Here is a 72,089-nt window from a genome sequence, read left to right as displayed (position 1 = left end):
CATGCCTCTAAATTTTTATTTTGCCTCGACCAAGAAAGATAGACAGAGTGACGCAAATTTTTTAATGGATATGTTACAACATGGCTTTAATATGCGGGTCGGTTACCAAGGCGGAACCCTTTGTTCGAAACAATAGTACCACTTTGATGAATAGCCTGTCGGCAAATCAACTCAGTATCAAAGGAACAATGCGTAACGTAATCTATTGATCTCCATGTTTATTATAACCTCCTTGTTGACGTATAGAATAAAAACCCAGTCTCTTGAGTTCTTGGTGACAAAGCTAGTCGGCGTATCGCCTGAATAAATTTTAGCTAGTATACTATACTAGTACCGTAATGATTCGCCTAATGGCGAATAATTATGGGCTCACTAACTTAAATTTTAGGCGCAGACTAAAAGTGCCATCCCGTACAACCTCAGAGCATAGACATTAGAGAGAACTCAGAGGAAGGGGCTTTCTATTCGATATTTACCTTGAGGTAAAGGAGCCCATTGGGGCCATTAAGCGAATATTTACTCTAATGCACTGATTTGATCATATCAATGTGTTTTCTATCTAATATTGTAATATAAAAAGTATCATTGACTAGAGCTTGATTTATCATTGTTAATTGTCTTTCCAACAGGGATTGTAAAATTACGAGTGTGATAACAGAGCCTTAATCACATAGGCTAATCACATATATTCCATTCAATGAAAAGATGTCCCGATAACGTAAATTAAATATAAAATAATTAAAAATAATAGTTCTATATAATATAGAAGTAATTAATGATAAGTAATTGGCTTACAAAATAATTTACAATTTTCTTCTGTTCGTTGATTGTCCCAAACCTGCTGTCGGAGTTTCGGACACAAAAATAACATGAGCTGAACCCTGGATAAAAATAGTTGCATTTCAGTCGCAAATTTAACTTATGTCGACGCTGAGTCATCGACACAATTTATATACTTAACACGTCTCGACGAAAACAGATTAACATGATTAAAGTGAGCATCTTTGATGACGTCAGCAGTCATTGCACAGACAGATTTATTGATACAGTGCCCTGTTTTTTTTTTTTTATTGCCAGTGCTTTATATTTTGCTTGCTATTTTGGTTTGGCTTGATATACTTTGATTTGGTTTGGTTTGGTTATTCAAATAGCCGGCTTTTTGACGACCTTGAGTGTATAACGTAGTGTATACCTGCGTGACACAATTTTGCATTTCGATGTTATTATTATTTGTTTTAAAAGTAAGATTAAACCCAAGTGCTGTTGCAAATATATATTAACTAAAGCTAAAATTACAGTGAAATACTAATGAAGTCAAAATTATTTTAACATTAGTATTCATAAAAAAGTATTCATATAAACTATTTGGATTGCATGTGGTACAGCAAGATCAAGCTCAAGTATGAACGATGGATTAAGCAATTCAATTGCCCTTTTCCTTAGCTAGCTTACCAAGGACATGTTTTGTTGAACTTTATGAATTAACTGGGCCGTAAGTTTACGTAATATGGGCTACGTCGACACAATCTCTTGTATTATTGTAGTATACCGGAGATCTTACAAAAGGATACTTTAGATTTATTTATTTGCCATCAAATACAGAATAACACATAAATAAGCTCCATAATTCACCACACTTTGTTTTTGTTTGAATTACATTTAAATTTTGTTTGAACTATATGTTTGCGTTTGATTGTCGATTGTTGGCTGTTGTTGCTTTAACTAATATTACTTTCATTACTGTAATTGTTAACCATAACCTACCAAACATCCAAAAACCTCAATTCAGAAAGTGCGGGCACAAGTAGGTATCCTACGTGATGCTATTGCGTCATCATGCGAACAGTCATATGGCGACGGAAAGCTTGGCCGGGCAAGCTACACTTCAGTTGGAAAGGGCAGATACTATGAATGGTTCTTTCAGCGCCGCCAATTCTTATGCAGAACAATAGGAAGCCCACTAAGATACAGGGGCAGTATAATACAAGAATATTAGAGAGTTTGCGAAATGCGGTTCAATAGGACAAACTTCTACGTCTTGAGGATTGTATAGAAGAAGTCGAAACGTAAAAATCTATAGTGAGCCGTGAATTCTGAACGAAAATACGTCAATTTAAGAACAATATTTCCATTTCCTCGTAGACTACAAAATTACCTCTTATTTTTTATCAAGTTAAAAGACCAATTATTGGAAATCTAATTTGGTTTGAGTAACAAAGACGCCATATGTTGTTAAAGATTGCTGATTGAATTAGGTTAAAATAATTTTCTGTTCCAAACGTTCCAACTTTTCGTACAGAAATTCAGTTTTTTAGTAACTTCAACGGCAAGGGGACGTCCCGCATATATAAACATGATAAATGGTCTGTTTTTACTGGAGCAAGCAGTGCAGCATACTTCTGAAAGAATATAGTAGGTGCATTTTTTTAAATAGAACATGCCATTGGTTGTGTCTGGTAAGAAAGGGGGTAGGGAGGAGGATAGAGAAGTACATTGGAAGTAAACAAAAAGGTACAGTGGCGGTAACCAAGGGGGAAGGACATCTCCCCCTATGGCCATCTTGTCCTCATACTGGATCCTTCGACTGCTGGATGATGTGAGGGAGAAACTGGAGTGCTCTGGAGAATATGAAGAAGGGAGGGAGGGGAAACAGCCGGGGAAGGGAGAGAGAGAGAGAGAGAGAGAGAGAGAGAGAGAGAGAGAGAGAGAGAGAGAGAGAGAGAGAGAAGGAGGGAAAGAAAGAAAATAATTGGTGTTTCATTACGCTTTGTGTTGTCAAATATGAAATGGACAAAGAGCCAACGTTAACTTTAATAATTGAGCATATGTGACCGTACAGCACGAATGAGCCGTAAATGTCCTCAATTGTATTCTGAGTTACAGTGTAAAATGGGCATGAAGGTCGTATTCATAGGTACCTCAATTTGGTGCTACGTGTACCTCATTTAATGGGATACACGTAGCACCAAATTGAAATACCTATGAATATGACCTTCATGCCCATTTTACACTGTAACTCAGAATACAATTGAGGACATTTACGGCTCATTCGTGCTGTACGGTCACATATACTAAATAATATATGTCCATTATCATAAGAATATTACTTGAAACATATAGCTAGTTTAGAATTAATATGATAAGAAGATTAGCGCTGGGTCCGGACAAGCTCATCGCCTTGAGCTTTATTCAGACGATGTGCCTAAGGTAGAGTCTTTTGTCTTGAAGTGTCACCAATAACCCACTTGACCAAACAAAAAGGAGAATGCTTGATGCAGTTCGGGGATGCATTCGCTTTCACATGCCCTTCTTTTGATAGCCCATTGATACACATGTCCCGAGTTTAAGCGACAAGATGCTGTTGGTGCAGTAATCAATCAGACGTTCGCGTTGAAGGAAATCTGAGCAAGAAATTCAATCTATATATTTGAAGTTGCCGTGCCTTGAAAGTTTAAGTAAATTAAAGAAATGTTTAAAGTATCAGATATTTTGATATAAACTAGTTTCATTATATATTATTAATGTTTATACTGGTTACCGCTTTCACATACACTGCAAGAGTAAGTCAGGTACGGAGGTTGAAAAGAGGTGTCAGGTTTAGACAGGTTATATAGCTACTTATTGGTAATACTTTATACTGTTATATTATACAACATCGTAACTTGTGACGTAAATACCGAGTGTAAATAACTCATTTAAAATGAGTGTTTTCTGGTTTACTGGTGGAATCAAATAATGGCTTGAGGTGAAATATAGATTACCTACCATGACAAGTGTAAGATAACATTTTAGATACAGGAATAATGAGTAGTATACACTCTTAAAACGATCTACGTATTTTGAATAAATTTGACAAGGGACAACAGATTGATTTTTAAAATGATTCGGGTCAATTTGATAAGATTGCCTTGTCTTTTAAAACGGCGATCTTGTCAATTAATTATAGAATGAATATGTTATTGTCAAAAATGACCCTACTTATTATTTGATTAATTTGTTTAATCAGAGGGAGACTTAACAGAATCTTATAAAAATGAAATGGATAATCTTGTCAAATAATGAGTTGGATATTTTGTCAATATGAATACTTATACTTGTCAAAATAAAACGGTAACTATTCATTTTGATAAGATTGTCGGCTCAAAGTGATAATAAACGTTATCAAAAATGAAGAGTATATAATCAAAATGAATAGTTACGGGATTACAACTAAATGAGTAGTGATTATATTTAAAAAAATGAATAATACGACATTAGAGTGTAGCTTTTACAAATTATATGTCGAAACAAAACAACATGCAAATCTGAAAACGAATACTCTGATAGTACGTTTTTCATGCCAATAGTGAGCTTTACTTCAATTCAATCAGTAAGTACTTTATAACGTATGTTGAAGTTCAATGCTTTTATTGATTTATGGTCTTCGTATTACCTGTCATGAGGTTTCATGAACATAAGATATAAGAGAGATATGTTGCATGAACAAACCTAAGTGAAACAGCAGTTTGATTATACGCATCATGAAATAGATTTGTACCATTGTAGATTAAAATTAATCAGATTTTCCGATTTACAAATGCCAAAATTACTCACTTTTTTTAGACTCTTGCAATCTTGCAAATGGCTTCTTCAGAATCAACACTATGAACGATCGACCTTTCCGAGGAAATGAGAATCTTCTTCCACGAGCAAATGCCAGACAACTCCATGCTATGACAGTTTACCACTTTTCGAAACACCAAAGGGTATTGAAGATTCCTATTTACTGGTGTGCACTCAGAAACTGGACAAATCGTTTTGGACTGGTCGGCATTGTGGGAGAGAAGTATTCAATTTCGGTTTTGGTGCGTGTAATTGGTGCACGGTGGGCGAGGGAAGGTGAAGCCAGTTAAATCAGAAGCATGAAATAATTTCCCGACCTCTCGCGTATAAATCGGTACAACTTACGCACGGTGAGGCCACCGCATTTCAGTTCAAAGTTGGATTCAAATTTGTTTCTCATTATAAGCTATTTCAAATCAAGTTCGGATCAACTCGGAAAACCAGGAGCACTGAGCGGTATGTATTCAGTTAGTCGGGTGGTCCAAATGGTGGACAAGAAATATCACGGTACTTTTGAGCGAAATTACAGCTTTTTTAGGAAATGTCAACATCAAGACATCAGGTAAAATATTGTCATAACACATTAAACTAAAACCTCCGCTATTTGGCAATGAACAATATTACGGTAATAAAACGAAAAGTGCAAATTTTTCAGCACTTTAGATTTGGAGAAAAATATAACTTGACAACGTAAATATCCAATCCTTACACAAGACATACACCGCACTTGATCGTATCTTTCATGTTACACATTCACACTCACCCCCGGACTCACCCCTGCTTAAGTTGTACCGATTTATACGCAAACGGTCGGGAAATTATTTCATGCTTCGGATGTAATCGGAATTTATCTACTTGAAAAGGTGTATATAAAGTGACTGTGGGCCGAAAATGTTGTAACACTGAAAATAACAAGTTATATGAATCCTTCTAGAAATGCACTGTAATGCATGGTATCAAACTAAATTTCACGGCGTGTTCTGTAAAGGTAGCTAAAGGTGAATCTAAATTTAACATTTTGAAACAAAAAACCACCAGATTATTTTGGGCCACTCCGGAGAAAATACATTAAACCTTTTTAAAATCTGCTCCACACGAACAGCCCACATTAATGTTAAACAGGCCCAATAGGGACTCGCCACACATCCTAATATATGGGCCGTAAGTGGGCCTGTCTTAAATTTAAACCAGTTTATAGATGCGTTGAATTAAAAATAAGCGATAAGCTAAAAATAAATTGCTGCTCTTTTAGCCCACGCGTTCGATTTTGTTGAACGTGTTGATCCGATGACCAATCTCGTAGTGGGATGATTACGTAGCAGTTTTGTAGCATATTGTATGCCCTGTATTATATCCCGACCTTTGTAATTATATATATTTCAAAAGTTTAAGCATATCTGGGCCAACTCATCTTCTGTGTGCAAATAAAGTGACTACGCTTATCCTCCACATACATTTGTATTCTTAAGGCGATTGGGATGGCAGGAGCCATATTTTTTCTAGGGTTAGCCATTAAAAATGTCTTGTGGTTCTGTATACGCCTATAATATTATCAAACGAATTTGAGTCTGTCTATTACCATAGACTATAATATTCTATGGTCTACAAAAAAGAGAGGTTAATGACTGCGCATCAGTTTTTTGAGGGTATTGTGCTTTGGCTTTGGAACCGAGGAATTATCCAGAGGGGCGCAACACGAGTTGCGTTCATTATACACTAAACGTAAACCATTCCTTACACAAGACATACACCGCGCTTGATCGTCTCTTTCATGTTACACATTCACACTCACCCCTGCTGAAGTTGTACCGATTTATACGCGAACGGTCGGGAAATTATTTAATGCTTCGGATGTAATCGGAATGTACCTACTTGAAAAGGTGTATTGATACCTCAAACTTGTTCAAGTGAGTGTGGGCCGAAAGTGTTGTAACAAGTTATATGAATCCTTCTACTAAACGCGCTGTAATGCATGGTATCAAACTAAATTTCAAGGCGTGTTCTGTAAAGGTGAATCTTAATTTAACATTTTGAAAAAAACACCACCGGATTATTTTGGGCCACTCCGGAGAAAATACATTAAACCTTTTTAAAATCTGCTTCACACGAACAGCCCACATTAATGTTAAACAGGTCCAATAGGGACTCGTCACACATCCTAATATATGGGCCGAAAGTGGGACGGTCTTAAATTTAAACCAGGTTATAGATACGTTGAATTAAAAATAAGCGATAAGCTAAAAATAAATTGCTGCTCTTTTAATCTCGTAGTGGGATGATTACGTAGCAGTTTTGTAGCATATTGTATGCCCTGTATTATATCCCGACCTTTGTAATTATATATATTTCAAAAGTTTAAGCATATCTGGGCCAACTCATCTTCTGTGTGCAAATAAAGTGACCACGCTTATTCTCCACATACATTTGTATTCTTAAGGCGATTGGGATGGCAAGAGCCATATTTTTCTAGGTTTAGCCAAGAATTAAAAAATGTCTTGTGGTTCTGTATACGCCAATAATATTATCAAACGAATTTGACGAAGGTAACAATAATTAGAGGTTAATGACTGTGCAGTTATTTTGAGGGTATTGTGAAATATCTAAACATTGTGCTTTGGAACCGAGGAATTATCCAGAGGGGCGCAACACCAGATGCGGTCATTATACTTTTTAATAATCTCCATTTGCGTCCACGTATTTAAATGTATTATCTGTGATTGTATTAAACACAACGCGTATATTCATGAGGTTAGGAATTCATGCGCGAAAATTGAGGCGGCAAAAATAGGGAGGGGCGGAAGATGGAGGAGGCAACAAGAATAAGCAAATAATAAATGGCGGGTAGAAGGACGGCAAGAAGAATTATGAATGAAAAAGGGCGGAAAATTATTGAAAAATAATGTAACTATACCTTTTTGATCGCCAACATGGCACCGCACGAGGAGGTGGAATGTAATGGGTGGTTGAGGGGTGTAATACCTTTAATTCTTTAATATTTAAAAAAAAATTGATGAAGCAAAATCGATGCTAATCCCCCTCCCCCCCCCCCCCACATACACTTTTGAGATTCTGAAGCGCCATCTGGCGGGAAAAATTGGGTCAACCTTTTCGGGCTGTTGCTGCAGGGGCGGCAAAATTTACATTTTCTGTAGACCCCCGGTGTACATGGTGTTGGAGCGGCCACGATACGCCACTGGAATAATTGAAACCAGTTTATGCGCTAAAACTATGCGATAAGGTATATATAAGTTGCTGCTATTTTATTTCAGCCCACGCATTTGATTTTGTTGAACTTGTTAAACCGATGACACATTTCGTAGTGGGATGATTACGCAGCAGTTTTGTAGAAATATTGTAGACCCATAGCCTGTGTTATATCAGGACTTTGGTTATATCACAAGTTTAAAAATATTGGACTGCCCCCGGAGATTACACATATGTAAATAAAGTAAATACACTATCTAGGCAGTATCACACACAATATTGTACATTTAAAGGCAGGTGGTCGGACTTTTCCTTAGCCATTTGCAAGATGGATAAGGTCTATTTATGTAATTTTCTTAGTAATCTATTGTCCAATGCAAATGTATTACCACCTGATAATATTAATCCAATGAGCTACCGAATTGTCCGCTACGGACGACTAATCCAATCGATAATGATGCTATTGACATGTACGAACGGAGCTCCACTGACCGAATTTTGGGGTATTTTTCACTGGTTTGTAGCTGTTTGCTGTCATTTACTCATCAAGGCGGACCATCGTTATTATAAAGACTATACTAATTATTTAAAGATTGACATGTAGAGAATAAGCCATACTTGATTGACAGAAAGTACTAAATTTGTACCTATGACGGTTTTATGACACCAATCTTCCAAATACGACCAAGCTATGGCTGCCCGGTGAAGCAAAATGTGCATTGGAATAACACGGCAAGTTTGGATAGATGGTAGGATTTCTTTTTAATAAAAATGTATGTTCCCCCGTTATTAAAGCTTGTACCGGGTTGAAGATTCAGATATTTGGAAAAGAATAAGTAACTGACACATAGAGCAAGTACTAAAATCATAGCTTTTATACTATGATATATGAGTTCATTGTATTAAACACAACGCGTATATTCATGAGGTTAGGAATTCATGCGCGAAAATTGAGGCGGCAAAAATAGGGAGGGGCGGAAGATGGAGGGGAGGCAACAAGAATAAGCAAATAATAAATGGCGGGTAGAAGGACGGCAAGAAGAATTATGAATGAAAAAGGGCGGAAAATTATTGAAAAATAATGTAACTATACCTTTTGATCGCCAACATGGCACCGCACGAGGAGGTGGAATGTAATGGGTGGTTGAGGGTGTAATACCTTTAATTCTTTAATATTTAAAAAAAATTGATGAAGCAAAATCGATGCTAATCCCCCTCTCCCCCACATACACTTTTGAGATTCTGAAGCGCCATCTGGCGGGAAAAAATTGGGTCAACCTTTTCGGGCTGTTGCTGCAGGGGCGGCAAAATTTACATTTTCTGTAGACCCCTGGTGTACATGGTATTGGAGCGGCCACGATACGCCACTGGAATAATTGAAACCAGTTTATGCGCTAAAACTATGCGATAAGGTATATATAAGTTGCTGCTATTTTATTTCAGCCCCCGCATTTGATTTTGTTGAACTTGTTAAACCGATGACACATTTCGTAGTGGGATGATTACGCAGCAGTTTTGTAGAAATATTGTAGACCCATAGCCTGTGTTATATCAGGACTTTGGTTATATCACAAGTTTAAAAATATTGGACTGCCCCCGGAGATTACACATATGTAAAAAAAAAAATATACTATCTAGGCAGTATCACACACAATATTGTACATTTAAAGGCAGGTGGTCGGACTTTTCCTTAGCCATTTGCAAGATGGATAAGGTCTATTTATGTAATTTTCTTAGTAATCTATTGTCCAATGCAAATGTATTACCACCTGATAATATTAATCCAATGAGTTACCGAATTGTCCGCTACGGACGACTAATCCAATCGATAATGATGCTATTGACATGTACGAACGGAGCTCCACTGACCGAATTTTGGGGTATTTTTCACTGGTTTGTAGCTGTTTGCTGTCATTTACTCATCAAGGCGGACCATCGTTATTATAAGGACTATACTAATTATTTAAAGATTGACATGTAGAGAATAAGCCATACTTGATTGACAGAAAGTACTAAATTTGTACCTATGACGGTTTTATGACACAAATCTTCCAAATACGACCAAGCTATGGCTGCCCGGTGAAGCAAAATGTGCATTGGAATAACACGGCAAGTTTGGATAGATGGTAGGATTTCTTTTTAATAAAAATGTATGTTCCCCGTTATTAAAGCTTGTACCGGGTTGAAGATTCAGATATTTGGAAAAGAATAAGTAACTGACACATAGAGCAAGTACTAAAATCATAGCTTTTATACTATGATATATGAGTTCATCCCCTATAGCTACAACACAGCGCTACCAGTAGGGTTCAATTGCCTATTGTGAGTGCCCCTGTGTTGTGTGCATACATGTAGTTAACAATAAAATAACTGCATGATGAATATCACAAAGATCATTTTAAGGTCACCGGAGTCAGACAAAGGTCAAAATTAGTTACTAGTTACAAGTGTCCAAGGTTATTGTAAAGTCATCAGAGGTAATTTCAAGGCCATCAGAGGTAATGTCAAGGTCACCAAAGGTCATTTGGAGGTCAATGAGTTTTTCTTCACGAATCATCATGAAACTTGAAATCCATTTTGCCTATTTAATAAAAAAAAAATAATGTTAAATTCTCTTTCAAGGTCATCACAGGTTAATCAAAGGTTGTCATTGTAGGGAAAACTAACAAGAGAACAGGATGTTTTGATTAAAAAACCCTGCAAAACCCAACAAAAATGGTATGCTTGCTTAATTCGAGTGGTGTCCTCGAACTGTGATGGCTTTCCACAACTTCCTGTCCTCCATTGCTGTATTGAAGTCTGTTGCCTCCAGTCCAGTGTCATCTTCCAGAATGTCAATGTAGGTCAGAGCAGGTCTTCCAGGTTTCCGCCTCCCATGCTTGGGTATCCAATGAACCATTTTTGATGCGAGCTCCTCGCTTCTGGAACAGTGGCCAGCAAACCGGGTTCTTCTTTCCCTGATCTTGTGGCTTATGTTGGGAATATCTCCATATAGGTTTGCATTTGACATATGTTCCTTCCAATGTACATTCAGAACAGTTCTTAGCATGCGGGTGTAACAGCCATCCAGACCCTTTGCAAGTTTAGGGGTGAGGGTCCATGCTTCGCAACCATAAAGCAACACCGACTCCACTGTTGCAGCAAAGATTCGGAGTTTGAAACTCCTGGTAAGAGTTGACCTCCAGATTTTCTTAAGTTTACTGCACGCCCTCCATGCTGCTGCTTTACGTAACTTTACATCCCTTTCTGTGCTTTTCATCCAAGCGCCTAGGTACTTGAAGTCATCTACCTCCTCTGGTACTACACCCTCATTCGTTGTGATGTTTTCTCTCCTGTTATTGTAGGACATATACTTTGTTTTACTTCCATTCATCTTCAGGCCCACTTTAGCAGCTGAAGTCTCCACTCTATGAAGCAGTTCTTGTGCTTGGTGTATTTCCTCAGACAACAGTGCAATGTCGTCAGCAAAATCAAAGTCTGTCACCACGACTGGGCCAACTCTCCTACTTCGTCTCTTTTCCAGATGGAATCCTAGCTCCTCTTCATTTCCTTCAATAGCTATTCTCAGTGCAAAGTTGAGGACAATCACGAACAGGTATGGGGCGAGGGTATCCCCCTGAAGTACTCCAGCTAAGATTTCAAACAATTCTGTCTCGCCATCTGGTGATATTACTTTGGCTTTTGTGTTCTGGTACATGTTGCCAATAGCTTCAACAATGAGTTCCGGAATACCGTAGGCATGGAGTATCTTCAACATCTTGCCTCTATGGATGGTGTCGAAAGCTTTCTTGAAGTCGATGAATGTTATTATCGCTGGCAGGTTATGCGCCTTTACCTCTTCAATCAGCCTACGCAGTGCAAGGATGTGTCCAACAGTCGTTCTACCAACTCTAAATCCATTCTCAGATGCTGGTCAATTTCAGGTCTGATCCTATTAAGTATCATTCTGTTGTAGGTTTTGGTTGCGATGGAGGTTAGACTGATACCGCGGTAGTTGTTTCCGGAGCTAAGATCTCCTGTTTTAGGGATAGGAACAATATTAAGTATGGACCATTGATCCGGTTTCTTCCCTTTGAGAAGTGCGTCATTGCAGAACCCTAACACCATCTAGGTTGCATCTCTTCAGCACTTCTGGAGGTATGTTGTCCTCTCCACAGCTCTTTCCCTCAACCAAAGATGCTATATTCTTCTTTGTCAAATGGCCCCACTTTAATATCAAGCTCGTCTAAAACTGGTGTTATTTCTTCTTCCTCATCATCGATGTCAGGAGGGCTTCCAAGAAGGCCTTTGAAGTGGTTGTACCAGTTGGTGACCCTTTCACTTTGTGTATTTCCCTTTAACTGACCTGTACTGCATGCCTTTCTACCAGTGATGTCGTTGATCAATTTCCAACTTTCACCATGTTTGGAGTTGACATGCGCTCTTTCAACCTCTTGCAACTTGCCATTTAGGTCTGCCTCGATGACTTCGTTGTATGCATCATCAAGGTTTTTCTTCGCCTTCTTGTACTCCTCTCTTTTACAATCAGTAGTGTCCAGTTGATATTCCTCATACGTCTCCCTGATATGGTCTCTTGCCTTTATGACTCTTGGATCACAAGAAAAGTTTGCCCTTCGAGATCGCTTCTTTGCAGGGATGATCTTCTCAGCTGCTTCCTTGTTGGCAGCGATAAATTGGCTGTACTTATCCGTGGCTGTTTCCTCCATGTCTTCAAGGATTTCAAACCTGTTGTGCACTTCTATGGTGTACATCTTTTTTTATTTATTTTATTATTCATTAGGCATTTCAACAAAAATATACAGCAAAATTAGACCAGCAAGCAAGGGCTGCCAGGGCCCAACAAAAGTGGCAAAGAAAGCACTGACATCTAAAAGATGAGTGGACCCCACCCTTGCAAGCTGGTCATGAAAATAAACAAAGTATTGCACTATAAATACACATAAAAATTACAAAGATTATTAACACATTAAAAGTACAAACATTTTTTAAAAACAGCACTATGTTAAAACTAGAAGCATGAAGCCCCAAGATACAAGGGACACATCTTTTGGATATTTCTATCAGTGCTCAGGGATTTCCAATCGAACTGGTTCTTCCTTGATAAAGTCTTGCTCTTCCTGAGGCTTAGTCTTATTCTTGCCGACACTATTCTGTGATCGGAGCCCACACTAGCAAAGGTGTTGTATGCCTCAGAATTCTGCAGACTGTTCCTCCATTTTCTTCGTATGAGTATATAGTCTAGTTGGTATTTATTGCCTCCTGGGCTTGTAAATGTCCATAATTTTCCAGCTTTCTTGTGAAACTGTGTGTTTGCAATGATGAGATTCTTCTCTGTTGCTAGTTCCACAAGGTACTTTCCATTTCTGGTGTCATGGTATGTAAATTTAGTGTCTTCCAGTCCAACTCTAGCATTGAAATCGCCCATCACTATCAAGAGGTTATGAGCTGGGATGGATTCAATGGCTCTCCTCATACTATCGTAGTGATTCTCTACTATGTCTTCATCAGCTGCGTTGGTTGGGCAATATGTAACGATGACAGTTGTTGCTGGGTTACCCTGGAAGTTTGCGATGAGAATTCTGCTGTTGTGTGATCTCACACTGGCAAGTGCTTTTTTGGCATTTTTGTTCAGTAGGATTCCAACCCCTCCAACTGCAGCTCCCGCATCGTTCTTAGTTGCTGATGTTGTAATCAGTGTCCTGCTCAGTATGTCTTCGTATCTAATTGGTTCATCGTGAATAATACGATGTTCTTGTATTCCCAATACTTCCACATTGTACTCAATGAGATTAGAAACTAGATCCTCTCAACACTGCTGTTCTCTTATTGTCCGTACATTCATGGTGGAGATTGTAATGACTTTCTTGCAATTTACAAGGTTTCTCCTCCTGCAGGCACCTTCATCAGACTTGTCCCTTCCATCAGGATTTCGAGGCAAGGCGTCATGTGATCTTTGCAAATCGATGTCTGCACCAGGAGATGTTATGATTGAATTAGGGACTTCAACCCTAGTGTAGTTTTGGTTCGCCATCATAGTTTTTCGATTGCTGATATAGCTTTTGATTTGATTTGTTCGGGTTTTGACAACCCTTGATAACCCAAGAAAGCCTCTATTGAAGCTTATTTCCATTGGGGTCCATTTGAACACCGGGACGGCTTAGGAACAGTCAGGGGTTAACACCCTACTCTTTTCGAAACTGGCTGCGAGATACATGTACAGGTATGACTCTCTGCACACGGGACCGACGGCTTAACGTCCCCTCCGAAGGACGGAGTACTTTCATGATTCATTTACCCAACTCTAAATAAACCATGGGGAGAGCGGAAGTCTAAATTTAATCTACAGATGTTGCCAATTAATTTCAGACTTTTTTTTTCCAAGTCAATATCCCAGCAAATCGCCACCGCCGGGAATCGAACCCGGGACCTCATGCACTAAAGGCAAGTACTCTAACCATTGCGCCACGCTCTCCCTCCTGTGGTCGCAATTCCTACAACTCCTACAACTAGCTTTGTTAACAGAGTTTTCCTCTCCGCTTATCCAGTGGCCGTATAAAAATGTACATACAAGACATCTTTCTTGCGCCCTTCACACTTGTGCTCTCTGTCTCCAACCAGAGAAAACAAGAAATAGTACAGGGTGTATCAAATGATTGGTACCGGGCTAAATGCCATTTTCAAAAATATATCAAAAATATAAAATTGCTAATTAATATAGTTTTTGTACTATAAATAGAAAGGGGCATATGTTAACTTATTGATCCAATAATCTGAAGATGATTGGTTGATGCATCTGGGAGCTGTTGTCATTTAAACGAAGATCGACGAAATCATGGTTTTACTTGCACAACACTAGATGAAGATGAATAGGTTCACTGCCTGAACTATTTATTGCATACATGCTCTTCAATATCTCACCTCAGTCTACATACAAAAAATTGCTTTACACATGCTTTTAGAAAGATAGTTTCTGAAATCCCTGCCTTACGACTCTGGTAGTATGAGGTGAAACCCTATCAGCTCCTATCTTGAATGAACTTAACACCTGGGATGAATCCGTTCTGTAACGGCCATATCAAATTGTGACACATTGCAAGTTATAGCATGTTTGCATGAGATACTCCTTGCGCTTGAAAACTGTCTTCAAAATCTTTTCTGCACTTCTCCAAGGCGTCGTGTCAACCAGCGATTCTTTACTATGAATGCACGCTAAAGTGTGGAATACTGTTGAATACTTTTACCAGGTCTAACCTAACCTACACTGTCCACAGTCTATAGCCATTCTGCCACACCATCTACTTAATAGTAATCTCAATACTAGAATTTAAATTACCGACATGGAAGGTGTAGATTCACAAACTTATTTCACCCTACCTAAATTATTCAAGTCAATAATATTACTCTCAACCAATAAATATTGATTAGAACATTTATATATATGAATAAAGAAATAGGTAAGGAAAAATTTTCATTCTTTACAAGGTATTTGTAGTAGAATATGGCTTTGAAAATGGTGCGCTACTGATCCATCGTTACGATGAAAAGTGTAAAAACACCTACGTTCCTTTAGAATTATGTAACTTCTGAACAAAATGTGCTATCCTTATGATCTAAAATTCTTAGAGAAGATAAAACTACTATAATTACAAATATGTAAAAAATTTACCCCAAACTGGTACAAAAAATAGTTAAAAAAATCGGTAAAATATAAAATGTCGTCGGTACCAATCATTTTGATACACCCTGTACAGGTTCCAGGACACCCTGCTTTTGATCACTGGCCGGTATGGTGAAGTTTAATCACTACGCCCTCTTGCCGTTTACAGGATACTATCTCCCTTACGCCTGAGGTAGTGAACTACCTCAGCTATTTGACCCATAGCTGGGGCAAAGGTTGGTGTGTAACCAGGGCGTGTCCACGCGCCGGTGGGCCTGCGTACCACACCTTTGGGGCCCTTTGCTGCTCCCAGATCCCCTCATGTCTGCCTGGTATCGCAAGATGCCAGTTGCCCGGTAGTGACCGCTGGGAGGCCATGAGGAGTCTTGAGTAAGGAGAGGTTATGTACTGGCAGGAGAAGACTTACATAATTTGCTTCCCTTTTCGCTTTGCGGCTAGCCAGCGGCAAGTTGGGTTGATCCGCAGTATAGAAGCGTTTCAAGCAAGCTAAAAAAAGAGAAGCGAGGAGATCGATAGAAGAGAAGCTAGGAGAATGCTAGTAGGGTAGAAAGCTAAGAATGAAGGATAGGGAAACAGCAGCTAACTACATCTACAACTACAACTAATGTGCACTAGACGCATCACCTACCCCTGTGACATATGTCGCATCACCTACCCCTGTGACATATGTCACCCACCACCAAAATGGTATGAAACATGTACTATTCTCAATTTATCAAAATGTGAGTTTCTGGGAGTTCATTTTTCATAAAAAACATAATACTTCTACGATTACCCAAGTGACTTCTTGTAATTTTGAGAACAAGGTACAAAATGTGGTTCAAGCATGCATCAGTTACGTAATCACCCTAATTGTGTCGGATTATTCCCTTTCATTTGTATCAATATCGTTTGTTCTGGTGCAAACATTGGTGAATGATTAATTATGTTCAAATACATGCTATAATAGGAGAACAGGATGACCAAAAAGGAAATTTATCTGGCCCACCGGCATTAGGGCCAGTGAGGCTGACTACGCCACTGTGCCTTTCTTGTCGAGTCTTGTATATAGTTTTACACTTGCTGATTGGCAAACAAAAGGGGGATCTATCAGGATGACTTTTAAGTTCCACCTGTTACCTAGATCGCATTGTTATTCTTTGGTACGAGCAATATTGCTTGTATCTTCACCTTGTGCCATTCACCTTTTAGACTAATATGTATACTTTTCTTTCAACTCTATGCAGAAGTTAGACTATGCCATAGTCGAATTTTGATAAAAAAAATATATATTATTATTATTTAATCATGATGAACGCATTCCGTTGAACTCAAAATTATACTGAAAATTTAAGTGTTCAATAGTAAAATGGTCATAAAGAGTTTATTATAATAAGATTGATTAGTGACAAAAAAAGTTATTGAATGCAAAATATCTTGCATAATTATAATGGCTCACTTCAATACTAAACAATTCTGATTTTGGAATCTACCAGTTTATTGATCGCGAAAGCCCGAGTAAAAAATCAGACTATGTACTTTGATTTCTAGGCAGAACTTTACCCCGGGACTTTGGTCTCTAAAACACGCCGTCAATCATACTTGTTTATCAGTCCAATTAATCGCAAGTACTAAGCATGGTAGTATATGACGCGCTAAAATGTACGTCCATGTATTACTGAGAGTTTAACTTTCGCCCCACCACAAACGGTGCCGCAACATCCATAGATTGTTGTGTACGATGAAGTTAATGGTAATGGCACGTGCCCGGAGGCGACCAATCACAAGCCAGATCTATTTAAAGATGCATTACATCATGGCCAATTTTAGTTAGGCCAGAAACTGGCCTAACGCTCCATAGAGTCCCGTGTTAAGAATCTTAACCGCAAGTCAAAGTAAGTAGTCTACTTGGGAAGCTAACAAACAGAGGGAGTATGGTGACTGAAAATATCAGATGTGAAAATCTATCAATTGCACACAAATTAATACAAATCAGCGTTTTATGCTTAAGGGATGGGGTATGAACGTTTGCACAGTATTTATTGTGGGACATTAGAGCACATCAGACATATCGAATTGCATTCTGAATACGAAGAATGTCCTTCTGATATCAAATAATTTTGATTTTTAAAATTCGCAATGTAATACAGATTTTAAAATTGACATTTTTGATATTTAACAGTACTCGAAATAAACTTTATAAATATGATGATTTATACTTAAAGTGTATGTAGGTGGGATGAAAAGCCGACGATCTATTGAAACTTTTGACCTTTCGTATTGAAGATATGGATTTTTTTCCTCCCAGCTACATACACTTTAAGAATATATCATTCAATTTATAAAATTTACTTCGAGGACTGTTATATATCAAAAATGTGAAAATATTATATATTTTAATAATTTGTCATAAAATTTGTATTATAACGTGAATTTCAAAAAATGAAAATTATTTGATATCAGAAAGACATTCTTCGTATTCAGAATGCAATTCGATATGTCTGATGTGCTCTCATGTCCCACAAAAAATACTGTCGAAACGCTGAAAACGCTCATTCCAGATCCCTTAAATGTAGCACGAGTATGCAAAATGGGCAAGTGGACTACGGAGAAGTCAATTATAAAATAATAGACGACCCGTTTATTTTCGCCGTGCTAGTATAAAATATGACCCTGCATTTGAATGTTTGAGAAGCGTGGGCATACAGCAATGTGCTAGAAAGACACGTTTCGTTTGATTGTCCCAGGTCAGTTATTTTACTTAATTATGTTAATACTAAGAATTTACGCATTATGGTGGATTAATTAATAGCACTGTCATTATCCCAGGTCTATGTCAATCCCCTGGGATAAGCTTGTATATAGGGTCCACAACTTATAAGTTCCCCTAAATACTTTTTAAAATAAATCGAAAAATATTTTACAAAATGTAAACGTGTAACAAGGTATTGGTAGCCGTATTGGTTTTACACATATGGACCAAATTATAGCGTCACACGTCATTGCGTCCAGTCACAATGGTTCATTATGTAAAAACAGAGACCGCCCTCAAAAAATACAGTAGGCCATGTCTATTCATGTGTTTGTTAAAGAAAACCTGACTACTATGGACTCAGGTGCAACTTTTAAAACGGCCTCTTTTCTTACATAATTAACCATTGTGACTGAACGCAATGCCGTGTGACGCTATAAATTGGTCCACATGTGTAAAACAAAAAGTATTAGGGGGAACTTATGAGTTGTGGACCGTATATTCTAGTATTGCAGACAATTGCCAACAAAAATGTTCTTGTAGTTTTTATACTATCTTGATACCTTATATTCTATGGCAGAAAAGGTTCTATAAAGGCCAAATGGTCCTACAAAGGGATAAAGAAGACCCTCAAAGTGTTCTTTCAGTTTAAAGATCTTTTTTCTTGAAGTTCCATATTGTGGACTAAAAGATTCTTTAAGGCTTTTTATATAGAGCCTTTATTTCTGAGAGTGTAGGGTTGGTATTTTCCCATCAGTGTTTTAGGTTGGCAATTGTGACGGCCTATATGATGTCAACACATGATATTATGCGAGAGGCCCATTAATGTGAAATTTTGGTTACAACCACATTCCTGAATCTCTACATTAACAACTTCTTAACCAACTGCTTTCACATCATCCATGGTAGACCCAATAGTGAGCTATACAGAAAGTACTCATTTGTGAGCTATACAGACTGACACAGCTAATAACACATAGATTGGAATATTCCATGCATGTGACCTCTATGCGTACTTATATTCGGCTGACGTCGGTACAGTCCCAGACAAACGATGTCTATGGGTACAGCGTTTGGACCTGGCGACATCGCATATCTCACGGAGCGCTTAACTTGTCAGCGCTTACGCGCGAACTTTCTTTTGTGTACGCTCGCGTTATTTGCGCTATTTATGAGGTCGATTACGCATCCCTTACTTATTGTCGACGCCCATAGGCATCATGTCCACTCGGCAAACATGTAAATTGTAAAGACCATGGACCTTTTCAAACAGTTTCATAAGCATAAAATAATTACCCCGATCTCACGTGCATGAAATATTACCTCTTCAGCATCATATATAGAGCGAAGTTTCAATGTGTAACACGCATCATAACCACGATGAACTTTCGTACGGTTAATTATGGATAAAAGAGGTACTTTTGCCAAGGATACGCAATGTGCAATCAGCGCGTGGAGGTATGTCTTGTGTAAGAGACTGAGTTTTGGAAGAGATGATGCATATTTGTCGTTCTATGAAAAAATCTAACTGACGAAAGATGACGAACATTTTGATCATTTCTTTCCATGAGTATCATATTGTGAAAAACCAAGTAGCCAAGGTGATAAGGTCAATATGCTAGAAAAATATTTAAACCGATGCTCCCATGTTCATATTGGCTAGATCAGCCGTATTTCGCGCAAAAGGTACCATGATTGGACTCTTGACATTTCATGTTCGCCAATTTGACCCCGTAGCTTACTGAATAATACCGCTTACTGAGATTGTTGTTTATGTTGCCAATATTACGAAATTTAAGGGCCGAAAAATGACGAACATTTGCCGTTTTCTTTCCATTACTGTTATACTGTGAAGTACCAATTAGCGAAAGTGTTAGTTAGATACCTTTGGAAAATATTTATCGCGATAATTCATGTTGATTTTGACTAAGTAAGTTGTATTTTCATTCAAAAGGGTCCCGTGATTCGTGACATTTTTTACATTTCTTGTCCGCTAATTTGACCTCTAGCTTACTGAATAAATACTACGGTTTTCCAAACTTTTCGATCTTGGTTTCAAATGGTCTATGGCACGGTCCAGGGCCATCCACCCCTTTGCTTTCAGGGCCACTTTAAAAAGACGTTGGAAACGGAAGTCCACGTCAGTTTTATGGTAACAAAATATGGGTAAATTATACTCGATGTTTTAACATTGAGAATTACATTAGATTCATTCGTACATTATAGAACCCCTCGCCATAAAGCGTATATTATCAGGACCAGCAGTTGCAAGGTGCCACAGTGTCATCGCCTCAAATATCTTCATGGCAGAAATTGCCATGATGGTAGGCTGAATCCTCTAGTTCGGCAACAGCCACGCATTGCCATTTTGTTCCGAGGGACTAAAGCAATTGACAATAGCCTGGTCATCTGAGACGGATATACCTTCGTCTCAGCTGGTCCTTGACCTCTGTAGATGTCAGTGAGCCTGGTACGTTATCTGCTTTAGACTACTCCTATCAGTGGTCTACACTGCGCTAAATACCGTATTATGTTCTGTAACTATGCAGGGTTGACGAATGAGGGCAGCAGTCATTTTTTTGTTCTGCACATAAAATCCGAATTTTTGTCAGTTTTTGATTTCAAAACGCACGGTTATTTGTCAATACGCACGCTTACGACTATCATGTTCTTTCAACACATATATCCAAGTGCAAGCCTTACAATTAGAAACCAAAAATGACGGGAAATATTCATCATTTTCTACCCCGGTATCCAAAGATCTATCGTCTAAAAATCAATACCCGTGTATCGGCGTGCATAGCAGATACACGTGTATTGATTTTGTTTCCTTGCCTGTACAATGTTATTTAATATTTACCAGTCGTTGTCGCTGTGGGTGCCTTCAGTGATGTTCATATGGGAATCATATTGGACTTGCTAATTACTCAGCCTCCCCGAGTAAAGAAACAGTATCTGATTTGATAATTACAACATGTACTTTAATAATAATAAGCCCAAGTTAAAAAGCATTTTCTATTTTGTAACATTAGCGTTGTGTAAAATGGAATATAGGTGAAATGTTATCATCGCCACTATCCCACACAAGTTTCAAAACATGATTAGAGCGTGTTAAGTGAGTTGTCTTTCAAATCTTAGACGACAGGAACAATAGGAAAATGGTGGGTGTATTTGTTCTGCCAGACTTCCAACAAGAAGGCAACAAAACAAGTGCTTTAAAAATAACAGATCAATTATAGATGGACGATAACACGAGTGAATGTACCATTGTGAGTATTTTCGATTATATTCTGATATTTATCCGAAGTAATTGTAATACCGGCAAATGAATGTATCCCCTTTTGTTTTTTCTTACGAGATACATCCTATTGGCCTTCCTTAACAGGCCCATGTTGCAACAGGTTTGCCATCACCTTGTCAAACCACAACGTGGGATTATCACACCTGGAAGGTTTTTATTCACAGATTCATAAGGTTAATGTTCATGAATTATTCATAAACATGGTTGACAAGCAGGCCACCCACAATGTGGTTTCAATTAATATTTAAGTTAAATTTGTGTTTGCTTTAGGTAAGCAGTATCTTAAAGACGAATGATTGACTCCCCTAAATACATTCAGATATAACTCGCGTAGTAATTATGTTTAGAACCCCACTTAAAAAAGTTTCAAGTGTGTAGATGCCATATTAACAAAGTTTATGTAGGCGTTTGGAAATCAGGTTTCATTTCACTAGGCTATTCAAATAGGTAGTCCATCGCTGTGATAATGATTAGTGTAGAAAATATGAGTGAAAGAGATATAAATAATTGAATACACTAGCGGGACACCCGCGCTACGCGCGGGTCCCCGCTAGATGAGTAAATGGGAGCGTTCACTAAAACAGGAGGAATTACTGAACAGGTAGAATCATTGAAAAGTTAAATTTTATTTATCTGAACCTGACCATCTTTAAGCCTTCGTTTCCATTTTAACTTCTTTCTTTCTTTTTAGTTTTTTCTACATGGGCCAATTTTGTTCCATAAAAAAAAAATTCTGCTGCTAAGCTTCCGATTTTCCGTTACCATGTTTTTTATTTATTCAACCCCGTTCCCGTTATTTTCTAAATCTGTCCTTTCTTACATTTCCATTTTAGCTTCTATTTTATTTGCTGCATAGCTTGTGATTTCCCGTTTTCATGTTATTTAATTCTGTCCTCAGTTTAATAGCTTTTTTATTTAAACTTCCTGATTTTATTATAGCTTTTTTCCCCTTACATTTCCTGAAGAGTTTCTTTCTTTCCTTCTTTAGCCTATTTTATTCCCGGTTTCATTTTGTGACTTAGTATAACCCACATACTCGTACAGCCTGTTTTTTCCTCATTTTGTTTTCTTTTTTATTTATAGTAGGCCTACCTCTTCATGTTGTTTGTACTTTTTAACACACATCTGTTTCCCGTATTTATTACGCTACGGTCGTTCACTACGTGACTCTGCGTCGTTTACGCGTGCCATGGCGTAGTGCTGCGTTATCCGCGCGGTATCGCTGCGCTACGCGAGCGGCTTGGCATTAGATACGCCCGTGCGACGCGCAGGCCTAGCTTAGTAACTGACTCCTCTTTTTGTTTACCTTGGATAGCAACGGACCACATTTTCACTGATTTTGAGGCCAATTCTTGACCGTTTTCAACCAAATAAAGTTTAAACACGTTCCCGTATATTCCTCGATCTCCCGTATGAATTTGGCGACATTTGGATCGAAACTGACGGAGCCTTTATAGCGATACATACATAGATACATAGATACATACATACAACATTCCCCTATTTATAGTAAGACTAGCGGGACACCCGCGCTACGCGCGGGTCCCCGCTAGGTGAGTAAATGGGAACGTTCACTAAAACGGGAGGAATTACTGAACAGGTAGAATCATTGAAAAGGTAAATTTCATTTATCTGAGTCTGACCCTCGTTAAGCCTAAGTTTCCATTTTAGCTTCTTTCTTTCTTTTTAGTTTCTTCTACATGGGCCAATTTTGTTCCATTTTTTAAAAACATTTTGCTGCTAAGCTTGCAAACTTCCGTTACCATGTTTTTTATTTACTCAATCCCGTTCCCATTATTTTCTAAATCTGTCCTTTCTTACATTTCCTGTTGACTTCATTTTTTATTTGCTGCTTAGCTTGTGATTTCCCGTTTTCATGTTATTTATTTAGTTCAGTCCTCAGTTTAATAGCTTTTTTTATTTAAATCATCTAATTTTATTAGATTTTATTATTCTTTCCTTCTTTAGCCTATTTTATTCCGTTTTCATTTTCTTACTGTGACTAACTATAGGCTAACCCACATACTCGTAGGCCTACCTGTTTGTCCTCATTTTGTTTTCTTTTTTAATTACAGTAGGCCTACCTCTTCATGTTGTTTGTACTTTTTAACACACATCTTTTCCCCGTATTTATTACGCCTACGGTCGGTCGTTCACTAGACTTGATCCACCAGTCCTTCAACTGCTTACGCACGGTCATCGGGTTGTGCTTGCAGGTGAGGACTGGTAACGATTGCGTTCGAAAATTGGAGCATTTATTAGCTCATGAATAATTAATTAGTTCTTATCACGTGGTCACAGCATCTCCTTTTAAGGATGTTATAATTTATTATGAATGAAATATTTGCATTGTTTACTATAATCATGACATTTGACATGAAATTATAAATAAATAAACAAATTTGTACTGCCTGAATATTTATTCATTCTAATTTCACACATCATTTTCCAGCCCGTTTTCCATGCATTTTTGAGTTGTCACTTGTCTCCTCATGCTCTAGCTCTTTGACTTGCAAAATATGCATTGTTTTTCCTTTTTTCCTTCATCATTTAATACGCACGTGGGATTTGAAAAAAAAAAAAAATTGTAATACAATATTTCACTTTTTTTTTACTGTTTATTTTATTAATTGTTCAACTTGATTCACGTGTATTTTTTTTCTATGACCAGTGTGTTTGTTTATATTAGGGGGCTGTCATTTTCTTCGAAAGGGGGTGGGTCATGAATATATATTGGGGATCATAGACTTTTTAGACCAAAAATAGAGTTCCGGTGATGAATAATTTAATTGTCGTCAGTCTGTGTAGGCGGGAGGGGTCATCAAACTTTTCGACTCGAGATAAGGGGGTCGTAAAAAATTTAGCCCGCGATAGGGGGTCATAAAAAATTGACTTAGATTATACCGGTTGTAAGTCATGTATAAATGTGCAGTTGGGAGTGGGCCTAGAACTACGGTACGGGATTGGTAGTCAGTATAGTGTTACGGTACGGTAGTCACAATGTTACGCAACTTACGACACACAACTTACGTGACGTAACTTACGTTGCGTAACTTACATTGCGTTGTTAATTTACGCAACGTGACACCCCTTTACGTTGCGTAACTTATGTTGCGTTGCGTTGCGTTAAGTTACGCAACGTAACTTACGTTGCGTAACTTAACTTACGTCACACAATTTGCGTGACGTAACTTACGTTGTGTTGCATTGTTAATTTACGCAACGTAACTTACGTTGCTTTGCGCATCTTTTACGTTGCGTAAGTAACGTTACGCAACTTACGTCACACAACTTACGTGACGTAACTTACGTTGCGTAACTTACGTTGCGTTGCATTGTTAATTTACGCAACGTAAATTACGTTGCTTTGTGTAACTTACGTTGCATTGCTTTGTTAAGTTACGCAACGTAACTTACGTTATGCAACATACCTTACGTTGCGTTGTTAATTTACGCAACATAACTTACGTTGCGTAACTTACATTGCATTGCATTGAAAGTTACCCAACGTAACTTACGTTGCGTAACTTACGTCACAATGTTACGCAACTTTCGTTCTAATAACAGTAGGTACACGGCTAGGCTGTAGACTACAGCAAGTCATGCAAGTGTAACACCATGCATACATAACGATACGATGTGTGTATATAAATAGGTCCAGTCTTAGACTAATGTGTGTATGCGTAGACGTAGACTACGGCAAGTATAATGCCCTGATGGTACGATGCATGAGGGCCCAGCCATCATGGCCATAGACTACGATAAGTGTAATGCCTAAATGGAGAAATGCGTGCAAGGCCCAGCCGTAGACTTGGAAAAGGTTAGGTAAATAGGATTACATGTACCGTACATAGTCATGGTACTGCTACTACTGCTAGGCCTAGCATGACCAGTATTTTGTCCTACATTCATGCAAAACATACCATGACAGGCTAGGCCTATCATTCTTCTAGGTTTACTCACATTTGAATACTTTGTGGCTAAGCCTAAGCCATGAAGCCCGAGCCTAGGCAGATAATTGTGGGACTCCGTTTTTGGATCGAGTCTTTGTCAAATTGTAAAATTGAGTCTTGAGATCCAACCCATGATTTGGCATGAAGACATGAACTTACCAGTTTTTTAACATGAAGAATACCATCCATTCGATTTCAAGTGCAGTGCAGCGTCTGATGTACTGTACATCGTGGTGTAGGAGTCATGCAGTTCATGAGTTGCACAGCACAGTTCTCGGTGAGGCAAGTTACAATGTATTGACAGCGGGACTGACAGTCGTGCAATGACTTGACATACACTGTGTTGACATCGTAATTTAAATTTGTAAACCAGCACCATCACGGTCACACTGTTCATGGTTTGATTATGACATCGAAGACCCGGGCGGGTTCAAGAACATGACAACATTAGCTCTTCGTGCAGCATATCTGTAATTATGCATGTCTGAATCTGATGTACATGACATGTATGCCGTAGGCCCTACATGCCTATGCCATGGTATGCAATCATCATGATCATTCATGACCATCACGACAATGAATTTCTTTGTCTGTCTTCACCATGGTCTTGAGACCGTGCATGACTTAGTAGCTTTCTGTAGTACTTACACGCTTAGCCGGTGCCTAGGCTACACTGATCAATGAATAACATACAAATTACGGTGTGTATACAATCCGTATAGTTGAATTTATCTGGCTGCTTGTTGACAGTATTGCAAACTAGAAAATACCGATCGCCGTTTACATGGCACACATGCACAAAAATGCCTCCTATTTTGCTCTAAAATAACCCATGACTTCAGATAAACGGTCTAAAAGATAACTAGCAACGTCACCTTCAACTTCTCCAGCCAAAGTTTCAGCATTGACAATCAGGTTTGAAATTAAACATATTTTGTTGTTTTTTCTATGCACTTTCACACAGACAAGCTGATGGCATCTCTCTGCTCTGATTCAAAAAAAAATTAATTTCATGAATAATTAATCACGTATCATCTCTTCTACAAGCCCTAACTGGCCGTACAACAAGTATTGCGCAGGCGTCAACGATAATACTGCTGATGAGTTTGAGCTAGTTTCTACGTCATTGATTGAGCTACTGCGCACGCCCGACGTGTTTTCGTCGTGAAAACAATACAATACAAAAGAATTAATCGCCCCACTTTTTTGCACGGTTCGTTCTCAGGCCCCGAATCGAGAAACGGCCATTTTATTCCGCCATGTTGATTGTTTCGAGATCGGGGCCGAGGGACTCAGGCTAGTCGTTCACCCGTATTATCATTCATTGCGCGACTCTGCGTCGTTTACGCGCGACATGGCGTAGTGCTGCGTTACCCGCGCGCTATCGCTGCGCTACGCGAGCGGCTTGGCATTAGATACGCCCGTACGACGCGCACGGGCTAGCTTGACAACTGACTCCTTTTTTGTTTACCCAGCATAGCAACGTACCACATTTTCACTGATTTTGAGGCCAATTCTTGACCGTTTTCAACCAAATAAAGTTTAAACACGTTCCCGTATATTCATCGATCTCCCGTATGAATTTGGCGACATTTGGATCGAAACTGACGGAGCCTTTCCATGATACATAGATAGATACATAGATACATACATTTCCCTATTTATAGTAAGACTAGCGGGACACCCGCGCTACGCGCGGGTCCCCGCTAGGTGAGTAAATGGGAGCGTTCACTAAAACAGGAGGAATTACTGAACAGGTAGAATCATTGAAAAGGTAAATTTCATTTATCTGAGTCTGACCCTCGTTAAGCCTAAGTTTCCATTTTAGCTTCTTTCTTTCTTTTTAGTTTCTTCTACATGGGCCAATTTTGTTCCATTTTTTAAAAACATTTTGCTGCTAAGCTTGCAAATTTCCGTTACCATGTTTTTTATTTACTCAATCACGTTCCCATTATTTTCTAAATCTGTCCTTTCTTACATTTCCCTGTTGACTTCATTTTTTATTTGCTGCTTAGCTTGTGATTTCCCGTTTTCATGTTATTTATTTAGTTCTGTCCTCAGTTTAATAGCTTTTTTTATTTAAATCATCTTACTATAAACAGGGAAATGTTGTATGTATCTATGTATCTATCTATCTATGTATGCTATAAAGGCTCCGTCAGTTTCGATCCAAATGTCGCCAAATTCATACGGGAGATCGATGAATATACGGGAACGTGTTTAAACTTTATTTGGTTGAAAACGGTCAAGAATTGGCCTCAAAATCAGTGAAAATGTGGTACGTTGCTATGCTGGGTAAACAAAAAAGGGAGTCAGTTGTCAAGCTAGCCCGTGCGCGTTGAAAACGGTCAAGAATTGGCCTCAAAATCAGTGAAAATGTGGTACGTTGCTATGCTGGGTAAACAAAAAAGGGAGTCAGTTGTCAAGCTAGCCCGTGCGCGTCGTACGGGCGTATCTAATGCCAAGCCGCTCGCGTAGCGCAGCGATAGCGCGCGGGTAACGCAGCACTACGCCATGTCGCGCGTAAACGACGCAGAGTCGCGCAATGAATGATAATACGGGTGAACGACCGACCGTAGGCGTAATAAAAACGGGGAAAGATGTGTGTTAAAAAGTACAAACAACATGAAGAGGTAGGCCTACTGTAATTAAAAAAGAAAACAAAATGAGGACAAACAGGTAGGCCTACGAGTATGTGGGTTAGCCTATAGTTAGTCACAGTAAGAAAATGAAAACGGGAATAAAATAGGCTAAAGAAGGAAAGAATAATAAAATCTAATAATGAATTAGATGATTTAAATAAAAAAAAAAGCTATTAAACTGAGGACAGAACTAAATAAATAACATGAAAACGGGAAATCACAAGCTAAGCAGCAAATAAAAAATGAAGTCAACAGGGAAATAAATGTAAGAAAGGACAGAAAATAATGGGAACGGGATTGAGTAAATAAAAAACATGGTAACGGAAATTTGCAAGCTTAGCAGCAAAATGTTTTTAAAAAATGGAACAAAATTGGCCCATTTAGAAGAAACTAAAAAGAAAGAAAGAAGCTAAAATGGAAACTTAGGCTTAACGAGGGTCAGACTCAGATAAATGAAATTTACCTTTTCAATGATTCTACCTGTTCAGTAATTCCTCCCGTTTTAGTGAACGCTCCCATTTACTCACCTAGCGGGGACCCGCGCGTAGCGCGGGTGTCCCGCTAGTCTAATTTTATTAGATTTTATTATTCTTTCCTTCTTCAGCCTATTTTATTCCCGTTTTCATTTTCTCACTGTGACTAACTGTAGGCTAACCCACATACTCCTACTCCCACATTACGCCTACGGTCGGTCGTTCACCCGTATTATCATTCATTGCGCGACTCTGCGTCGTTTACGCGCGACATGGCGTAGTGCTGCATTACCCGCGCGCTATCGCTGCGATACGCCCGTACGACGCGCACGGGCTAGCTTGACAACTGACTCCCTTTTTTGTTTACCCAGCATGGCAACGTACCACATTTTCACTGATTTTGAGGCCAATTCTTGACCGTTTTCAACCAAATAAAGTTTAAACACGTTCCCGTATATTCATCGATCTCCCGTATGAATTTGGCGGCATTTGGATCGAAACTGACGGAGCCTTTATAGCATACATAGATAGATACATACATAGATACATACAACATTTCCCTATTTATAGTAAGACTAGCGGGACACCCGCGCTACGCGCGGGTCCCCGCTAGGTGAGTAGGCCCTAAATGGGAGCGTCACAGAGGAGTAAGATAAGACAGAGCGCGTACCACCAGTCAAAGTCTCCGCCTCATCCGATAATGAGGGCCGATTGTTCCATGAAATGCGACAGGCGAGACTGCTACGCAATTACCGCGTATTTTCATGGTCTATCGCGTAATCGCGAAAGCACGCAACGCTTTATCGCGTATACGCGAAGGCACGCAGCGCTGGCGTGATTGTTTGACACAGCACGATCGAACAATCGGCCCTCATGAATATGCGAGAACTGGTAGCATACAATACACGGGGACTTTGACTGATGGTACGCGGTCTGTTTCTCTTTCGTGGGGAGCGTTCACTAAATCAGGAGGAATTACTGAACAGGTAGAATCATTGAAAAGGTAAATTTTATTTATCTGTTCCCTTTTAGCGTCTTTTTTTTTATTTGCTGCGTGTGATTTCCCGTTTCCATGTTTTTTTTTTTTTTTTTGTTCTCATTATTTTAGCTTCTTTTTTTTCTTTCATTTCCTGATTAGTTTCTTTCCTTCTTTGGTTCCCGTTTCATTTAGTTACTTTAACCCGTTGGCCTAATTACTCGTACCTTTTTGTCCCCATTTTAATTTAATTTTTCTTTATAGTACCGCTTCATCTTTTCCCGTATTTATTACGTCCTCTCATAGCGTGTCTGCGGACGTGTTCACCCGGTATCCCGTGACCCGTCCATGTACCTTTTTGTCCTTTATTTTTCCTTCTTTCCGTATTATCATATCCACTGGTCTCTGGCTCGCAAGTCGTGTGTGGCCATGCGCCGTTTACGCGCGCATTTGCGCAATGCGCATTACGCACGCGGCGCCGACGCGCTGCCGGCCAGCTGCAGTGACGCGTAGGCTGGTAACCAATTTTCATAACAAAAACTCCGTTTTTACTCATATTTTCACTGTTTTTGCAGCCAATTCTTAATCATTTTTAACCAAATTTTCGCATAACCGTTTCGGTAAGTTCCTCGATCTCCCGTATGAATTTGGCGACATTTGGATCGAAACTGACGGAGCCTTTATACACGATACATACATAGATACATACATACATACAACATTCCCCTATTTATAGTAAGATGAATACAAAAGCCACCTAAGTCCATGCGAAGTTATTTTGAGAGAAAAACCCGTGTATCATTTTAATTCCTTCAGTTAGATTTACCTGGTCAATATGGTAAGTTTTACGTGCAAATGAGTGGATTACCCTGTATTAGGTATGACGATTAGCATTTCAGGGACTTCGTGGGGTTCATTTTAAATTTTGGACTTTTGGTTTTTGAATCATATACAAAGACAACAATGTTAGAATGAGATTACCACTAGTAAGATAATACAAAATAAAGCACACAGGTATGTATATTGTTGATAAGCATTCTGCCATGTAATATAAACCACACACTTTCCTTTATTAAACCCAATCCAATTTTTGTTCAAAAGTCATTCTCTAGCAATGAATGTGTTACAAGTGGACTTTTATACATACTGGATTTCAATCAATGTGTTACAAGACTCAAATCATGGAATTGGGTGATTCTTTCATACATGCTATTTTTCACATGCCCAATAGACACAGAGAATGAATTTGAGTTGTTCTTTCATGCATATGACAGGCCTATGTATAGCAACAATTTCCCATGCTTAACTCAATCTGGCCAAAGTATGGACTTAGGTGGCTTTTGTATTCATACATTATATTCAATTATAGGTTATTGCCAACAATAGATGTCTTTAAAAAGACAACGTCATGGATGAAATTCATGTTTCATAATTTTACATTCACAAGTACTTGGAATGCTAGTCATTTTTGTGTGTGTAGCACATATGCACAACTAACCGGGTGGGAAATGTTGTTACCATCAGTGATATACTATAGGATTTTTATGTTGAAAGCTAAATTGAAAACTGTGTGCTAAATAGGTCTACATTTAATTTATACGTATACAAACAAAGGGATCAATGGAAATCACATCCACCGAGTTTCGCATGAATCCAACAATCTATATTCAGACCTTAAAATCGTTATTTCATCCAGTGTCTACCCCAATGCGAGATATCAACTCGTCTATCGTTCGTTAATGTAGTCGATCGGCTCAATCAAATTTGAACATCACGCACGCAACGAGACACTTCATGTATACGCAAGTTTGACTAATATTCTGAATGTAAATTAAATCGTGTTCTGTGTTTCTGTACAACTACAGCACCCAAGGCTTTGGATTTGCCAAGATATGTCAGTTCATTTAAGAATATTGTAATCGTATTAAAATCAGCAAATGTTACAATATTGATTTAAATAGTGCAAACACACGATTTCACCATTATTTAAACCATGTAAGTAAAACTTTGATACATATAGACGAAGTCTTTTAAACCCACGCTCAAAATATATATACAGTGGCATACTTATTAGAGCAAATGCATGTTGCGTGGAAAATATTGGGGGTTTGGGACCCTCACCTACTCCCCCTCAGAAAAAACACCGTCGCCAACACAACTAAGCAAGACATTATATAATTTCATTGTTTTTTTTATAATTAGATATTAATAACAACACTTATGCACATCCGTAAAATAAGGCTTTTTTACTTTGATCTAATATTATTTCTTTCTCTCTTAGGGCTTAGAAATTGGCGATGGGTTGCATGCGCACCAGATTTACACTAAACATGCGATTAATACTAACAATTATATCAAATTTAATAATCAAAAAATCACCAATGATATTCATCGACTAATATCGTGGTAAGTTCAACTGTGTTAATAACATGGTTGTGGTCATCATTCAGCTACGCAACAGGCGACAACAATTTGGTACAGTTGTGACACCCGCCCCCAATTTTCAATTGACTTCCACTTATATGTACCAAATTAAAAAGTTGTGACTCGTTTTTAAATAATCTTCGGATCGAATTCAACAGCCCTTCTTGATGAAGCGCATCTCACAATCTCGACATAATTATCTGAAAATGTCGACATTATTATATTTATTATTTCGACGTTCGTTAAGTAAAAGCAAAATCATGATCAACATGGTCAACATGATCAATGTGCAAAGATCGAAGTACCCCATCTCTTTTTCCAAGGCGTTGGGACCAGACTCCCCTGAAATAACCTGTTTGGGAATTCGCAACTCCTCCCGTACAATGTGGCTGTTTTAACCTCCTATCCTAGCACTACATTAAACCTGGGTGGGGAGAGACATTGACTAAGTGCATAATATCAACTTTATTTTACGGACGTTACCTGCTGCGCATGCTGAAATTTAGAGTAATGTACCGGACTGTATCAAAGACGTCTTGACCATTGATGAGTTCAAATATGTTTTAAAACAATGATGGGCTTTTAAAAAATACGATCTGAAAGTTCTGTTTTTCATTGTTCTAAATTGTTTTGTACCGCTGTATCACATGTCAAGAATTCAGTCGACTTTAAAGGAGACAATTCATCGAGAGTTTCGTACAAAGGACATACAAACTCTAACAGACTCGGGCAACATATTTATTATTTGAATATTTAACGTCTTACTAAACTATATCAAATGTTTTCAAAAAGGAAGTTTGAAGTTAATAATTAGTTAAATATTTATGACTGATCTCACTATTTAATGTTATATGTTTTATTCCCCAGTGAACCAATGTCTCATTAACCAGACGGGACGGATAAATTGCCGCATCACATGTCAAGAATTCAGTTCACTTTAAGTGAGTTTCGTACAAAGGACATACGAACTCTACCAGACTCGGGCAACATATTTATTATTTGAATATTTAACGTCTTAAACTATATCAAATTTCCAAGTTTTCCAAAAGGAAGTTTGAAGTTAATAATTTAGTTAAATATTTAGATCTGATTTCACTATTTAACGTTATATGTTTTATTCCCCAGTGAATCAAGGTCTCCTTAACCAGACGGGACGGATAAATTGCAATTATAATACGACACTATATCATAACGTGAGATACTGATCACATGTTAAAGAGGTGTCCGAATTAAAATGTTTTTCCTATAACTGCATCATAGGAAAATATATGTCTTACTGAATCTAGGCCATACACTGGTCATCTAATCCTCTGCTTATTTGTATCTGGGTAGTATTATTGGGTAACACGGTATTAGGAAGGTCGACTATTTCGAGGGTTTGAAAGTGGTCCGCTGTTTTGCATATTTATCAGTTATGAGGACATTCAATATATATGCCTATATATAATAAATATATTTTTGCACAACCATATCTCAAGTTAATATAAACCTTCCACTAAAGTCTTTCATGTTTATAAACGATACGCAAAGGTTAACATTACCATTTCAATGTAAGAATAAGTCAACGAAATAACCACTTCACACTTCTTATGTCTTGCCGTAAAATAAGTATGTTATCTCAATGATTATGTCTATATTTTTCAAGTGTTCAATAAAAAAAAAATACATAACACGTCTACAGATTTCTTATTTCTGTCTTCATCTGAGGCAGTCGATCATAGCAATAAACACCCCTCCTTAATAATTCGTCAATAATCAATATCCTCAATACAATACAATCCAATCCCCCACATTATATACCATTCCCAACCATTTACAACCAAAATCAAATAGCAATTTATACCTTTCAATTTCCAACCAATCTTGTTAAATCCCATGTGTTCCCTGACACCTCACCTACTCCAATACATATCCTTTAAATTTAATATTCTTCTTTTTGTTGCTGATGAAATTCTTTGAACAAACCAAACACTTTACATTTCCTCACATCACATCCAAGGTCACATCGGTTGCCCCATTACTTTTTTAAGGAATTTTTATTAGTATAGATTTTGAGTTTTTATGCATGTTGACATCCTATTTTTTCATGATTGTTATTGTGTGGCACGTCCCTTAACTTGTCACCACGCAGTGCGATACACCTGTTTGACTTTTCCATCACAGTCCTTCCAGTGATCTCATCCATCTCTGCGCAGTGTGCGCGATAGTGTCTGCAGGTCTGCTGATGGTCCTTTTACATACACCGGTTATATATTTAAAATCTATGGTTATATACACTGTCGGGTTCCGGTACCCCCCCCCCGACACCTCACCTACTCCAATACATATCCTTATTCTTCCGTTTGTTGCTGATGAAATTCTTTGAACAAACCAAACACTTTGCATCATCTCACATCACATCCAAGCTCACATTGGTTGCCCCATTCCTTTTTTAAGGAATTTTTATTAGTATAGATTTTGAGTTTTTATGCATGTTGACATCCTATTTTGTCATGCTTGTTATTGTGTGGCACGTCCCTTAACTTGTCACCACGCAGTGCGATACACCTGTTTGCCTATTCCTTCACAGTCCTTCCAGTGATCTCATCCATCTCTGCGCAGTGTGCGCGATAGTGTCTGCAGGTCTGCTGATGGTCCTTTTACATACACCGGTTATATATTTAAAATCTATGGTTATATACACCGTCGGGTTCCGGTACCCCCCGACACGTCACCTACTCCAATACATATCCTTATTCTTCCGTTTGTTGCTGATGAAATTCTTTGAACAAACCAAACACTTTGCATCATCTCACATCACATCCAAGCTCACATTGGTTGCCCCATTCCTTTTTTAAGGAATTTTTATTAGTATAGATTTTGAGTTTTTATGCATGTTGACATCCTATTTTGTCATGATTGTTATTGTGTGGCACGTCCCTTAACTTGTCGCCACGCAGTGCGATACACCTGTTTGACTTTTCCATCACAGTCCTTCCAGTGATCTCATCCATCTCTGCGCAGTGTGCGCGATAGTGTCTGCAGGTCTGCTGATGGTCCTTTTACATACACCGGTTATATACACCGTCGGGTTCAGGTACCTCCCCCCCAAGAGGTCGCAAGCAGTCAGGTTCGGTAATCGTGGCGGCCACTCATGATCATATCCAAGTAGTCCTACAACGAGCCTAGGAAACAATTGCCCAATTATCTGTTTAACAAACCTTGCTATGTGTGCTGTAGTACCATCCTGAGGGAAGTTCCACCTTGAATAGTGATGTAACATGAGTAATTTAATTTGATCATTTAAACTTTGTTTACAATTAAAGCTATTTCATGGAAATGGGAATCCCCTCATGTTATCACAATAACTAAGTCAGTCAGATATATTATTATCTTAGAAATTCCCAGATGCCTCAATGTTACCATTATATTGCATTATACGAAAAAAAACACCTGTTGCTCAATGCAGGTGTGAAAGAATGGGCTATTCATAGAATGGGCACTTTCCAGTTTGTTTGGTATACAGCCTGTCTCAAAAAAATTGTGCAAGTGAAAAGCGCCATCTCTGGCAATTAGAAAATACCGTTGTGAAATAATGCTTACATCAACGTCAAGGGTGTAGTCTTAGCTATCAAATGCCGTTTGTTCTGTTCAATTTGCTTGTTTTAATCTCGAGATATGTTTAGTTCAAGACGAAAGGGTAAAATCACAATTGTGCCACTTTTACTAAGGAAGAGGGCTTTACATATAACAGTGATAGCATCAAGTTTATCAAGAGTTCCTTCATGATATCAAAAGAATACACAATACAAAAAGTTTTTGACTGTTTTTACTGTTTTATCATGATGCAGGAATGATGATTCTCTTTTTCCACTTAAAAGAGATTAAAAGATAAATAAATATTTCACATTCTGTTGTAAAAATGGATTTCACATATCATTCTGCTGTTTTGCATGTGCATTTTAATGATTTTATCATGGTAAATACTGTTCTCTTAGCCACTTAAGACATGTTAAAAGACAAGCAAATATTGCGCACTTATACATGTTATAGGTTACTGAACGCATATTACTTGTTGGGAGAGATATTAGACAAAATAATGCACGCGTGCTGATGTTGATACGTCTAATGCGTGCTCCCCGAAAGGGGGAGTGCATTAGACGCATCAACATCAGCTATCATTGATTTACATGTACAGCTCTCTTCCCTAGTAAAAGTGGCACAATTATGATTTTACCCTTTCGTTGTTAAATAAACCTATCTCAAAATTGGAACAAGCAAATTGAACTGAACAAACGGCATTTGAGAGTTAAGACTGCGCCCGTGACATTGATGTAAGCATTATGTCACAACAGTATTTTCTAATTGCCAAAGAGGGCGCTTTTCACTTGCACAATTTTTTTTGAGACAGGCTGTATAACAAAATGTAAACATGAATTTGTGGCAGATTCAATTAATTATATTGGTGTGGGCTATTTAATGTGGTTGTGTCTATGTGCTGCCTCCAAGGAAAGATACTTGTAAGCCACATTGTTTTGTGTAATCAATGTGCTGCCAAGTATCCAGCTGGCACGAATGAGCTTCAGAGTATGCCAAAGTGGATCTGTTCCAAAAGGGAATACTAATTCTTCTTTGGACCTGCGTGAGTCTGGTTAATGGAACAACATATTTGTCAATGTATGTGGAAACAGATGAATGAATGACTGTTTCCTGAAGAAAGTGAGTGAATGGTGAAAGCAGCACCGTTGCGAAAAGTATCATCTGGGCAAGGATTTTGCACGCAAAGGATACCCTATATATTACGCAAGTCAATAGTAGACTTCGCTGGACAAGTTTGAAATAGGATATAATTAAATCAGTCCGTCGCAACATTGGGTGCAACAGAACTTTACAATCAGCAACAAGAAGAAGACTGCCGGATAAATAAACATTGTAAAGCATTGATGGTATGCATTCATGTTTATATGCAAGAACATTGTTCAATCTTGCTGTACTTTTCATTAAAGATTCAAATTTTGGTGGATGTGGATAAAAGGTGTTTGCGGCTTTGGCCTCAGCCCTAGTCACACGACAAACTTCCGACGTTCATTAGCATTGCCGTTACAAGTAAAGTTCCTTGGTGGATGGTCTCTAGGGGCATAATGGCGGATGTGATTTGTACTATAAGACCCGTTCATAATAAATTTGCTTAGTCGACGACAAGTGACTGAGCAAATTTCCTGCTAGTCATCCTTAAGGTCTGTTTGTCGCTATAACCTCTAGCTTATAAGGTATGCCTAACCTACACTTTATAAGGGTCCCAATTCAATTTAGGGTTAGTATGAGGGCCTAGGATATTAGTTAGGTTTAAGGTGAAGTTTAGGGCTTGGGTGTGGTTAGTATGGTGATTAGGGTTTATAAATGACTGACTTGTAGCCCAAAGCATGAGCCTACAATTAACCCTAGTTGTTTGGTGGGAAACACTAGAAAAAAAATCTGATAGATATAATAGTTTGCTGTTAACCTTTGACGAGGATGTACTACGGTGATATTGCAAAGTTGGAGGTAACAACGAGTAGGGCGCAACGTTGTGGGAATCGTTGCCATTGAGACTCACTCACAACACAAAACGCACTCACAATGTTTAACTATATTAGATTTCACTATTAGATATGTATAATACATATGTGACCGTACACAACGAAATGAGCCTTATAGTCACCCACGTGAGCTTCAAATCTTGGTAATATTAGACTACTCACTACTTAAAATACATTGGCTAATTTTCATAAAAATGACAAAAATCAACATCCGTCACTATGTAATGCACCCGACGATATAATTTGTTCATTTGAAACATCCGTCCAACGACACGAAAATTTCATGGGGCATTATTAGTGGACTCATTAATTAAAGTGTCTCATTTGTTTTATTAAATGGCGAGATCATCAGCTGCAGGCTTAAATAACGGAGGAAAACACCGACTGTTCCTTCCTTGACAAATTAGACCCACACAAGATCAGTAACCTACAACACACTATTTTCACATGAACTCGATGCTTGAGAGAAGTATCTAAAATCTCTAACATAGTTAATTTACTGAAGAATAAATGACACAGAGATGAACTAAGTAATTGTACACCGTGCATGTGTGTTTGTCTCACCCACGTTCAGATCTCATGTCACTTAGATTATTGTTTTAACGTTACAAATACATGGGTTATTATCCTTGGCTATCTGAAACCTGAAATAAACTGTATTGATTATAGAAACGATGCATTTGTACCTTTTTTCCTTTAGGGTGCGCACATGTAAGTGATTCCCCATTGACTCAATGTACAAACAGGGTCTTCTCAAACGTCAAACTTCTCAGCACTTCAAAACTTTCTGAAAATTGAAGGTCAGATAAAGACAACAAGTGCAGACAAAACATACATAGTATAGTGAGATCCCCAGACAATATCCAACGTGATCAGCTCAAAAATATCTTGGTATTTCTGAAGTACAACAGTCAAATCTTCATAAAAACTCGGAACCTGCTCACAGACAATCTAATACTCAGGCCTAAAGGAGGATTAAACATGAATCAGTTTGTTTTTAAGCCTTTTCTAATGTATTTCTTTATGTAGCATGTCAATTTCCCATTTTCGAAACACTGATTTTCGCGCCGAGGTATGAGGAGATTCCTATTTACGGATGTGTATTCTTTTTGTATGAACTGATGATGAGACACACATACCACACTTGACCTATTTTGCTGTGTTACCTCGGTAACGAAACATCACAGATTATGCAATTGTGTTATCAAAACGAATTATTGAAATTGTGTTATCAAAACGAACATTTTGACACCTCTTTTGTTAAAATCGGAACACTTTGATGTTTTTGACCCTCATAGGGCCAAAAATGTGATCTTTGACCTTTTCGTTAATAACTCAAGAACGGTACTTGATAGGTCAACCTATACATTTTCTGAATCCTTATAACTAGAAGAATACATTGGAATCGTTTTTTACACAATTTGAGCAAGTTTGAAATTTGACCCTGTGTAAAGTTCGATGACCTTTTCCAGCCAAAAGGTACTCCGGTTCAATTGTTATCAGTCATTTTTGTGCAGCCCACGATGTTACATATGGTAAAAGTGCAGCTTTGCCCCGCTAAGTGGCACGTTCCAACCCCCGAGCTCACAAACTAGTAACCGGTGGTAGTTTATGCCCGCTCTCACCACAGCACAGACCTGGTTGATTCGCTCACTTTATTTTGTTTAAAGGTCTGGGTACCGATCCACTGATAAGGGTTCCCATATAGGTTTCCCAGGGTAGTCCTGTTATCCTCCTGCTATTATGTGGGCCTCTTCTCCTCTTTCCTGTTATTCTTTAATGTTGTGGCTGTTTTGCATTCATGTTATACAGTAGTGCCTAGAGCATCCATTTTGAATAGATAAGCCTCGCATACGAAGTTCCATGCTTTCATTATGCATGATGTCACAGTAACGATGGAGTCACGATGGAGTGATGTGGTCCTCTTATCAGATGATATTCATGATCACTTGTACTGCTCTTTCAAGTCAGTCCCGTTTGGGTATGTGTGTATTGTACAATAAATCTCACAGTGTCGCTAATAACTTGTACGCCCACAAATTCGCATCTGACTATACGTACAAAGATATCGATATTAAAACGAATAATTAGGTCGAGTTAAGATCTCGTCTTGGTGCTCGTTATTGTCTAACCAGGGACCCGCATTAATCTTTGAATTTTTCCCTTAGTCTGTCAATGGAAGCAAATAAGCCACGTGCCGATAAAAATGTGATAGATTCCTTAAATATTATGATTTAGGCTACTCTTACAGCACAAATGAATCACTGTAAGGCCAGATCATAAGAAATGATTTATTATCTTATGTGCTTTGTAATAAACAAAGCACAAAAGAAGTCCACGCTGGCCCAGTGTCTTACTTGAATACTGCTAAGTTCGAAATCGGGAAGATATGCTCGAATTGAGAAGATATGTTAACGCTGGCAGAGTGCAACACTATCGTAAGTGCAGAAGAATGCAATAGCTGCCATTTGCAACATTTCAATAAATGTATTAAGTACTTACTTTTAACCAATAACGCTAGAAAAAAACACACAACTACATGTAAAGGTGATATTTTGGGGTTAGCTTAGTGGCCATCAGGAATGTATACAAAACATCAACACTTTAGAATGAGCATGAGGGGATTGTGCTGCAAACAAAAGGTGTTTTACAAAAGGCAGCTATTACATTCTGCACTTACGATAGTGTTGCACTCTGCCGACGATGATGCTTTAATGCATGTAGTTGACAGGACACTTCGTTTGGAGGGCTCTTTTCAGAGCCACAAGATGTTCAGTAGGAAAGCGGCACCTAATCTAAATTTATATGAACATTTACGGCACAATCCCCCCATTTCTTACGAGGGGTCGTAAGTGGGGTTTGGGCAATCTTCTTGTAGGCTATGCCACAGCATCATTGGACAAGGGGTAGTTTACTATGATATTGTAGGCAATGGCCACTCTAATACAGGTATAACTCCCAATAATTTTGTCTTGAACATGTGATGTCAGAGCTATAAATCATGACATGACGATGCTATAGTTACATACTTATCCTGCAGCGAATCAGGAATCAACTTGTATGACATTATTAGTCTTTATCGAATTTTTACGCAATAGCCCTCCAGGTATTCAGAAACTTGCAAAATTATGACCATAGAAATATTGTTAAGCATAATAACTCGGAATTAGCCATTTTTATGATCAGCCCAAATCCACACTCAAACCTTGCTGCTCCTTCATAGGCCTACTCTGTTAGGTTCTTTTTTCTCTTCTGAAAGATAATTTAAACGTCATGTCTAAGGGCATCATTTGTAATAGAATTGGCTTTGAAATATGGTAAACCGTTCAAATTATGTAAAATAATCTGCTCGATACGCTCTCATCGAATCATTTTATAATGTTTGAAAAACAGTGAGATCGTCAAAATGTGGAATGTGCAGAGGAGGTCGGGCAAATTTAATTTGTGCCCTGCCCTCCCCGATTGCTCCTCCAGGAAGAAATGTATATTTCACCACTGATTTCGCTTCATTGACAATAATCTACCCAGACCTGTATTAGTTCTTATTACAGAAGCTTCCTTTTTGCCTAGAAGACGATAAATTCATTAGTGTGTTTCAATCATCGGATATCAAGAACACAATCATGTGGACAATTATACGTTACGGTATCTGGGCCCAGAAGGTTTGCTAAATTCCCCTAAATGGAAATTGTAATGTACCATAAGGAGAGACAATCTCTTCTAAAAATAGTTACATTTCAAGTACTTCATAAACTTTCCGATTCATAGTAACAGTTTGCAGACTTTGCAATCTATATTAGTTAATTAAGAATGTGCACCATATCTTTAGGGCGAACGGGAAAGTAGATTATGTTGAAAACGCTTTGAGAATAATATATGTTGCCCACATTCATTTTGTTATTCATCGTTGAACTCGCTATACTATCAATTTATAATGCATGTCTTGGACTACACAATTAAATGGAGCGCGAGGGCGTTACATCGTTTCAGGGATCTCGTCCATTTGGGGATGGCCTATTTAAATGTTGCTCTTGTAAAATTGTATTATCATATACAAGGTGTCCCAGAATGATTTATACCGTGTTTGAACAAAATATCAAAAATATATAGTCAAAAGTATATCTGATTTTAATACGTGCAATACAATGCCACACATGTCTCCTACTTATTCTGTGACTTTCATGGAAATAGCTTGATTCGTTTTGGCGTGACATTGCTATTACTGAAAATGGACGAAAACTGCATGTGTGTAATTTACAGTGCAAAGGCATCATAACACTTGCATCCATTAACACCATCGTCCAGTCGCACTGTGCAATATATTGGAGAAATCCTACATTCTTTGACAGGAAATACACCAAATTTGGCACAGATGTAGAGGCTACAATGCTAAATAATTCTTGATATGGGATTAAGTGAAACATTTCAATATGACATCAGATATTTAGGCTGAAAAACATACTTTTTATGTGATTTTTACCACAATTTTTACCCAAAAATGTCATTATTACAGAGGATAGCTATTAGCTTCCTCAAGGATCCTCCGCAGTAAATTTTAATCTTCTTCGTTACGTAGCTGTGGGTTTGCCCATATACTGTGGACATAAATACACGATGTGACATTAGGACGAACCTTCTCTATACTTTTATGAAAAATCCATCTCTGCCGGCATTTCAAATGATGAAACTCACACACCTCAATAATTGTCTTAAAAACTGCCGCCAAAGAAAGAATAACGTAAGTTCACTCAAGCGTAGCAAATCCTTTATTCCATACAATGATTGTTTCGTAACATCATAAATAAACGATAGATATCGACTATTTAGTAGAAGTAAGAACAGGACACAGCAATATACTACATAACATTACTTTGTGCTGAACGGTTAGTAATTTTACAGATTTTCAAAATAGGTTGTTTTGTCAAAACTTGGGAATTCACCATTTTTACGCAATCCTCTCTAACTTCTACTAGAAACGTCCAATTTTTTAAATCTAAAAAATCTGAGAAAGCTAAATATATGTAAAACTTAAAATGCAAAACAATATGACCAATAGAAATGCCGTTCATACCTAAAAAATTCCATCTTTCTCGGTATAAATCATTCTGGGACACCCTGTATATAAATAGATATAAACTGTCGCATTTCAACAGGCCCATTTTCCTAAGATTTTAAATTCCAGAATAGATGTGGGATATAATAGATGAGGTGACATGTATTTACATTTGATACGCCCTCTGTTGGTCTGTGATCAAAACTGTCAGGCAAAAAACACTATAGTTTACATGGGAGAAGATGATTTTTATTCATTACCTTTGGCTTAAAGGCAAATAATACTAAAAATGTTACCAATCTTGTTTATAAATGCATCAAGCTATATACATAATATCACACAAAACTTCAAAGGTTTTTAAAAGTTGAGTTTTAAAGAGATTTATGTAGTCTGTCATAGACACTCCTATGTTATTTTGCCTGGTTTGAAACAACAGAGGGCGGTCTGAATGTAAACATGTGACATCATAGGTCACCTCATCTATATACAAAATGTAGTATATTATGAAGAATTGAATTTCCTCCCGGGAGTTCTTCTCAATCAATGTAGCTATCAATCTGGAAACTCATGCATTCCTGAATATTCATATAGCAATGACATCTGCAACCGGACGGAACCGCCAGAAACCGGCGGTCGAGTTTTGATTTGATCCCTTAAAGGGTAATCAAACAAGTTGAAAAATGGGGGTAATGTGGCCGCACATCCCCATTCTTAGTGACCCCATGAATGGGGAATACCCACCTATATATAAGGCAACCCTCAGCAGAATACAGAAATAACTTAGGGAGCGATCGTTATTTATGGCAGGGGGGGGAATGGGTAAATCTAGGGGGGAACACGAAATTTTGTTGTGGTCTTGAGGGGGGGACCTGAATTTTTAGTTGAACCAAGAGGGGGATTGTTAAATTTTAAATGGAGAAAATTGGGAAAACAAGGGGGAACGCGAAAATTTTGAGCGGACGCGAGGGGGGAACGCGAAATGTTTTGTTGATATTTTTGCCAAAACACCCATTCCCCCCTGCCGTAAATAACGATCGGTCCCTTATCTGCAAACACATCACAACGTTGACTGCAACACTCCGTCACGATAAGGAAGATACCTGAGTATTTGGAATGAAAACTCATTGAAATTAATACATACCCTGTCACCGAATGACATCATGCTATCTACTGAAGATAGCAATAAGTGGGTACTGACATCATGCTAAGAATATTTTGTAAGATATGTAAGGACAAGGTCACCTGCCCAAATCCTAGTATAAATATTGAGTAGGGCCTAATTGCCCGGGGAGTTATTGCTGATAAAAGTTACTGCACAATGTTGGCTACAGAGTTGGCCTGATCAACTATTGTTCCACTTTAACAGCATCTTTTAGAGAGCTCTAGGGTTCAGGCTTCATATTTTGTTCGGTGAAATCCTTTTCGTTCTTTTTTAACAATCTGTTTCTTGCAAAACATTTAATTACGTTTTGTTCAAATTTGAAAACCTGCACGATATTGAAAATGGAAGCTTGCATGTAAGATGATGTTCGGTACTTGTAAATATCGTTTTTCGTTAATGTTGATATAAATGTTGCATAAAGAATTATTGCATAAAGAATTCCAGCTGGCTTTAAAAATTTCGCACACACATGTTTTTGGAATATTTCCAATAAATTGCACTGCAAAGTCTGAATCGTTTAAAACTTCAACATTAATGTTGCATGGTATAAAATAAATCCGTAAGCACTTGATTATTGTCATTCTTGGCTCAAATGTTCTTTGGAATGTTAAAATATAACATATTTGCACAACCTAAAGAATTAAAGTTGAAAAGCTTCCAATTGCAGAAAGTTTCCTCGAACAAACTGTTGTTCATCTTCACGTGAAAGCATGAATGACATAACACCGTCGGATTATAAAATAGATAATGTGAACTAAATTTAATGAGATACACAAACTTTAGGAAGCGGTAAGCGAAAACGCCTGTTGATCAAACTTGGAATGAACTACATTGATGCGCGCATTATGTAATCGTTAATTTCTTCGCAACCAGTCAACCGATTCAAATAAAGTTTTCGTACGGTGATGCACAATAAAATAGGCTATGCGCTACATATAAATATTTTAAATTCTGATGTCAATTTTATTGGAAAATTAAAAAATATATGGGCACATTTTCATACAGCCATGGACAAAAGTTTGGAATATTTTTTTTCATAGCCCTGCTTGTAAGTGCAGATTTCTTACCATCAATGACCCGTCAGTCATGCAAAATGGATCACGGGTGTCTTAGGTACCATTCCAGAGCACACATTACGTAATGTAGGACAATGGCTTCTTATGCCTGGCCAATGAACAATCGGGCATCCTTTTTGCAGTTATTTTAACGATATAATTCATAAGGTTACATTGGCTTTTCCATTGCCATTTGAAGAAACCAGCTTTACTCTGTTACATCTGTCTGTTGTATTATGATATTTCTGATCATGGGGTGCGAGTTGAGCGCATATTTTTACGACCGTGACATTGACTTACGTATTTGATGTAAACATCAACGGACATTTGTATCTTTCAATTAAATTCAACTGAGCACTACTCCAGAACAATAAACCTGTTCTTAATAATGATTGAAAACTGCATTTGATACAAAAATATAAATATTCCAAACTTTTGTCCATGACTGTATTATCTCCTTTTCCCTTCTACTTCTTGTTTTTCCCTTTCCTTTCCCGTTTTTGTTCTTTCCTTTTTTCTGTTTTCTTTGCCTCCCCAATTTTTCTTTTGATTTTTATCAAACGTGGTGACGGTATTGTTTAATATCAGCGATATTTATTTATACCACTTGCGCTCACGCTATTTGTCACATGTTTTGTCTCTAGACAAAAGAGTACCTAGTCAAATCCGCACGTGGTATAACATGTTGGTATTTATACCAAACACGTGCAACTGGTATTTTAAAAGCTGATCAATATTTATATAGAGTGGTGAAGATATATATCTTGCAATCGCTCTTCAACTCAATCAGCGACTAGTTTACATGATTATTATAAATAATTATGTTGCTAGCCTAGGTATCAACCGGGGGTATCAACTGTCACTTGTGAACTGTTTCAGCCTACGCACATACAGGGTATACATGTGTTCAAATTGTTTTTGTAAAACGTACCTGGAAACCGTACCTGGGAAATGCTTGATCCGTTGGTTTCTGAATCAAAAGCGTTGGTATTGAATTGAATTGCGTATTTGAGTAAACAAATATATAGAAGATATTAATTTAATATGAAGAGAGTATGAGTATTCTTCCCATTTTGCAGTTTGATATAATATAGTATAGAAAATGTTGAATGCCTGGGCGTATTTTGTACATTTTATTGCACGGGGCACAAACTTTTGGTGGGTATGTTCCCCCGGAATTTTGAGGTGGTGGGTCTTTGGGAGCTGACGGCGTACACTGCAAAAACATATTAATAAATACATATTTTAAACACTATCTTGTGTTAAAAACATAAACATCTTCATATTTCTAAACGTGTTTTGGTGTTTATAAATTAGCATCCCTATACCTTCACTGTACAAACAAGTGTTTATGAAGTGTTAAAGTGTTTATTAAGTGTTGCTCTGCTGTTTTTGCAGTGTACCGGTAAAAGCGGGTCTTTTGGAGCTGCGAACTGGGCTGCGAACAAGTAAAATGGGGACTTGGAGCTGCGAACAGTCAAAATCAAGGGCCTTTCTTGGCTTTTTGGTTGGAATCGCCTGAAAAACCAGAAATATGAGGAATGAGCAATTTTGGGGTCTTTTGCCCCTCTGGGTCGGTGGCCCCGGTACGCCTCTGGACACGCATTAAGTTTCATTCCTTATCCCCACACCCCATCTTACATACATACATACATACATACACTTTTAAAAACATGCTTACGCTTGCTTGGTATAATTTGTGGCGGCACCACGAAGGGCTTTTCGCAAAAATGTCCCCTGTCAGAATTCTTCCCCAGTAAAACCTTAAAAAATATTAAGAAATTTTCTCTTTTTGCAGCAATTTTGCGCATTGTTTTATCTTTGCCCCTTCTTGAAATTTCTCTATTCCTCCCAATGCCCCAACCCCGAAAAAGTTTTGATGCCGCCGTCTACGTACGCCTTGAAACACATCAACGGTATTGAAAGCAAATCTTTAAATTTTAAAATTCGCTACCACTGTGTCTTTTCCAAAATTTATTTAATGGCCTGAACTGTTATAAAGGTAAACACTCTGAAAAAAAATAAGAATAAACTTTTCTGTTATACATATAAACAAACATAAATTAAATAAGGGATGATATTAATTAAATTAATTAAATGACGCTAACAGTATCTTAATTTCTATTACTACCAACTAATGAATATTTCGTTTTATCAGCCCCATATCGAATGAATCGTAAACACACGTGTGCATACACACTTACACCTTATTTGGTATAAAAAAGACCTCAATGGCAGTCTCCAGGGATTTCGTTTATTTCTTCGTTGCTTAACTCTCGCCTCAGTATATATCTGTAAAGAATTGTATTATTTTGTGTCCACCTACGCGAACTGCTTCCTGTTGTTAAATCAGACTTGGCTCGTTCACAGGTGAATAAAAGCAATCATATCGTGTCTCTATGCAGTATTGTATGTTCCCAGTGACAGATGATAATTTAAGGTGGAATTACACCCCTTGATAAATGTTGTGACTCATTTGGTTCATTATATATGTTAAGAAATTAGGTACATTCTAGCGGTACCTCTTTTCTTATCACATATAACGTACCGCTTGTCTTGAGTCACTGAAATTCCAGTGTAGTAACTGGATTCATTGCCCCTATAATATACATAACTTTTGTTACCTGTGTCTAATATTATTTTTTGAGAAAAATGCAAAAATAGTCAACAAATTTATCAAGGTGTGTAGTACCACATTAAAGAAAGAGGATGCTACAAGCTGATTCAAACAGAAGTAAACTCATGTTTTGTACGAATTCTAGAAGGAATCCGCTGTAAATGAAAACATCATTGAAAAGAACAGATGCGTCCAAATTGAGGGTAAAATTTTACCCATGTTGGTTAAATGGTAACTTTACCCAACCGCTGGGTGCCATATGAACAACCTTCATGAATTGGGTAAAATGTAACCAATATTGGGTAAATTACTGAGAATAATCCGATCAAATTGGGTCAAATTTGCCCCAATGTTGGGTAAAAATCTTACCCAGTGTTCTAACAGTGTAGCGAACGTTATTTTATATTTGACATAGCGAACGTTATTTTATTTTTGACATAGCGAACGTTATTTTATTTTTGACATAGCAAACCTTATTTCATATTCGACATAGCGAACCTTATTTTCTATTTGACATAGCGAACCTTATTTTATATTTGACATAGCGAACCTTATTTCATATTCGATATAACGAACCTTATTTTCTATTTGACATAGCGAACCTTATTTTATATTTGACATAGCGAAACTTATTTTACATTTGACATAACGAACCTTATTTTATATTTAACATAGCGAACCTTATTTTGTATTTGGCATTGCGAACCTTATTTTATATTTGACATAGCGAACCTTATTTTATATTTAACATAGCAAACCTTATTTTGTATTTGGCATTGCGAACCTTATTTTCTATTTGACATAGCGAACCTTATTTTATATTTGACATAACGAACCTTATTTTCTATTTGACATAGCGACCCTTATTTTATATTTGACATAACGAACCTTATTTCATATTCGACATAGCAAACCTTATTTTATATTTGACATAGCGAACCTTATTTTCTATTTGACATAGCGACCCTTATTTTATATTTGACATAACGAACCTTATTTGATATTCGACATAGCGAACCTTATTTTCTATTCGACAAAACCTTATTTTATATTTGGCACAGCGAACTTTCGACATAGCGAACCTTATTTTATATTCGACATAGCGAACCTTATTTTATATTCGACATAGCGAACCTTATTTTATATTCGACATAGCGAACCTTATTTTATATTCGACATAGCGAACCTTATTTTAAATTCGACATAGCGAACCTTATTTTATATTCGACATAGCGAACCTTATTTTATATTCGACATAGCGAACCTTATTTTATATTCGACATAGCGAACCTTATTTTATATTCGACATAGCGAACCTTATTTTAAATTCGACATAGCGAACCTTATTTTATATTCGACATAGCGAACCTTATTTTATATTCGACATAGCGAACCTTATTTTATATTCGACATAGCGAACCTTATTTTAAATTCGACATAGCGAACCTTATTTTAAATTCGACATAGCGAACCTTATTTTATATTCGACATAACGAACCTTATTTTATATTCGACATAACGAACCTTATTTTATATTCGACATAGCGAACCTTATTTTAAATTCGACATAGCGAACCTTATTTTAAATTCGACATAGCGAACCTTATTTTATATTCGACATAGCGAACCTTATTTTATATTCGACATAACGAACCTTATTTTATATTCGACATAGCGAACCTTATTTTAAATTCGACATAACGAACCTTATTTTATATTCGACATAGCGAACCTTATTTTATATTCGACATAACGAACCTTATTTTATATTCGACATAGCGAACCTTATTTTAAATTCGACATAGCGAACCTTATTTTATATTTATGCAAGTACTGCTAAGACCAAACAAATTGAAAAGTAAATTGATATTAAATCAATCTGAATAATCGTATTATTAATATATTTTTTACATTGTCTTGATACTTTCCGGTACTTAATTATTCAAAAGTAGTGCGGCTGTAATGCGAGTGCAGTTGTTGTATAATTTATTAGTTTCTTGACATTTTCCGATAAGGTGGGTGAATATAATTATGTCAGTTTTTAATACCACGCTATTTTGATCAAAGGGAACATAGTAGCAGTATTGTCATGTATATACTTCAGTTTAAAGAAACGAAACCCCAAGAGATTTGTATTGAGATCTTATCTACCAAATGGTTCATGTCCTCTCACGTGTGCTTTATAATTCACCTTTTCGATAAATCCCATAAGCCTTTGCGAGTACACATGAGACCTCGTCATTTGACGTCACGCCGATCTGCGCCGATGCGCACACATCGTTTATCGAACATCGTTACTGCGCATTGCAAGTCCGAGTGACGTCAAATGACGAATTCTCGCAAAGGCTTATGGGATTTACCGAAAAGGTGAATTATGATTATGGCAACGTGATATTTGGAGAAAATTTATAGGCTTGTCAAAATATTTTTATCGCGTATTAATTTGCCGAAACATCCCACAAGCAAATATTATTACAAAATACAGAAAAAAATCATATTTTTTAAACACTATCACAATATTCATGTCATCGATAAATTAAAAAAACCACCAATAAAACAAACCAAAACTATCCAACGTTTCAATTATCTAAACATCAATGTTAGGTCTATCATGGTATACCATCCAATGTCAGAATAAAACGCACTTTGATTTTATCGCTGCATCGCTTATCGCTATTTCACCTTTACTATTTCTCACCTCACCTAGGCTGTTTCATCCTCTGTAGTATGAAGCCCTCTTCAAGATTCTTCCATTCATGTCTGTCTTGCGCATCCCTTGCCCAAGTGGTGCCTCTATTATGCTGTTAAGTCGTCTTGCCATCTTCGTATTTGCCTTTCTCTTCTACGCTTTCCTGTTCTTGGTTGACACTTGGTGATTCTTTTTGTTGTCGCTTTTGCTTGCCACATGTCCTGCCCATCTCCATTTTGCTTCACCAATCCTTTCCATGATGTCTTTGACTCCAGTTTTACTTCTTATGTCACTTTTTCTGATTCTGTCACGTAAAGTTATATTTAGCATGCGTCTTCATCGTAAGTCATGGTGGGTAACACATATTGATTGTACATACGCCTCTTCAATGCCATTGGTAGCTTTTTATCACAAAGGATGTCTTTGTATCTACCAAAACAACACCAGCCAGCCTTGATTCTCAGTAAGACTTCCTCTCTTGTGTTGTCTTCAATTTTGACTGTCTTGCCCAGATACTTTCTCTATCGGTTCATGGTCAATTTCAATGGACAAATAATGAAAATGGTCTCATATTGTTCCGCTTGTAAAAGCATTTAATAAAAATAGCCTGTCATATCTCAGATGGTTTGTTAGCTTGGTAACATGGCAAAAAGATCAAATTCCATTGAGCCGTGTTGACCTTGACCTATTTTGCGGTGTTACCTTAACAATGCAACTTTTATCATTTTGATTTATTTTTGCCAAAAGAATACTTAAGAATAATTTAAGACCAGTTGGATTAAAATTGGACCGTATTTCAATTGTAAACGTCCGTGGTCCCAAAATAATGTTATAACCTATAACCTTTTGCCCGGTATTCCGCTAATATTTGTATTATGCTGTGGGTCGTACTAAATTTTGCTTATGAATTTTAGGTCACGGGAAAAAAGTTTGGGAAGCCAAATTTTTAGATTTAACGCTTAATTTTTTTATTAATTTCTGAGACGACGACTCAATGTATTTCTCAATATTTTTGTCACCCTCTTAGCTTGATATGATCCACTGAAATTTGCAAAAGCTCTCAATAGAATGCTGTACGAATAGACTGCGTGGGGATTAATGGAAAGTATAGTGTTAAAAACTATGACATTTGCACAAATCTTAGTCTAAATCCACATCCTTTCCCTTTTCACTAAAACTAGTTTTGAGGAAATACATTCGATATTTGTAGTGTTTAGTTTGTTTAAAGGTTGGTGATAGAGATACAATTTTACTTCGATATATTGACAACATGTACTTTGATATGTGTTATGCATTGTAACAAAAAAGTATTGAAAATTTTATATAGGCTTAAGGGTCGATTCTCTTCTGTATAGGGATGCTATTCCTTGTTTTTATGACTGCACTGTTGTTGGTTTCGTATTTGTACTTACATTCATCAATAACAAAAAGAAGCAAAGAATCAACATCTTGGAGTTGAAAGAGAAGAAAGAGAAATTCCAGCTGAAGTTGAAGAATCGCTTTGCTGGTGTGGAGATAGAGGACATGGATATGGATACAAGATGCGACCACCTAACAGCATCAATGTTGGAGGCAAGTATAGCACCATCAAAGAAAGAAGACGGAATCATATCAGAGGATAGACTATGCCATAGTCTATTTTTGATGTTAATCATGATGAAAGCATTCAGTTGAACTCGAAATTATACTGATATTTATTACATCAAAATACTAGTACAAAATTGTTATGAAAATGTTTATATAATTATATTAGTGACAGTAAAAGTAAAGTGTACGTAGGCTTATATTGTTGAATGCAACGTATCATAATGTCATAATTGTATTGGCACTTCAATACTGAACAATTCTGATTTTAGAATCTGCCAGTTTATTAATCGCGAAATTCCATGTTAACTTGGGAAGCTAACAAACAGGGGAGTAGGGTGACTGAAAAGAACAGATGTGAAAATCTATCAATTGTGCACACATTAATTAAATCAGAGTTTTAAGCTTAAATACAATATCCAGAGTATGCACAATGGGCAAGTGGACTACGGGGTAGTCTAATCAGAGGAGGATAAAACTATTGAAAACCTTGATACCCAGAAGGAAAGTTTTCAGAAAAAATAACAACCAAATCAAGAGCTGAGAAGATTGAATATGCTACAACTGTGAAATCAGTAAGGAAGAAGAGAAGACAATGTACAAGACGGAGAAATCATGCAAGCATACTCAAGTGGAAAAGGTCCAAAAACTATCAAAACACAAATAAAATAAAATGCCCGTGCAACGGGGCATAGATATTGTATTTGTTGTGTTTAGTCTTCGGTTTCCTCTTCGTCTTCTCCTCCTTCTTCATCTTCTTAAGACCACTTCATTGCACTCCTCTAGCTTAAGAACCAAAGTAGCCTCGGCGCCCATACTTGGTATAGTGATGGCCCATGACCCCTAAAAAATTTTCTAGGGTACCCTCGGGCGAAATTGATGTGGGATGGGACTTCTTTTGCTACACTTGCAATTACTTATTTTACTTTTTTTGTTTTATTATGTTTCTTACTTTCTTTCTTTATTGTTTTTTGCTTTCTTTTTATTGTAAGTCATTTCTCTTTTTGTAATAAAAGGTAGCCCTGAACAGGGCTGTTTAGTTTGTCTTTGGTTCTTTTGAAGTGAGTTTACTGTGCTGCTCTGCCCTCTACCTGGTTGCCTCCTTGACGAATACAGGTTTCAGCCCTAGTCCTTGTGCGCAGTATACTTGCGAATATAGCAGTAATACGTTTGCAAAGATCTTGGATTTTGCCACAAATAAAGAAATCAAGTGGTGTGAGGTCTGGTGATCTTGCAGGCCGCTCCCATCCCAACCACTCTGTTTGCTATCCGTGGACAGAGTGTAGAACTGATGCATTTCTTTAAAAGGGCATATCTTCAAAAATTGTGAGCCGATTGAAATAATTGTTTCGGTTTATTAAAGCTAATGAGTAAAGGCTTCGTTACATACCAACTTTTTGAAAATAGGAGAAAAAGAGGGCGCAATGAGGGGCCTCTTTTTTTTTTTTGGGACACCCTGTATTTTAAAGCTTATGATATATATTTTCTAAACACGAAATAAAACAAAATTGACCTGGCCGACTTTACGGCTGATTCGTAGCGTCCAGTCACATATGGGGTCAACCGACCCTCATACTACCCTGCAGTGATAAGGCTAATGTGACATAATCAGGACAGGGTGAGATATTTTATTTGCCGTAGAAGTCGTGATGTAACAGGATTAATTTAGATGAATAAAACCACTGTGCTGATTTGTTAAGATTTTCTAATTTAGCACATCACCTGGAGTGCATTAATATACATGTAATTTGCTGGTATGTATGTCAAACTGAAAGTTGAATCATACTATTATCATATCCATGCCATGTAAAATCTTATTTGATCTTATTTTAATTGTGTTTAAGAGTAATTCAATTTGAATTCGTATACAAATCACGATACGCTTTAGATTCAGAATCCAACGGATCAAGCATTTCCCAGGTACGGTTTACAAAAACAACTTGCACACATGGATATCCCGTATGTGCGTAGGCTGAAATGATCGTAAGTGACAGTTGATACCAACCAATATCTTGATATGTATACTAGTCGCTGATTGATGCATGATTAAGGCGACTTCAAAATAGACATGTCCACCTCTATAGATAAATCGAGGGTTCAGAACCAGAAAGCCGTAACTCACTATGACCAGCTCTCACAAAATGAGCATACAGTTCACTCCTTGCTTTGGTCTTCCAAAAACAATACTTCCTCCACAATATCCTTTATTTTCTATTGAATTTTGTCATGAGTATTGGACTGTATCTTCTATAGTGCCCTGGCGACTTTATGCTCAGAACAATGATGCCCCGGGGGCACTCCCATATATTGGTACGCGTCATGTGCATGTCAATAGATCCCCTATTTTGAGGCAAATCTGCCACCCAATGACCCCCTTTTTTCATCAGCTTATACCTAATGACCCGGCCCCTTTTTTCAAATTTGTCACCCAATGAACCCCCCCCTCGTCCCCCCCCATTTTTTCATGAGCAGGTGATTGTGAGTTGAGACTTTCTGGCTCTCAACCCTCGATATATTTATCATCTTAGAAAGTACACGGTGCACTTGTTTTTGCATGAATGCTAACTGTTTTATGCAAAGTCTCATAGTGTGGATTTAAACAATTTAAGTCAACACAACTATGACTATTATTTTTTCGGTTTTGATCGTAAACATACATTTGTGATATACTTCTTCCTACTTGCAACTCATAGACGTGGGTGCCTCTTGCGATAAAGCTAAGTAAACGTCCGCTTTTGGCGAAAGGATTTCCTTGTATTTACTACTTAACAGAAATATTGCAATACTCTCACAGTTTAAAACGACACTTGTAAAGTACTTTTATAGCTATAATATATAGGCCGACTGAATGGAAGGGTAACGCGACTAACGAAAAAGAAAAGATAAAGAAAACCAACACTAGATGGCACAGCTGTGTTTGAGCAAACACGAATATGCCCGTGTCTTCCACCCTAACAAACCTTAACCCACCATGACACCTAAGAGCCCACCCTAGCACCACCTTCACCATCTAAATCTAGCCTGATACCTATTAACCCACCATGATACCCCCAATCCACAATGACATCCCATTAACGCTGCATGACACCCTTAACCCAACGTCGATATACTTTGGGCAAGATTTGACTATTTTTATGCTAATTAGCTAATTTGCATATAACTCAAAACAGAAGCGTCCAATGAAAAAATAAAGCTCCTACATGTTATTGCTCATGAAATTTGCCACATTTTGGTTCCAATGACGATACACTTTGAACAAGATTTTACTATTTCATGCTAATTAGCTAAATTTTATACATATTGCTCCCTGTATCTCATGACCTTTGACCTCTGGCATCAAGGCTATCACATGAATATCTAAGAGTCATGGGTCATCATTATACCAACAATTAAAGGTGTCTTTACATATCAAAATATATTTGATCAACTTTTCAGAAATAGGCCAAAAGAGGGCGCAATGTGGGGCCTCTTTTTTTTGGGACACCCTGTAGTATATCATTTGACTTCAAACGATATCCAGAAGCGGGGTTATGGTTTGTTGAACTCTGCTCCTTCAACAAAATGGTACCTTCTATCGGTTCCTCACGTGTCTCTTTTTCCACATTTCTTGTAATAAAGTCATAATTGGCGGTTATTTCAAATCATCCCCAAGTCAACGAGGTTCAGGAATGTCCTCTCGTTGTCATTGTTGGTGATACATACCTAGACAAAATACAATGCAATTGTAACCCACCACTTGAACAAGATTTAGCCAAAGCAAACAAAGACTAGATCAATTTAATGATTCTATAGGTAGAAGATTATTATCCTCTTCAGCAATAGGACTATTGATTGGTTTGAACGCTATCAAATGAGAAACATGTCGCGCCTAATTGAGACGCCTATGAATATGATCTTCACGTACATTTTGCACTGTATCTCAGAATACAATTTGCCGAGTTTACGGCTCATTCGTAGTGTCCACTCACATATATTGAATATTTTGATGGAATCTCTCAAAATTATGACCACATAACGACTATACCGTACCTTTATCTTCAATATCATATGAACGGTACCTTATACTTAATTACGTAATAGCATTAGCATAAATTCAATAGACTACGAACACTGCGTTTGCGTTTTTATGTCCTTAGGAACGCAACATTTGATATCCGGGAGGGGAGGGTGGAACTAGAAGTTGAGGTGCATTTTTGTTGTATACACAGTTTGGGTGTGTCAGTGGGCAAAGAATTTTGTTGTTGTTTATGTAGTGGGTGAAATATTTTCAAGAACCTCCACCACAAGAATTCGATGGTGCGGATACTTGCTGCAATATGCAGTATTATTGAATGAAGCTTTACACTTTCACTACTGCGGTTTTCTGTTTTGTCAATTTTTTCATTTGAAAAACATCCTGTACTTTTAAGCTACATACACATCCACCCACACACATTCGAACTCGCCATATCTTACACAAACTCCACTTATACAAAAACAAAATTGATGCAAAGCAAACTTTTAGAGAGTTGTTTTGGATAAAGTCTATGCCTTAAAAACATCGACGTTTATATGAAGCAAGTCTTGAAAGTTTACGTAGCGTGAATGAAATAACAAACTCGTCACCACTGTGCGTATTCCAGGCCAGTCGTCTACATCTAAAATGTATAATTATGACGGCATCAAGATAACATGTGATAAAGAGATAATAAGTAGGAAAATGATTTTTTTGCTATATAAATAAAGAAACAGGAGATCTACGTGGTTGGATAAATTATAGTTATAGGCTATAAGCAGGGATGAGATCAGTTATATGAACTACTTTCTTTTATGCACTAACATTATTGGCAGCATCGACTATGCCATAGTCGATATTTGATAAATAAAAACTATGTTATTAATTTTGATGAACGCATTCAGTTGAACTTGAAATCATACAGATTTTAATCACAATTAAGGTATGGTCATAAAAGGTTTATATAATTAGTGACAGTAGAAGTAAAGTATACATAATATCGAAAGCAAATTATCTTGGCATAATTATAATAAGGGCTCAATTATTGAACAATTCTGATTTCTGATTTCTGATTATTGATCGCGAAATCCAGAGTAAAAATCACAGGGACAGGCAGGTAAATAGCACTTGAGATCCTTTCAACTGTGTGGGCAACAACAAAGGAGCTGCCCACACAGATGAAAATAATTCCATTTGCTATTTACCTCCCTGCTTGGAGAACTAGCAAGCAGAGGGAGTATGGTCACTGAAAAGATCAGATGTGGACAATCTACCAATTATGCAAAACTTACTACAAATCTGTGTTCTATGTATAAATGTAATAGATACAGTACTATGTACGATAGGCAAGTGGACTACGGAGAAGTCGTATTGGCTGTCTCATTGTTAAAACAGCCTGTGTCATATTTTCGTGAAAATATAGGGCGCTGTTTTAAAAATGTTAACTTTTTAAATTAACCATTTTTATCGACAGCTTCGATAGGTCTATTGCCATTTGGTCTAATACCATTTCGTCTAATTCTCGTTTAGTCTATATTCAATTGGTCTATTACCAGAAAGGCTAATTGCCACTTAGTCTAATAACCATATAGTCTAATGTCTATTTAGTCTAATATTGTTTGGTCTATTAACCGGTATGTCTACTAACCATATAGTCTAATAACCATTTGGTCTAATATTTTTTCAATAACCGTTTGGTCTAATAACTGTTTGGTCTAATAACCGTTAGGTCTAATACTGGTATGATCTAATAACCAGTTAGTCTAATACAATTTCGTCTATTTATTAATAAACTAAATGCTTGGAAGACTAAAATGGTTTGTAGACCAAATGGGTATTAGACCAAATGGCTATTAGACCTATTGGTTATAGACCAAATGGGTATTAGACTAAATGGTTGTTAGACTAAATGGTTTTAGACTTAATGGTTATTAGACTAAATGGTTATCGGACCAAATGATTATCGGACCAAATGGTTATAGGACTAAATGATTATTGGACGTAGTGGATATAGACCTAGTGGGTTTAGACGCAATGGATGTAGACGAAATGGATATTAGACCAAATGGTATTAGACCAATTGGCAAATCCCCCTTCGATATTATGCCAGTGTTTAAAAAATGAGTTATTTCCGTTTTTTGCAATTGATTGTGCAAAATCTCAACAGAATTATTCGCGATCAAAGAAATCTTGGCAAGCTTACTTTTCTCCATATATTGTTGCCCTGTATCATAACAACTCGTGCACGTTTACACGCCATTTACTAGAAAAAGCCTTTATACATATAAAAGGTCTTTATGCATATAAATTTATAAGGTCTTTAAACAAATAAAATGTCTTTAAACATATAAAAGGACTTTATATATATTATAAAAGGTCTGTATACATATAAAAAGGTCTTTATTACAAGGTCTTTATAAATAAAAAAACCTCACGAGGTTTTGATTCTTTACTTAAGTAAAACCACAATACACAACGCTCCTTGTATTGAAATAGCGTCTTAGACGGGTATAAGATATTAACTTTTCTTTAGTGCACATGCAATAATATATATACATTCCAACCGGACACTCTTTTCAAAAACATACCACATTTTCCCAGCAATCGGTTGCAACTAAATTTGTCAAATGGAAACATCTGTAAAACAAAGTTCATGACCCTAAAGTGGCTATGAACTTGGAACATCACAACAAATGTTTAATTGGTGCCAGATCTGTTCTATGAGAGAATAATTATGGTTTTCATTCTAACCCTTAAGGGATCTGGAATGAGCGTTTTGAGCGTTTCGACAGTATTTTTTGTGGGACATGAGAGCACATCAGACATATCAAATTGCATTCTGAATACGAAAAATATCTTTCTGATATCAAATAATTTTCATTTTTTGAAATTCACGATATAATACAAATTTTATGACAAATTATTAAAATTTGATATTTTTCACATTTTTGATATAACAGTCCTCGAAGTAAAATTTATAAATCTAATGACCTAATTTTTTTTTGGTGTTTTGGAAAAAAATCCATATCTTCAATACGAAAGGTCAAAATTTTCAATTGATCGTCGGCCTTTCATCCCACCTACATACACTTTAAGTATAAATCATCAGATTTATAAAGTTTACTTCGAGTACCGTTAAATATCAAAAATATCAATTTTTAATCATTTGATATCAAATGTGTATTACATTGCGAATTTCAAAAAATCAAAATTATTTGATATTAGAAGGACATTCTTCATGTTCAGAATATAATTCGATATGTCTGATGTGCTCTAACGTCCCACAATAAATACTGTCAAAGCGTTCATACCCCACCCCTTTAGTTGCGGTATTATTTTTTCATTGCTTTCTTAACAACTTAAAAAGCCCAAGCTACGCGTATGGGTTTTTGAAACAAATGATGTTTTCTTTTGCCCTTAAAGGATGCTCTGTGGAATTAATAGCACGTTGTGTAGTATCAGTTTACTTGATACCGTATCCGCTTTATCTAGTTTGCGGGGGATGCAAGGATAGGGTATTACCGCAATTCTGTATTATTTTCAAATAACTGAATATAAATTTGTAATAAATGGACAAAATATGCCATCAGAAGTGTTATAAAATGGGATAACAGTTTCTCTAATACATAATGGAACGCATTCACCGTCTTTTTGCCCACTATAAAGTTCAATCGAGAAAACCTAATCACTGCTATCAACCTGTGGGAACGCTCAGGATGAGGGTTTGAGTGAAGTGAATACAAATTACAAAGTTTTTAAGATGATATATGATCCTTTGAGGTAACATTATGATTAAAGCAATATTTTCTTTATCTGTCGAATTTCGTGTCGTGTACTTGATGCTACCATACTTGATAAGTTCATATATCCAATCTTTTGTTTGAAGAACTGTTTTGTTTTTTGGAAATTCCTCACTCACTTCAAATAACAAATTCCATCGTGAACAATCAAATCTCATAATTTGCATATTTTGTATTTACTTGGTAGCTGCTGCTGTACTATTTCGGTAAAGTATAAATCCACACAACTTGCTATTTTTAAGCTTTTCCTAAACTAAAACAGAGACAAATAACGTCATTCAGGGGAGAATATGTTTTAAATAAGTTATATTTTGGCTTTTGGTTTAGGTAAAAACGTTTTAATAACATTAAAATGTCGGGTTATATAAAGGTTATGATAACGTTTTTAAACGTTTTGTATGAAAACACACTACAGCAATATTTTTTAATGTTTTCAAAAAATGTTATTGTAAACTATTTTTGCAAACATTTTTGCCAAATATTGTGTCAATACTTAAATAACATTATGTTAAAATATTTGAACCCAGGAAACACAAAAATATTCTTTAAATGTTTTTTTCAAAACCTTTTAATAACATTTAAATGTCGGGTTATATAAAGGTCATGAAAATGTTTTTAAAACGTTATTGAAAATATTTTGTGCAAACATTTTCGAAAAATATTTTTTCAACCCCAAAATAACATCCTGTTTAGAATGTTTTGTATCAAGTTTTTAAGACTGTTTTTGGAATATTATTAAAACGTTTTTATACCCTTTATATAACCCGACATTTAAAGGTTTTCTGTAAAACATTTTTGTTTGCTGAGCAGTAGATTATCAAAAATGTTTTTTAAGGTTATGAAAACGTTTTATACTCTTAATATACCCTTTATATAACCCGACATTTAAACGTTTTCTGACAACCTTTTATAACCTTTTGCGAATGATGTCGAAAACGTTTTGTGTTTGCTGGGATACCCACTATTTGCTGTTTTGCTACCCATCAGTATACTAATTTTCAAGAAAAAGCACCCAAAAAGCGCATTGGTCTCCACTTAAAACCTACCCATTGATATACAAAAATCGCTGAAAAGGTACCCCAAACCATGGTACATCCCCGTATACCTTCAACGAGGAAGAACCCCTCTGGGTGACAATTATACATCGCCCTAATAGTGGTGTAGGTGCTACACTATAACTCTCAAATAAGCCACCAAATGACGTTGGCTAATCTTGGGACCAATAAAGAAGGCCATCACTAAATAGAATGCTTGTGTCTAGAAAGTTTAGCATGATTTCAATCGAGAGAATGTGAGTCTTAGACATCATTGACTTCAAGATCCAGGTGTAAAAAGTAATGCTGGTCAACCTATTGATTTCCTAGTCAGTGAGGACTGATTTTATCCATCATAACTGCCACTTGAGTCTCTTCTATGAAGAAAAGAATGACGTTTTCCTAAGACGAGGTTTGTACACATCTCTATGGGACTTATGGGTTATTTGCCGTCGTTTTATCTTTTCAGTTTCTGTTTCCGTATCCGTATCAGTTTTTGTAAGTCATTGTTATTCTGAAGTGGTAGTCTCCCAGGTGTGACCAATTTTTTATTCTAGCCTTTTGTTAGTTACTGAAAATTTGAAGCTCGTGAATTTCAGTTTTCGTTTTGGTAAGTTATATTGATTTTTGACATAAAACCTTGAGATGTGCGGTTGGGTGCTAATCTAGACAAAAGAAGAGTCTAAATTTTACGGTCCTAAATTCGCGGTAAATTGTACGGCTTCAATTGACTTGTGTTTGGTGTATATGCACTTACGCCTAGGCGTAAGTAGTTCGTAAAAATAGTCTTGCATTGAAATATATACTAACCATGTTGCCAAGTTATAAGCAAAAGTCTTTCATATTGGCGATGAAACGAGCGTCTGAAATAGCCAAATATCTCCCAATGAGGCGCGTACAAGTGGCGATTTGGTAATCATGTTTTATATTGAAATGCAATACAAAAGAATTGCATTGGAGCAAAGATAATTTATTCAATTCATACGCAAGCTAATCTGATAATTGAATATATGAATACAAAACCCACCCAAGTCCATACGTTGGCCAAATTGAGTTAAGCATGGGAAATTGTTGCTATACAGAGGCCAGTCATATGTATGAAAGAACAACTCAAATTCATCATCTGTGTCTATTGAGCATGTGAGAAATAGCATGTATGAAAAAACCACCCAATTCCGTGATTTGAGTCTTGTAACACATTGATTGAAATCCAGTATGTATAAAAGTCCACTTGTAACACATTCATTGCTGGAGAGTGACTTTTGAAAACAAATGGGTTTAATAAAGGAACGTGTGTGATTTATATTACATGGCAGAATGCTTATCAACATTATACATACCTGTGTGCTTTATTTTGTATTATCTTACTAGTGGTAATCTCATTCCAACGTTGTTGTCTTTGTATATGATTCAAAAAACCACCCAAGTCCAAAATTTAAAATGAACCCTACAAAGTCCCTGAAATGCTAATCGTCATACTTTATACAGTTTAATCCACTCATTTGCACGTAAAACTTACCACATTGACCAGGTAAATCTAACTGAAGGAATTAAAATGATACACAGGTTTTTCTCTCAAAATCACTTCCCATGGACTTGGGTGGGTTTTGTATTCATGTATTCAATTGGTTGGGCCTATATGCAAGACTCGGGTTTATTTTAAATGCTTATTTTTGTAGAGCTTATTTTCAGTCATGGATGATACTGATAAATTTCACAAGGGGGGGAGGGAGGGAGGGAGGGAGATACTTGAGACTGAACAAATGAGAGTGGGATGGGGTGAGGAAGAAAGAGAGGAGAAGGAGGGACGGAAAGACTAGAAAGAGAAGAACTCGAGAGGAGAGAGCAGGGACCGGGGAGGGGGGGGGGCAGGAGGAAGCAAAATAGGGAGATAGACATTGATATGAGGGAAGGGCGACACTGTGGCCCTGCACAAGTGCATTGGGGTGCGACAGGCTCATAAGCGGACCTTTTGTGATTTAAGGGCTTATTTTCAACGTTTTTACAGAAAAAAGTGGACTTTGTCATTCGGATTTAAACTATGTAAAAGCTGCCGTTTATTATTATTATTATTTTTATTATTATTATTATTATTATTATTATTATTATTATTATTATATTATTATTATTATTATTGTTGTTGTTGTTGTTGTTTTTGTTGTTGTTGTTGTTGTTGTTGTTGTTGTTGTTGTTGTTGTTGTTGTTGTTGTTGTTATTATTATTATTATTATTATTATTATTATCATTATTATTATTCACGCGCGACATACAAAACATATATAGTTTCGAAAGTAAAAGAGCAAAGGAGTTTAAATTTAAACACAGATTTGGTGAAAAAACAACCATTTTGTTGATAAAATTATAAAAACCGATTTTTAAGCCCGATTTTTGAAACAAAATTTCAACAATGCACTTTTTTTTAAATCTTGAAACTACTTCCGTTCTAGGGACAGATATTGATCTTCTTAAAAAATATGTACCCAATATAAAACAAAAATGACATTAGTTGAAATGAATAGTTGAAATGAATAGTTACGACACTATTACTAAAAACATATCTGAGACTCGATAGACCCTTAATAAACACTGGTACAAAACTATTTCGTATTTTTTACCCTTCCAACATATTTTTTACCCTTCCATCAATAACTCAGTCTATACGTCAATAACGTACTTGGAGATATATCGCGTATTCTGGTCGAATCAGGTTATATATTGTTCGTAATTAAGTGATAGATACTATGGATATACGAGTGGATATTCATACGTAGTGGTAGATAAAATGATTAAAGAGTTTAACTTCAACACTACACTATTTTTCGCTCACCTGGAACGTTTTCACTAGTTCGACTAGCGTCTTCAGCAGATGGTGATGCTGTGATGATATTTATGACGTCATCAGTGAGAGATATCCCGATTGTAGACAAGATATCATCACAGCATCACCATCTGATGAAGACGCTAGTCGAACTAGTGAAAACGTTCCAGGTGAGCGAAAAATAGTGTAGTGTTGAAGTTAAACTCTTTAATCAGATACTATGGAGTCTTTGTTAAAATTGAGACATTTATTTATGGGTATTTCACCTGCTCACTTGCTAATGAAAACCATTATGTAACTGTCGTGACTGAATAACAATAATTCACATTTGGTGCTACTGTGCATTTTCCATACAGAGGTATTGATTTTTAGTTTTGTTCATGCCGGTATACAAAATATAATGTAACGTATTGAAGAATTGAGTTATTACATAGTGACAATAGTGCCAGGTACCAGAATATAATAGTTATAGCAGGTGGTGACCGCATTGCATTCTCTAAATTCAGTAAATTTTCATCGTCAACCGTGTAATTGAATGGGATTATTTTGAAATTTTAAAACGCTTCAAATATCACAAACAAATAGGCCAATGTTGATAAATAATATAAATACAAGCTAAAACCGTTGGGGTTCGATAATGAACCCCACAAAACTAACCGAGTATATGGAAAATGCCATACGGCCGGGCCGTTTCACAAGTTGCCGGCTCGATCATGTCATCCACCGCCTGAGTTATAGATATATTTTAGATACTTCATCTGCGTACCTAACTCAAGCACAATCTTTGTGCTTGCACACTCTCTGTGCTTGAGTTAACTACTGTCACGCGATGTATTAAACTTTTTTTTCCTATTAAACTTTCATTGTCAATTGTCCGTTGTTGGTTATTAACCTTGAAAAATTACTCCCAACGTTCAAACAATTTTAAAGTCAGCATAAAGGTTAGCATTACATTATTTACGACACCCGAAACGTTTCATGTATCCAAGCACTTTATGGGCCTCGTCCATATCAATACGCTGGCGAAGTTACGTAATAAATCCGATTAACTACCATAGCAATAGGTGAAAACAATTTTGAACATATCGCGCTGCACTACAAGCAGATTGAACTAATCACCTGTGTATGTCTGCAATCATAGATTGAACACAATACTGGTCTTTTCAAAGATGCTCCTCTTACAGGTGCTAGTGATTAGCATGATATGGTTCAATGCAGAGGTACCGCGTGAAAGTATCAGTGCAGCGCGGTATATTCAAAAATTGTTTTCACCTATTGCTATGGTAGTTAATCCGATTATTACGTAACTTCGCCAGCGTATAGGAATTAATAATGTTACAAAACCTTTGTACTTATGCAATACCACGGATTTGAACCGAGCCACTGTAGTGCATAGTGGGTCTTGACATGGCGACACTTTAATACACGCCAGGTATTTAAAAATCTAATTTAAGCAATCTATTTGAAGTATCAAAGCTCCTTAGTACTATCTTTAGCGCTAATGAAAATTAGATTACATAGCCAGTGTCGAATCAAAATCCACAAATCCACGTGGATAAAATGGCCCGGTTTTCCAAAATACAAATTAGCTTTTCCTCTATAAACACTGTTGCTCTTCAATCGATCTTGCATAATAAAAGTATCGTGAGTAATTTGCACTTAGGCAATCGCTTAAATATAGAAAGTGCGTATGGATAAAATTTAATCAAAGCCTATGGGCTTAAATTAATCAAAACCGATTAAAAAATAAGTCAAGTACTCGAATGTAAGTTCATACGTGCTGGTGATAAACAGTTTCTAAAAATTAAACTGACTTTAAGCATAACAAATTCAACTAACCTTGAATTTTCGATGTATGACACACATCTTCATCAGGAGAAGTCCTATGACGTATGGACTTGCCCTTTTGTTGACCATTGGCGACTTTTAGTCGTATGAGGGCGTTGTATAATAGAAGTGGACTGATTTGTCTCTCTGGGTTAAGTAATGAAGTGACGTAAGATATGGTTTTAACACAGGACTTGCTAAGTATAGTCTAATCTGCGGTTACTGGAACGTGTCGGTGAAAGATTTATGTATTGATCGTGTAGTAGGCGGGAAAAGGTAGCTTTTTTAAACATGATATCTGTACTTTAGTCACGTAAGATTTGGTAAGGTATTACTTTCCTTGTTTTTTTTTTGATGTGGTATAAATATAATAATGATGTTATAGCTTTTATCTGAAGAAAATGTATATCAAAAGGTTACTTTCTTAGCACACACAAACAAGCAGGGACGTCAATCCATTCCAAAAAGTGGGCGACCCCGTGACGGACACCAGACATTCCTCGTTGGCCACTTGCCCATCGCAAAATACTCTAGCTATTGTATTTATGCATAAAACACCGATTTGTCGATTTGTATTAATTTGTGCACTATAGATAGATTTTCCACATCTGATTTTTTCAGTGACCATAGTCCCTCTGTTTGCTAGCTCCCCAAGTGAACTGCTGACTTTGGATTGCGGTTAAAATGTGTAACACGCCGTCTATATGGTAACCGTCTGATTTTCTGGCCCACAAAAATTTGCCATGATGCAATGCACGTTTAAATGGATCTGGCTTGTGGAATTTGCGGCGCTTTGTATTGGTGAAAAAGTTAAACTTTCACTTGGTGCGTGGAAGTGCGCATGCTTGGTGCTTGCGGTTAAATTAGATTAATAACAAAAAGATTGCAAGTATGATTGACAGTGTGTGTTAGGAACAAAGTTTCCAGTCGAAATCCTTCTCAATATTCAAAGTACATGTCGATTTCTTACTTTACTCGGGGTGACGCAATCAATAAAACGGTAGATCCCCAAATCAGAATTGTTCAATATGTGAGTCCTCATTATAATTATGCCATGATCATTTGCATTAGATAATATTCGTATACTTTACTTTCCTATCACTAATTATATAAACCGTTTTTATGACCAATTATTGAATGCTTTAGGCCTACTTGTGATACATCTGTATAGTTTCGATGTCAACTGAATGCGTTCATCATAATTAATAACATATCTTTTATTTATCGAAAATCGACTATGGTATAGTCAAGGGGAACACACAGTGGTGGATCTATAGCAATCAGGGGAGGCAACTTAAGGAAAATGTAAAGGATGGAAGTCTATATATTGATGGAGAGTTGGAGAGAAAGGTAACACAGCTAATAATTTTACGTTGTTAAAACGTCGTCTAAAAGTTATATAAAGTGGAATAAACGTAACATATGGACGTTGTAAGTACGTAAATCTGTGAACTCGTATTCGTGTAGTGAAAACGTTATTCTCGGACGTTAATGTAACGTCATTTTGACGTTGTTTCGACGTCAAGTTGTGAATGTCGAAACAGCGTCACTATGACGTTACATCTACGTCTGGGAATAACGTTATCACTACATGAATACGAGTTCACAGATTTACGTTACTGCGACGTCCGTAGATTACGTTGTATTGGGATCATATCAGGCCATTTATACGACGTTGTAATAACGTGCTTTATACGTCGAAACAACGTTATTATTACGTAACATTAGCATCCGGCAAGAACGTTATTTCAACATTAGTACTAGTTTATAAATTCGCGTACTATCGACGTCCGTATATGACGTTGTAAGGTCAGCTCATGACTTTGAAACCCCGTTACTTAAATATGATATCTATACTATAGTCAGCATTGGGTAAGAGCATACTTTTCTTCGTTTTTTAAATATGGTTTAAATATCATAATGATATAGACTAGACCTTAGTAGCTTCTATCAAAACAAATCGATGACATTTTTTTGTTATTTGTTATATCAGTGCATTACCTTAGGATCCGGTCCGGTTCGTTTGTATTTGGTTAACATATCCTTGTCTTAAATTCTAATTTTATGTTTTTATTCACTGTGTACTTTTTATGTTTATTCCAACTTTGTGCAGCGTTTGACAATACAGTGATGTGCATGCATGCATATGGATGTTAGTTCCTATATCGGTATGTGAAGGTGTGAATGTATTTTATATATAATTGGTCATGCTTTCGTATTTAGAACAGAAATCTTTTCGTCTGCTTGTCTCATGCCCGGAATCAAGAGCAGGATGACGACGTTACAGTAGCTAAAGACACTAGGATCCACAACATGCTCATCTTTCTAAGATCCACAACATGCTGATCGTTCAGGGCACAGTTCTTTAACCCCAATACATTTTGTACATTCATTGAATGGCATTTGAAAATTTGAGTACAAAAACTCATACTCTGCAACTTGAAGTCAAATTTTGCACTATGGTTGTTTAATTGAGGTTATTGGAGTATGACATTGGGATGAGGCTATTGTGGTCCATAGTGAGAAGAATGATCATGTTTGATGACGTTATCGCCAAATTTACCGCTCAGTATTCACAGGTGAATATTCCTATGAGCGCGCCACTTCACCATGGTCCCCGTTTGGAATTTAGATCATGCCACCAGACCGTAAAACGGCCGTCTAATGGAATAGCATTCTTCCTATGTTGAGCATATTAGTGCATGGCGCTATGTGTTTGGGGTATTATATTGCTACATTAGTCGAGTCAATGGTTTTTTGGGATCCTTACACCTCAAATAGTAAAACTAAAATTGGTTCCATTTTTCTATATACCCCCTATGATTCCCACGAGGGGTCAAAGGTCACAATGGGGCCAAAACTCAAAAATATTACTATCATGTTGTAAATGTAATCTCAAATTAATCCTCCCATAGCTAGAAATAAACAAAATCAACAGCATATTGTTAGTTCAGGGATTATAACGTCGAGTAAGTTAAATGCCAAAAATTTCAAACACAGAGGTCAAATTTTAAAAATGATTTGATTTCATCGAATTTTTTCTCTAATTACTCCCTTAACATTAGAAATCTCGAACATTATACTTATTCACAATTTGTATTGCCATACCCCTTCAGAGTTAATCATGGAACCAATGTCCAATAGAAATATGTACATGTATATTTATTTCATCCTATCCCGAGGTTATACATTTTCTCAAACAAATCAATTTCCTATTTCGTTAGTCGAGAGAAGTAATTTGAGACAAGACGCGATTCAATTGGTGCATTTTGAAAATTTGGCCTCTGTGTATGAGATATTCGGCATTTGACCTAATTTACTCCTGAACTAAGCACCCTAGTGTAATATGACAATTGACTTTGTTATTCTTAGCAATATGAGGAACAATTTGTATATTACAACATGATAGAACAAATTTTACGTTTTGCCCCATCATGACCTTCAACACCTCGAGAGAAACATAGGGGGGGGGGGAGGGGAGGCATAAAAATGGAACCAATTATAGTTTTATCATTTGAGGTATAAGGATGCCAAAAATCATTGGCTCCACTAATGTAGCAAGACCAAATGCTATCTCAAATATCACTACATAGCGCCATGTACTACATTCGCTTATTTACGTCAAGAACGTACTTAGAGATATATTGTAATTTGCGCATTCTAGTTGAAATAGGTTATACGTGCTACAATTAAGTGATAGATACTATGGAGTCTTTGTCAAATTTGAGACATCTATTTATGGGTTTTTCATCTGTCTCACCTGATATCTTTAGCGCTAATGAAAGCCATTATGTAACTGCCGTGCCTGAATAACAATACTTACATTTTGGTGCTACTGTACATTTGTCATACAAAGGTATCCGTTTTTAGTCTTGTTCATGGTCGTGTACAAAATATAATGTAGATAATGAAGAATTGAGTTATTGCATGGTGACAATAGTGCCAGGTACTAGAGTATACTATAAGTTATAGATCTATTAGGTATTTGACCTGCATAACTAGAGAAATTAATCTTTTGTGCGTGACTACTGTCACACGATGTATTATACTGCTGTTTTGTTCCTATAAATACATTTTCATCGTCAATGGTTGGTTATTTAAATTGAAAAAAATCCTCTAACGTTCAAAAATTGTTAAAGTCAGCATAAATGATAGTGTTTCAGATTTCATTATTCGGATGATGTTAAATTTATTCCAGAAATAACATACATGAGTAAGTTACTGGGTGAGAATAACATTGCTTTTAACTATAGACTGCATGTTCCCTGGCTAGAATCCCGGTAGAGCAGTTCTTTTTTTACTTTGATTTCATTTTAACTCGGTTTGTATTTTTAATCCTAATATTTTTGTTTTCACCATAATAATCGATTTCGGTCAAATTTCAGTTTAGTTGTTCTTTGCCAAAAATTATGAAAATATTTATAATATTAGTAAACAATTGTAAGGAAAGTTTTGTGCTCATTTAAAGCAGAAATAATGAGGTAAAATTAAATAAAACTCTCGGGCTAGTGTTCTATGGGGATTTAAATGATCTTGTCTATGGTAAGTACAAATCTCTGACATTTTTGTTTATATCTCAGTGCATTATCTTAGGATCAGGTCGGGTTCGTTTGTACTTAAATTCCAATTTTATGTTTTCTTAGCCGTGTACCTTTTATGTTTATTCCAACTTTGTGCAGTGTTTGACAATACAGTGACTTCCCCTTTCTTTCTTCTTTTCTTTCCCTTTCCTTCTTTTCTTTTTTTTTCTTTTCCCTTTCCTTTTTCTTTTCCCCTTGCCCTCCAAAATGTCCCCCAGATTTTTCAGGGTGGGCGAGTCGCCCACCCGGCTCACCCCTAGCTGCGCCACTGTCAAATAGTAAAACTAGAATTGGTTCCAGTTTTCTATATACTCCCTATGATTCCCACGAGGGGTCGAAGGTCATAATGGGGCCAAAACTCAAAAATAGTACTATCATGTTGTAAATGTAATATATCTCAAATTAATCCTCCCATAGCTTGGAATTAACAAAATCAAAAGCATATTGTTAGTTCAGGGGTTATAACGTCGAGTAAGTCAAATGCCAAAAATTTCATACACAGAGGTCAAATTTTAACAATGGTCTGATTTCTTCGAAATTGTTCTCTAATTACCCCCTTAACATTAGAGCTCTCGAACATTATACTTATTCACAATTTGTATTGCCATACCCTCTTCAGAGTTAATGTAGCCAGTGTCCAATAGAAATTATGTACATGTATAACCTTTGACTTGTTATTTCATCCTATCCCGAGGTTACACATTCTCTCAAACAAATCAATTGCCTATTTCGTTAGTCAAGAGAAGTAATTTGAGACAAGACGCGATTGAATTGGTGCATTTTGAAAATTTGGCCTCTGTGTATGAGATATTCGGCATTTGACCTACTTTACTCTATAACTCCTGAACTAAGCACCCTAGTGTAATATGACAATTGACTTTGTTATTCCTAGCAATATGAGGAACAATTTGAGGTATATTACAACATGATAGAACAACTTGTACGTTTTGCCCCTTCATGACCTTCAACACCTCGTGAGAAACATAGGGGGGAGGGGAGGCATAAAAATGGAACCAATTATAGTTTTATCATTTGAGGTGTAAGGATGCCAAAAATCATTGGCTCCACTAATGTAGCAAGACCAACTGCTATCTCAAATATCACTACATAGCGCCATGTACTACATTCGTATTTACGTCAAGAACGTACTTAAAGATATATTGCAATTTGCGCATTCTACAGTGCAACAGAGCATAAATGCCCAAAACTGAATTTTGGACAGATTGACACATAATTTAAAATCTAGATTAAAGTGAAAGATGTCACTTACAACATATTTTGATCAAACTCTCGTTTTAGTTCATTTTCATATAATTAGCATAATAAAAAGAAATGTATGAAAAAAATGAATTTATTTTTTTTCGTCAAAAGTAAATATGTTATAAAAATCAAACTTACAAGAAAGATTGACTCTTGTCAAATCCTACAATTCTGTCAGAGAAAAATTGCATATTTGTATTTATTTTTTAATTAATGGACATAATATTGATTAATTAATTTGCGATAATAAATATTTTTTATGATTTACCATAATTCCAAACATGTCAAGCAATATGTCAAATTAAAGCTAATGAAATGCTTTATAGATTTGTCAGAGCACATTTTGCAAAATGCATTTAGTATTTTAGTTACAAAATTCCAAACATTCTATTCCAATTTTTGGCTATACACGCACAGGAGCTGTTCTTTTAAAATCCGCGCCTAATAAATAATGAGTCTTTCATCCTATTGTCAAAGTACTGTGTTCCCTGCAGCATTATGGAGTGACCAGGTCCTTGAGTGTGATGGTTTTGTAGCAGATGACAGTGCTCATTCAAGCCTATCAAGGCCATTTAGTAGCAACTTGCTGAATAGCTGGGCATTATCAGCTATCAAAGAGATGCCTTATGCAGCTGCCAATCACAGTAGAGGTTTGATAACATTTTGTTAAAAACCCAAAAGTGATATAAGGACAAAACTGTGCATGTTGGTACTTGATTGTTAGGATTCTTATATGTTGAAAATCCCATGTAGTAGTATTTTTTATGTGTAGTGTATATTGTTCATAAATTATATAGCTTTTAAATTTTGGGCATTAATGCTCTGTTGCACTGTAGTTGAAATAGGTTATACGTGCTACAATTAAGTGATAGATACTATGAAGTCTTTGTCAAATTTGAGACATCTATTTGTGGGTGTTTCGCCTATCTCACCTGCTATCTTTAGCGCTAATGAAAGCCATTATGTAACTGCCGTTGCCTGAATAACAATACTCACATTTTGGTGCTACTGTACATTTGTCATACAAAGGTATCCGTTTTTAGTCATGTTCATGGTCGTGTACAAAATATAATG

General features: G+C 36.8%; 1 protein-coding gene across 1 annotated transcript; it reads right to left on the bottom strand.

Annotated features, from left to right (window-relative positions):
* Nucleotides 1–12,814: 12,814 nt before the first annotated feature.
* LOC140159486 (craniofacial development protein 2-like) lies at nucleotides 12,815–50,353 on the bottom strand. The gene is made up of 2 exons (XM_072182975.1): nucleotides 50,248–50,353; nucleotides 12,815–13,572 (listed from the first exon to the last, which is right to left on the bottom strand). Exons 1-2 carry the CDS (start codon nucleotides 50,351–50,353, stop codon nucleotides 12,815–12,817), a joined length of 864 nt encoding a protein of 287 aa, XP_072039076.1.
* Between the last annotated feature and the right edge of the window lie 21,736 nt (nucleotides 50,354–72,089).

The sequence above is a fragment of the Amphiura filiformis genome, chromosome 8 (genome assembly GCF_039555335.1).
Source record: "Amphiura filiformis chromosome 8, Afil_fr2py, whole genome shotgun sequence".
In the NCBI taxonomy this organism is placed as follows: Eukaryota; Metazoa; Echinodermata; class Ophiuroidea; order Amphilepidida; family Amphiuridae; genus Amphiura; species Amphiura filiformis.
The sequence above is the reverse complement of the archived record's forward strand: the minus strand, read 5'-3'. Positions and strand labels throughout refer to the sequence as shown.

What these genes read in the sequence shown, in the direction of transcription:
- LOC140159486 (XM_072182975.1), bottom strand. Translation starts at nt 50,353, where the DNA reads ATGGAGATGGGCAGGACATGTGGCAAGCAAAAGCGACAACAAAAAGAA. An exon ending in GAAAGGCAAATACGAAGATG is followed by an intron (nt 13,573 to 50,247) that starts GCAAGACGACTT and finishes ACAATGTGGAAG; the next exon opens with TATTGGGAATACAAGAACAT.